Here is a 61,638-nt window from a genome sequence, read left to right on the forward strand (position 1 = left end):
AAATGCATACTCTACACTCTCTTGTTGGATGATGAACACATTGCGTAGGGTTACACGAACCCTCAATGCCGGAGTTAACAAGCTCCACAATTAAATGTTCATATTTAAATAACCTTAGAGTGCAAGAAAGATCGAAACGACTAAACCAAGTACTAACATAGCATGCACACTCGTCACCTTCATGCTTATGTAGGAGGAATAATACACATCAATACTATCATAGCAATAGTTAACTTCGCAATCTACAAGAGATCATGATCATAGCATAAACCAAGTACTAACACGAGTGCACACACTCGTCACCATTACACCGTGTAGGAGGAATAAAACTACTTTAATAACATTGCTAGAGTAGCACATAGATAAATTGTGATACAAAACACATTGCAATCATAAAGAGATATAAATAAGCACTTCACTATGCCATTCATAACGGTGAATAAGTATTCTATGAAATATAGCCTAAGAGACCCACACGGTGCACACACTCGTCACCTTTACACACGTGGGACAAGGAGTCTCCGGAGATCACATAAGTAAAACTCACTTGACTAGCATAATGACATCTAGATTACAAGCATCATCATATGAATCTCAATCATGTAAGGCAGCTCATGAGATTATTGTATTGAAGTACATAGGAGAGAGATGAACCACATAGCTACCGGTACAGCCCCGAGCCTCGATGGAGAACTACTCCCTCCTCATGGGAGCCAGCAGCGTTGATGAAGATGGCGGTGGAGATGGCAGCGGTGTCGATGGAGAAGCCTTCCGGGGCACTTCCCCGTCCGGCAGGGTGCCGGAACGGAGACTCCTGTCCCCCGGATCTTGGCTTCGCGATGGCGGCGGCTCCGGAAGGTTTCGCGTACCGTGGCTTCCTCTCGTAAGGGTTTTCGATGCGGGGGCTTTATATAGGCGAAAGGGCAGCCTCGGAGGGTCGAAGGGGCGACGACACCATAGGCCGGCGTGGCCGGGGCCCAGGCCGCGCCACCCTATCATCCGGGGCCCACGGGGCCCCCTCCGGCGGCTCTCGGGTGTTCCGGATGCTTCCGGGCAAAATAGGAACCTGGGCGTTGATTTCGTCCAATTCCGAGAATATTTCGTTACTAGGATTTCTGAAACCAAAAACAGCAGAAAACAGGAACTGGCACTTCGGCATCTTGTTAATAGGTTAGTTCCAGAAAATGCGTAAATACGACATATAACGTGCATAAAACATGTAGGTATCATCAATAAAGTAGCATGGAACATAAGAAATTATCGATACGTCGGAGACGTATCAATATACTGACGGGGGCTTAGGTTTCTGTCACTCCGGCAACCCCACAATTAGCAACCGAATACAAGATGCACTCCCCTAGGCCCATAAATGGTGAAGTATCGTGTAGTCGACGTTCACACGACACCACTAGAAGAATGACACCACAACTTAAATATCATAACATTGAATATTACTCAACCATAGTTCACTACTAACATTTAGACTTCACCCATGTCCTCAAGAACTAAACGAACTACTCACGAGACATCATATGGAATACAATCAGAGGTGATATGGTGATGAATAACAATCTGAACATAAACCTTGGTTCAACGGTTTCACTCAATAACATCTATAACAAGTAGAAATTAACACCGGGAGAGTTTCCCCTATCAAACAATCAAGATCCAACCCAAATCGTTACAACGCTGACGAGGTGCAGCGGTGGTGATGGCGGTGTAGATGATGGAGATGGCGATGATGATGATGGAGATGATGTCCAGCTCGATGATGATGGCGATGGCGTCGATTTCCCCCTCCGGGAGGGAATTTTCCCGGCGGATTCCTGCCCGCCGGAGAGCTCTTTTCTCTCTGGTGTTCTCCGCCCCGCGAGGCGGGCTGTAACTCTTCGTGAGGTACCCTCCGTGGCTTAGGTTTTCGGGACGAAGGAGTACGCGAAGAAAAGGAGGCGAGAGGGGCTGTGGGGCCCGCACACAACATGGTGGCGCGGCCAGGCCATGGGCCGCGCCGCCCTGTTGTCTAGGCCCACCTTGGGTCCAGCTGGCTCCCCCTTCTGGCTTCCTTCGTCATCTAGAAAAATAGGAATTTACGTGTAATTTCCTTCCACAGTTGATCTTCCGAAATATTGCGTTCTGACGGTGCTTTTTCCAGCAGAATCCTGGCTCCAGTGCTTGATCCTCCAATAATGATGAAACATGCAAAATAGATGAAATAACATAAGTATTGTGTCCCAATATGAAATATATCAATGAATAACAGCAAATTATGATACAAAATAGTGATGCAAATTGGACGTATCAAAGATCTTTTTTGTAAGCAAACCAACTAGCACCTCCTGCGGCCGCCGCCGTCGAAGACGCCGGAGGGAGAGAAGATGAAGCCGACACACCAAGACTCGGAGAAGCACCCTCGCAGTCGCCGCTGCTTGTGGACCTCTATCCGCACCCGCCGAAGACGACGGAGTTGCTTGCTTTGGGGATCGTCGGCCGGGGAAATCCCCGAGCTTGTCCGAGTCGCCACGCCGCCGATGCCAGTCGAAAGAGTCGACGGAAAACAGCGACATCGCCCCTCCACTTCCACCATGCCCCGGTCTGAGAAGCCAGCTCCTGGAGTGGGCCTGCGAAAGGTCAACCCTGCTCCTGTACAAATCCTCAAAAGCTCCGTGGCGACGATGGAGCCGTCGCAGCCACGACGGCGGAGCCCGAGGACAAAATCCTCGAAGGAGTTGGCACCGCCGCCACACCAACCCCCCAGGAACCCTAGACCCATGGATCCGCCAGATCCATGGGGACACACGGTCTCCAGCTCCCCGACAACGCCCTGGTGAGCGCCACCGCGGTGGGGAAAGAGCGGAGACAACTTTATTCCTCCCGACGGCGCCTCCACCACCACAACGCCGCCGGCAGACAACCTAGCCCTACTATCTACACGCCAGGCACACAGATCCGCGGTTCCCCCGCTCTCCCGCCACCGAAGCAGCAGGCGGAGAGGGAGGGAACCGGCGGTCCGGCCGGGGAAGGACGAGGGAGACTTGGCTCTTCCTTTTCGCCTCTCAGTTGTACTGTAGCAGGGAGAGGGGAAGAGGGTGCGGGATGCAGCGATTGGGACAAAAGAGAAACCGTGTGTTCTTTTGGCATCGTTAATCTTGGAGTTTCTAGGTTGTTCTAGGGTGGGGCCGCACCGCTTTGACTGCTGATTGCCGAAAAGAAAATGAAGGACTCGCTCAGCCGGTTGCCGGTCACCAATCGTTCTAGAAAAAAAATCGAAGGAAACTAACAATTAAATGTGGAGGTAAATATGGGGGCACGTGTCATTTAATGGATGAAGGTAAGAGACCAGAAATTGTACATCTACAGTGGCCAAATTAATACGTAAGCGCAAATCTGTTCACCTTTTATATAGTGTATAATTTCCGGGGGCCGACACTGCTGCATCCCTCTACAGACGTGCAGCTAGCTGTTGCAATTTGTAATGTACTGTGAATATAAGTGGTTTTCAGAAGCACCCCGTTCTCTCATACCACTACCCAAATAGAGTGAATCTTTCCCAGATTTCTTACATGCATGTACTTGAATTAAAATTTCCAATTTTTCCTAGAAACTTTAAATTTTTAGTCAAAATTTGGAAGTGAACATTCAAATCAAGCATTCTCTCAAACCACTCACCCAAATAGAGTGAAACTTCCCAAAAATTCTTACCTGTATGTAGTTGGATTGCAAGGATTTTTTTCAATTTTTTTGTGAAATCTTTAAATTTTCGGTTAAAATTTGAAAGTGAACACTCAAATCAAGCATCTCTTAAACTAGTCACCGAAATGGAATAAAACTTTACCATATCAGTCATAAGGATATGTTCAATTTTATGTATTTTTTATAAAATATTATGGGCAAGTCGATTTGAGTATATGTTGGAAAAAAGGAGCATTTGGAGTCCAATGGATAATCTGCACATTATATCAATCACTAAAAACAGATTCTGGAATAAATAATCAGAGCCCAGAGTTGGTTACAACAGCTACGTTCGCATTCGCATGGTACAACACAAAAGACTGAGATTGAGCCGAAGGTCTAGCATAATACAACACAAGAGCATGTGGAAACATGACTAATATATTTTCTCTCTTTGGGGTCAAGCTTTCTAGCTTTCTGACTAAGAAAATAAAACTTATGCAAATAAATGGTTCTGTAAAGAAAATACAACATTAAAACTTGATGTGCAATCTAACATAAAACATGGATAAATCTAACACAATTAAAGTCTCTACTCTTGAAAGAAAATAATAACGCAACTGAATACCTCTCAATCGCTTGCTGGGTGGATTTATCTTGAAAGGGAGACCTTATGGCACCTACAAATTGAAAAGGGATAAACAGCCTGCGCATAGGTCCTCGCATTGAAGGGAATATAAACTGGTGATAGACACAAAAATTGGATAGCCTACACGTAAATACAGTTGTTCCTTTATCATATCTATAATTGTTCATAATATGTTTTATGTCATGCTATAACTGTATTAAGCATAAAGATTAATGCACATGAGGTATGTTAACAAATCCCGTCCCTATTATCCATTGGTTAATAAGATGATCAAAGATTTCCTGATCATGTGACATGTAGTCATTAACAATGGAGTCATGTTGGTGAACATGATGGACTCACACCCATAAGGTATTGCAATGTAATCAAGTCACAAAGTTCAACACTGTGATACCGTCATGATATGTTGTAACCTAATCTTTAGACCGTGAGATCATATTTAATCACCATCTATGCAGCTGCTTTGATATCATCAACCGCTACACCGTGATAGGGTAGTCATAAAGGTGTGTTCAGGTATGCCAATGGGATGAGTTGAGACGTATGCGTCAAGAGCGGAATTTGTACAATCCTAAAGGATAGATACGGCAAGGGCCCACTTGGTGAAAGTATAGAGATGGTAAACCTAGAGGGGGGGTGAATAGGTTTCTACAGATTTTAATTCTTTCTTTGCAATATTAGGCTTTGCGGAATATAAAGGTGAGCCTAATGCAAACTAGGTGAAGCAACCTATATGAGGATACAACTAACTCGAGCACGAAGGCTCTCACAGCGAGCTAAATCCCAAGTAAGGAGTTCGGTTAGAGATAACCGATAGCACGCGGAGACGAGGATGTATTCCCGTGTTCCCTTGCTTTGCAACAAGGTACGTCACGCTTGGAGGGGTGGAGGTCCCACGAAGGATTCCCCGCGCCACGAAGGCTCACCCTATTCTCCGGAGCCTATCCCACGAAGGAATAGCTCTCTCACTTGTGGTAGACTTTGAGGTAGCCTCCAAACCTTCACAATCTTGCCCGGAGCAGATCCACGGCCCGGATGCTTCCGACTCCTCTTGCCCACCTAGGGTTTCCAAGGAACCCTAGGAAGCAAGCTTCTTGATGAATACAAGGGGAATAAGATTTGGCTTGGTAGAACGGTAGATCGGGTCCTCCTCTATCGTTTCCGTGAGGGATTTGAGTTTGGGTGGAGGAGGAGGGAGATCTGAGGCTTTTGGTGTTTCTAACAATGGAGCATGGAAGAAGGAGCTCAAGAACAGACTTGTAGTGTAGTGCCTAACTGCTCGGAGGTAGAAGAAGGCCTATTTATAGTGTACTTGAAATATGGCCGTTGTTCACTTGCCACATCGACAGATTCCTCGAGGAGCCCGGTCGACCGGATCCAGCGCCGGACAAGCCGGTCCACGGCCCGGTCCGACCGGACCATCGACCGGACTGCCGGTTTCCAACCGGAGCCGGGACCGGGTCTTGACCGGGCAGGCGCCATTCTTTACTGGATAGTGCCCGGATGGCACAGGCGCAAAGGCCGGTTGCCGACCGGGACGCCCGGTCTGGAGCCCGGTCCGACCGGGCCAGGAACCGGAGCAGCCGGATCCAACCGGGCTGGTGACCGGACACTGACCGGGCCAATCTTCATCCTTTACTGGATCTCGTCCGGATGGCACCGGTCCTGGGTCCGGTTGGTGACCGGTCGTCCGGCGCCGTGGCCGGTCCGACCGGATTCGGGACCGGCCGGACTCGTGACCTTGCTGATTCTTCATCGAATTGGGGGGTCTCCCGTTGCCTTCTTGTTCTATCGATACACCATTATACCTCTTTGGCTAATACCTGTGAATTATCTTGTAGACATGTATTAGTCCAAATACTCTAGCACGGTGTCATAGTTACCAAAATAATGGATAAGGGTAAAATACCCTTACAATCTCCCCCTTTTTGGTATACGATGACAAACCGAGCTAGAGTCACATATAGATATTATGATAAGCTCTAAACCTTGATTCCATATAAGATATTACGACAGCTCCCCCATAATGTGTGCACTTGGAGAATTTGCGTTTGAATGCAAAGTGCACCATTTGTGGAATATGAGAAGCTCCCCCAATATCTTTAGGAAACAAGCATGGTATGGACAAGTATATCAAGATATATAAGCATAAAGCATGATTATCCTAACATAGAGTAGCACACATAATAGTCGTCCATACATATCCATACATGAATTATTCGAAGTAGCAAATGGTTCTTGAGAAATCAAAGCAAATACGCACAAGCCATATAAAATCCAAATAAAGCAACTCCCATGGCTTGTGACAATCAAAGAACCCCGTGATTCTAGACTCTACTCTCTTCTCCCCTTTGGCATCGAACACCAAAAAGGCGAAGAAAAGAGGAGAGATGCTAGCGTCCCATCAATAGAACTCGTGCCCCGCGGATGGAGAGCTGCCATCACCATCCTCATCGTCGGCTTCTTCATCATCATCCTCACCATTGTCATCCTCATCATCTTCATCCTCTTCATCATCAGCATCAGCAGTAGGTGCACGGGCAGGTCTAGGAGGGGGAGCACCAAAGTACAAGGAGGGATCAAAGTTCTGGAACATCTCATCAGAGAGGAGAGGCATCTCCCGGCTTTGGTGCATGGACAGGCTCCAACTCGGCGCCGTGAGGAGGAACAGGTGCATTCCTAGAAGCCATGAACTCATTTTGGCGCCGCCTTGTCTCTTGGTTCAAAGAAAGACTTTGATGTGCAACATCATTGGTGTTCTTGCACATCTGCCATAGGCTAGAGAAGAACCGTGAGACACCATGCTCGTGGGCGCCTAGAGTGGCCGGAGCTAGCATGGTCATGGCGTTCCTTGGACCGGCGCTCGAAGGCCTCATGGCAGCGACTTCCGGTCTATCACCTTGGGCGGGTACCCGAAGGCTGCCATCCCGACCCGTTCACCTTGCGTATTAAGAGGTGCCGGCACAACCCCGTGATGAGCAGCTGAACATACTGGGCAAGATTAGGAGTCAATCGTTCACGAACACAGCGCCGTAGCTCACAGTAGATGAGATCACAGCCGTCAATAAGTTGCTGATGCTCAGGATGGCAATAGTACATCAAGTTCAGATGGTATGCACGAACTTCACTTGTGTCGCCAATCTTGCTAATGAGACTCTCTCGGAATAGCTTGGCAATGATAAGGTATGAGTAGTACATGCCAGAGATGGTGGGAGGTCCAGATGTGGGATCCGGAGGATAGCAAAAGGCAATGTCCCCTCTGGTGAATGTCTGCTGAGAATAGATCTTGAAACCACGAGCACGGCCTCCACCAAACCCCAAGGCTTCACAGAGATCAAGATAGTTGCAAGTGTATTTCTGTTTGCTGACCATCCAAGTCATAGTCCTAGCCTGCATCATCATGGAAGAAGACTGTGCAATGAAACTGTCTCACCAAGATTGGACAGTAGCATCCATCAGAAGGTGTCAAACACATGAGGTCATACAACCCCATCCGCCTCAAGGTCTCAACCACAAAGCGAAACTTGGTGGTTTCATACATTCCAATGACATCCTTGATGGCCTTGGGCATAACAATGGTGCCAGACTTCATATGCTCTTGGGAGTTATAGTAGTCGTTCCACATGACTTCCTGTGTCTTGGTCCAGAAAAACTTATCTCCCCCTTGGTAGGTAGGTGCCTCATACTGATAGGGGTTGGACTCTCTGAGTCTTCTCCATGCCCCAACTTGCACATCACCAACATGGTACTCTGGCAATACCTCATCACCGTCTTGTGCTACATGTTTATCTTTCCTTTTATTTCCAGGTTTCTTGCTACGGCCCCTAGCTGAGCTGCCACCAGTGGTCGGAGCTGCACGGCCACTTGCAAGCCTTCCTCTCTTGGCGGTAGTGCCACGGTCCTCACCGCTCCAACTGTCTGTGAATCAGCAAAATAGAGCGAGAATAGCAAAGAGGTAAGTGTACATGTCATCAATGAGGGAGAAACCAGAAGGCATAGCATATATCCAAGTGGATTGATGAGATTGTGCGAAAAACTGGGCAGGCCGGCGCACAGGCCGGTCCGACCGGACTTCGGACCGGCGAGCCGGTCGAAAATCCGACGACCGGGCCGCACGCCGGACCGGCCGGTTGAATGGCCGGTTGACCGGGCTATGAACCGGGTGGTGATGATTTGTGATGTTTGCCCAGATTTTCTACCACAAATTCATGCAAAAACTCGAAATACTTGAGTACATGCTATAACAATAGAGTGGAGTATGTGCTTAGTGTTGAGAGACACTCTAAAGGCATGAGGACTTGCAAACCCTAACCCTAACCCTAAGATTTCCTCAAATTTTGGCAAGAACTTGCAATGTGTGAGGAGGACTAGAGGTTAGGGAGAAAAGGAGAGTACATTACCTGAAGACATTGTTCTCCTTGATCAAGGGAGCAAGAAGAACACAAGGTAGGGCTTGAGAACCAAGAACTCCAAAAATTCCCAAACTAGGTGGAGAGGGACCAAATCCTTCGGTGGAGATGTGCCAAGGGCCCCGATCTATGGTGTGGTGGAGTTTGGGGAAGTTCTTGTGGTGGGAAGTGCCTAGATCTTGGTGGGGGTGCTGAGGGCGCCGGCCATGGTGGTGTGGGAGTTGGGGAAGAATGAGGAAGATGACCCCAAAGGGTAACCCCCTCAAACACATATCAGGCTGCGCGGCCGGTTGGGCGCCCGGTCGACCGGGCCTGGAGCCGGCTGGCCCGGCGCAAAGGCCGGTCCAACCGGGCCAGAGACCGGCCGGGGCATTTTTGCCCGGCTTTGTCTAGTTTTGCCTCTTTTTGCCCCTATTCTTTGTGTAACTGTGTATGAATGCTCAGATGATGACATGTACATATAGATAGATAGAGGATGATAAGATGAGCATAGACATGGGGTTGGAAACACAAAATTCTCTAGGCATACCCATTGGAGTGAAAGTCCAAACAAGATGTAAATAGCAACAATGGGCATGATTCGAAGTATAAATCAAGAGTCATAAGTCATTTTTGAAGTGATTTTTGCAATAAGATCATTTAGCCTTGTATAGTCAAAAACAAGTTGCAATTTGAGACTAAATGAGGGGCGGGGGATTACTCCCCCTATGTGAAAGCGCAAATGTCATGTGACCTCGAAGAGACGTGCTTGGGTCCATATAATGACATTGGGTCTATTTATGTTGCACACATGGGTATGCATCATACCAAGACATGGTAAGATGACTATCCCCATATGTGCTATGCCTCTAAGCTAGATAGTTAGATAAATGCAAGAATATAGTGCAAGAAGTTGATTCAATCCAAGTTTTTAGGATCAAGAATACCAAGTTCTCCTCTCAAGTTCACAAACCGGGCTTCATCCAAAGGCTTAGTGAAAATATCCGCCAATTGGTAGGTTGTTCCCACATGAGTGAGATCAATATCCTTATTGGCAACATGGTCACGTAGGAAGTGATGGCGAATGTCAATATGTTTGGTGCGACAATGTTGAACCGGGTTATTGGCGATCTTTATTGCACTTTCATTGTCACATAGAAGAGGCACCGTACCAAGAGACACACCATAGTCTTTCAAGGTTTGCTTCATCCATAACAATTGAGTGCAACAAGATGCCGCGGATATATATTCGGCTTCGCGGTGGATAAAGCGGTGGAGTTTTGTTTCTTGGATGACCAACTCTCCAATGACCGGCCAATAAATTGGCAAGCCCCGGAGGTAGACTTCCGGTCAACCTTATCACCGGCCCAATCGGAGTCCGAGTAGCCAATGAGTTCAAAGGTTGACCCCTTTGGATACCATAGCCCGAGAGTAGGAGTGAGAACAAGGTATCTTAGAATCCGTTTGACCGCCATCAAATGGCTCTCCTTAGGAGCGGATTGAAAACGAGCACACATCCCTACACTTAGCATGATATCCGGCCTAGAGGCACAAAGGTAGAGCAAGGATCCTATCATGGAACGGTATACCTTTATGTACACATCCTTCTCACCGTCACATGAGCCAAGTTGCCCCTTTACGGGCATGGGTGTCTTCATTGGGCTTGCATTGGTCATGTTGAACTTCTTGAGCATGTCCTTCACATACTTTTCTTGAGAGATGAAGGTGCCTTTTGCAAGTTGCCTCACTTGGAAGCCTAGGAAGAACTTCAACTCCCCCATCATGGACATCTCAAATTTCCTAGTCATCAATTGCTCAAAAGCTTTGCTATGATTGGGGTTAGTTCCACCAAATATAATATCATCAACATATATTTGACATATAAACAAGCCACCCCCTTTAACCCGCTTGGTGAAAAGGGTGGAATCAACCGTACCCATGCAAAACCCATCTTGTAGTAGAAAATCCCTAAGGAACTCATACCAAGCACGTGGAGCTTGCTTGAGACCGTAGAGTGCCTTATGGAGTAAATACACATGGTTGGGTCGGCATGGATCTTCGAAACCCGGGGGTTGAGCTACATATGCGGTTTCTTTTAGAGGACCATTCAAAAATGCACTTTTCACATCCATTTGATATAGTTTGAAATTGTGGAAAGATGCAAATGCAAGCAAAAGACGAATAGCTTCAAGACGGGCTACCGGCGCAAAGGTATCCTCAAAGTCCATACCTTCTATTTGGGCAAACCCTTGCGCCACTAACCTTGCTTTATTTCTAATGACAATGCCATCCTCATCTTGCTTGTTCTTGAACACCCATTTGGTCCCAATGACATTGATGCGATGATCCTTGGGTCTCTCAACTAGAGACCATACTTCATTGCGGGTGAAACACTCCAATTCTTCTTGCATGGCAATGACCCAATCCGGATCAACCAAGGATTCATGTACCTTAAGTGGCTCAAAACTAGACACAAAAGCATGGTGTTGACAATAAGTCATAAGTAGTGCATGGTGTCTACGAGTTACCACTCCTTTGGAGATGCTACCAAGGACAAGATCCACTTTCATGTCACTTGCCCTTGTAGCCGCCTTGATCTTCCGAATGGTTCCTTCATGATCAATGAATTCATCTCTTGCTAATACTTGATCATGAGGTACAACTTGAGCTTGAACATGAGTTGAAGATGTTTCTTGATCATCATCATGATCTTGCTCAGTGGGTTGAGGACTTTCTTCTTGTTCTTCGGGATGTGGCTCATCTTGAGTGGAGGATACATCTTGGGTTGCACTTGATGATTCAACTTGAGTTGAGCTAGGCTCAACTTGAGGTGAGCTTGATACTTCTATTCCATCACCTTGATCATCACTATGCACTTCCATGGGCCGGATGTGTCCAATGCCCATATGCTTGATGGCACTAGATGGATCATCATTATTACCTGCAACACATGGAACAACTTGCTCCACTTGGGAGCCATTATCCTCCAAGAACACCACGTCACAAGATACTTCAATAGTCCCAGTGGACCGGTTGTAGTATCTATAGGCGTGAGAGTTCTCCGCATATCCAACAAAAATGCCCTCTATAGTTCTAGTTTCAAATTTACCAAGGTTCCCTTTATTGTTCTTAACAAGACATTTGCATCCAAAGACACGAATGTACATGACATTAGGCTTGTTACCTCGTGAGAAGCTCATATGGAGTTTTGTTGTGGAGGGGCGGAGGAAGAGCCGATTGGAGTAGTGGACAAGCTGTAGAGATGGCTTCTCCCCAAAAGTTGTGGGGTGAGTTGAATTCACTCAACATGGTTCTTGCCATCTCAATGATAGTCCGGTTCTTCCTTTCAACAACACCATTTTGTTGAGGGGTATATGGAGCTGAAAACTCATGCTTGATGCCCTCATCATCAACAAACTCTTGCATAGTGTAGTTCTTGAACTCGGTGCCATTGTCGGTCCTAATCGCCTTGATCTCGGATTCATATGTACGTTGAGCTTTCTTGGCGAAGGTGATGAACTCCCTATGGGTCTCATCCTTAGACTTAAGGAGAAAGACCCAAGAGTATCTTGAGTAATCATCAACAATGACAAGTCCATACTTGCTCCCACCAAGAGTATCATAATGTGATGGCCCAAAGAGATCCAAATGAAGGAGCTCCAAAGGCCTAGATGTGGTGACGATACTCTTGATAGGATGTTTCTTCTTGAGTTGTTTTCCCGCTACACATGCACTGCATACACGATCTTTCTCAAAAGAAATGCCGGTTAGTCCAACAATGTGCTCACCCTTTAGGAGTTGTTTAAGGTTCCTCATGTTAAGATGACCAAGGCGGCGATGCCACAACCAACCTTCGTCATGCTTGGCCGCCATTAGACATGTGGAGAGAGATGGTCTCTCTTTCGAGAGGTCAACCACGTAAAGGTTGTTCTCCACATATCCAACAAGGACCAATTTGAGATTGTCACTCCTAAAGACTTGCACATAATACTTAGTAAAATATGAATTGTAACCGGCATCGGCAAGATGATATATAGAAAGCAAGTTATAACCAAGGTGTTCAACAAGCATGACCGTCTCAAGGCACAAGTCCTTAGAGATTGCCACCTTGCCATACCCAAGTACCTTTCCCTTTGAGTTGTCACCAAAGGTAATGCTTGACTTCTTGTTAATATCTTCAATGAATTGGTCAAGCACACCTCTTCCTCCGGTCATATGATTGGTGCATCCACTATCAAACACCCATTTTGGACCACCGTGAGGAATACCCCTACAAAATCAAGTAGAGGATTTAGGAACCCATTGATTAATGGGTTCCCTAGTCATGGCAACAAGATCTTTTGGTACCCAAATCGAGTACCCTCTATAAGCATAGCCATTACGAGGACCAACATAGTTAGCATAAACATCACCATAATAATCAACAAATAAAGCATAGTGATTGTTTGGCCCCGTGCTGTCACTCCCTAGTGGCTTTGCCCTTTGGGGCTTTGCCATCATTAGTGACCTTCTTGTTCTTTTCTTGAGCGGGCTTCTCTTTCTTGTAGTTGTTCTTCTTATAGGGCTTGGGAACATACCCAAGACCATACTTTTGATTGTTTGACCTTTGCTTACTCAAAAGGTCATCCAATCCCATCTTACTCTTGGTTGTGGTGAACTTGGCAAGTTCTTTCTTCAACCTAACATTCTCCTCAAGAGTAGTTGCTTGCTCACAAGCCGATTCATTAGGATAATAGTTGAGACCATATTTGGTTACCAAAGATTCAAGATATGTATTGGTCTCAACATGCAAAGATAGTTCCTCTTGTAAACGAACATGTTCCGCAACAAGCTTAGCATGCTCACTAGTAAAGGTGGTGGAGGAACTAGCAACATTTTTATCAACAATAGAATCATTCATTGATTCAAGAGCTTTAGAGTAGGATTCTTGGAGTAGGTCATGGTTCTTTCCAAGTTTCTTGAGCTCATCCTTGACAAGCTTGTTAGCTCTTTCAAGGTGGTCAAGATCCCTAGTGAGAGAAGCATGAGCAACTTCAAGTTCCTCCTTTGATGCATTAAGCTCTTGGGTCAATAATTGAGCCCTTTCAATAGTTTCAAGATCCTTAACTTTATCTAGTTCATAAGTTTCAATTTGTTGCTTAAGACCTTGAGATATGCACCTTTCGGTTTTTAGCTCTTGTCTTAGGAGATTGAATCTCCTTTCCTTATCATTCAAATGATATTCTAATTCCTCAATGGACTCATCCTTTTCTTTGAGAGAGTCCATCAAGAAATCAAATTTGACAAGAGCTTCACCACGAAGGGTGCATCTAACATTGTAAAGTTCCTTAGCCACGCTTAATTCATCTTGATTTTCAGCTTCATTGTCAAGAACACTAGACAAAGAAGGTGGGGGTTCCATTACCTTGGTTTCTCTTGCCATAAGACAAGAGCCAATGGTTGTAGATGAGGAAGAGTCGTCGGAGTCATCATCTTGAGTTATTCTTGCCATAAAGGAAGAACCAACATCATTCTCCGTGGAGTAATCCTTGGAGTAGTCATATGTGAAGAGTGACCCGGGCTTAGAGAAAGCCAAGCCGGCCACTCCGGCCTCCTTCTCCTCATCTTCCTCTTCTTCATCGGACAAGTACTCGGCCCCAACAAATGCTCTTTCCTTGTTCCTCTTGTATCGGTCATTGATTGGGTTTGGCTTCAATCTTGGCTTGACCCCTTTGATGAACTTTGGCTTGTATACCCTTTTCTCATAAGGGCACTCATTTGCAAAGTGGCTCTCTTCATCACAATTGTAGCAAGTTCTCTTCTTCTTCTTGTCATTGAGGAGCATTGGCAACTTTCCCTTGTACTTCTTAGCAAAGAAGGCAAAGTCGGTAGCGATGTCACTAGTTGAGGTCATCTCCTCATCTTCCTCAATTTCATATGCTTCTTCTCCTCCATGGTCAGCTCTAGCCTTGAGAGCAAGGTTGTGTGACGCTTCATGGTCGTGTGAGGCTTCATCAACACGGTTCATTGCCTTGAGCCTCTTTCCGGCTTTGGCCATGTTTTCATTGGCAGCCACATAGGAGACAAGATCATCGGAGTTGAGATCGGCACTCTTGGTCATGATTTGCAAGTTGAGTCCAAGGTTGGTGTCTTCTTGTTTGACGGCAATCATAGCAATGACTTTGGATTTTATGAAGGCTTCGTTCATCTCGAATCCGTCATTGTACTTCTCAGCACCAAGTCCCTTGATCCTTACTTTCGTAGCACCAAGCCTAGCATAGGCATCGAATACGGATTCTCCATCTCGAATCATGAACTCGGTAGGCCTCTTGCTTTGCGGTCTCATAGAGAGATGATTGGATCAAATCGGTTCCCTCTTGGAGTACTACGATCCGATCCCACAACTCTTTAGCGGAGACAATGTCATCAACTTGATCTAGAAGCTTGCGGTTGATGCCACTTCTAATCTTGTCACGTGCGGATGCATTAAGTTGACGGTTGTAGAACTCGGTGGAGGTCAACCGAACGGGATCTTGTGGCTCCCGGTATCCATGAAGAATGATCTCCCATAGCTCCACACTGCGCGCTGCGAATATGAGATTCCATAGAAGATTTCCAATGTGGAAAGTGAGTTCCATCAAAATGGGGAATGGTCCCACTATGGTTTATATGAGGCATGGGTGAAGTGTTTCTAGGATAGTCATGGTTAACTTCATGGAAGGATTCCTTAGAGCCCGAAGCCCCACTAGGAGCTCCTCCAGTAGTTAGGTTCTTAAGCATGACAGACATTTCTGCCATTTGGCTTTGTAGTTCATCCTCCTTTTTCTTCCTCTCGGCATCATATGCCAAGAGTCTAGATTTCATTTCTTTAACCGAAAGGTTAGAGTCATCATCTAGACCCTCGAATAGTTTTTCCATCTCACTCTTAAGGCGGTGAAGCCCTTAAAAAGAGTCCAAGCTCTGATACCAATTGAAAGTATAGAGATGGTAAACCTAGAGGGGGGGTGAATAGGTTTCTACAGATTTTAATTCTTTCTTTGCAATATTAGGCTTTGCGGAATATAAAGGTGAGCCTAATGCAAACTAGGTGAAGCAACCTATATGAGGATACAACTAACTCGAGCACGAAGGCTCTCACGAGCGGTTAAATCACAAGTAAGGAGTTCGGTTAGAGATAACCGATAGCACGCGGAGACGAGGATGTATTCCCGTGTTCCCTTGCTTTGCAACAAGGTACGTCACGTTTGGAGGAGTGGAGGTCCCACGAAGGATTCCCCGCGCCACGAAGGCTCACCCTATTCTCCGGAGCCTATCCCACGAAGGAATAGCTCTCTCACTTGTGGTAGACTTTGAGGTAGCCTCCAAACCTTCACAATCTTGCCCGGAGCGGGATCCACGGCCCGGATGCTTCCGGACTCCTCTTGCCCACCTAGGGTTTCCAAGGAACCCTAGGAAGCAAGCTTCTTGATGAATACAAGGGGGAATAAGATTTGGCTTGGTAGAACGGTAGATCGGGTCCTCCTCTATCGTTTCCCGGAGGGATTTGAGTTTGGGTGGAGGAGGAGGGAGATCTGAGGCTTTTGGTGTTTCTAACAATGGAGCATGGAAGAAGGAGCTCAAGAACAGCTTGTAGTGTAGTGCCTAACTGTTCAGAGGTAGAAGAAGGCCTATTTATAGTGTACTTCGAAATATGGCCGTTGGTCACTTGCCACATCGACGAGATTCCTCGAGGAGCCCGGTCGACCGGATCTGGCGCCGGACAGGCCGGTCCACAGCCCGGTCAGACCGGGCCACTGATCGGGTCGGCCGGTTTCCAACCGGAGCTGGGACCGGGTCTTGAACGGGGGCGCCATTCTTTACTGGATAGTGCCCGGATGGCACAGGCGCAAAGGCCGGTTGCCGACCGGGACGCCCGGTCTGGAGCCCGGTCCGACCGGGCCAGGAACCGGAGCAGCCGGATCCAACCGGGCTGGTGACGGGCACTGACCGGGCCAATCTTCATCCTTTACTGGATCTCGTCCGGATGGCACCGGTCCTTGGTCCGGTTGGTGACCGGGTCGTCCGGCGCCAGGGCCGGTCCGACCGGATCTGGGACCGGCCAGACTCTGCAGACCTTGCTGATTCTTCATCGAATTGGGGGGTCTCCCGTTGCCTTCTTGTTCTATCGATACACCATTATACCTCTTTGGCTAATACTTGTGAATTATCTTGTAGACATGTATTAGTCCAAATACTCTAGCACGGTGTCATAGTTACCAAAATAATGGATAAGGGTAAAATACCCTTACACTTGGTAATATTATATCAACACCGCTTGCAAGCAAGTGACTAGGTCACAAGAGATATGATATTATGTCAATGAGTTGAATTGTGTTTGTTGGTAACGAGATAGAACAAAGGTATAGCGGATACCGAAGATCAAGTCTCGGACAAACAAAGGTATCGTGATACAAACGGAATAGGACTCGACGTTGAGGTTCAAACGATAAACTTATTCGTGTTTGCATAGGGACCGTTCCAGAACACCTGATGGTAATTGATCGGAGAGTTGTCTCGGTTATGTCTACGCATTCCCGAACCCGTAGGGTGGCACACTTAATGGTATATGACGCTTTGGGATCGATTCGGTATTGTTAGAGAATAGGGAGAGAACACCGGAATTGTTCCATGGAGAAATCGGAATAAGTTCCGGGGTCAAAGAATAGTTCCAAGACTCGCATATATGTTTATTATTTAATTGGACGAAATAAATAAATAAATATAAAAGAAAAAATATTTTTTAAAAGGCTACCAATTGGTGGCCCTAAGTGGGGCGGCTAAGGGCCAAGGGAAAAGGGGAGAGGGGCCCGACCTTATGGAGCCAACGCGCCCTCCAAACCTAACCCTAGCCGCCGGCCGGCTGAAAGGACACGGATGCCGCATAGAGGGGGGGTCAATAGCCGGTATAAAACTTTTACAATTATGGCTTAACAAATGATCTACTGAACTAGAGTGAATGACAAAAAACTACCATAATTATGCTAAACGTGACAACCATGTAAAATAGAACTGCCAAAAAACACGTCAAATGGTAGATGTTTATCACGTTAGGCACAATTGTGGTAGTTTTTTTTTATCATTCACTCACTGGACTATGATCCATGATGCAGAAAAAGGAACCACCTAACCAAACACGGTCAAAGCTGCCCCAGGCCCAGTTCGAGTAAGTTGTTAGTGTGTTGTTTTGTTTGGGCTTTGAAAAATACCATAATCATAAAATGATCCAAAATCCAGGCAGGCCCGGCCCAGCAGGCCCACCAGCTAGGGTATATAGAGACACAGCTGACAGTCTGCGGCACCACCTACCACTTCCTCCCTCCGCCTCCACACCGATCTAGGGTTTTCCTGCTAGGGTTTCTCCGGCGGCGGCGCAAGATGTCGGAGAGGAAGACGGGATCCGTCAAGTGGTTCAACTCCACCAAGGGCTTCGGCTTCATCACCCAGGAGGACGGCGGCGAGGACCTCTTCGTGCACCAGTCCGTCATCAAGGCCGACGGCTACCGCAGCCTCAACGACGGCGAGGCCGTCGAGTACGTGGTCGTGCACGGCGACGACGGCCGCACCAAGGCGGACGAAGTCACCGCGCCAGGAGGGGCCAACCTCCCCGGCGGCCCTCGCCCCAGCGACGGAGGTGACCGCGGGGGTCGCGGCGGAGGAGGCTACGGTGGCGGCGGCTACGGCGGCGGCGACCGCTACGGAGGTGGTGGCGGCGGCTACGGAGGTGGCGGTGGTGGCTACGGAGGTGGCGGCGGCGGCTACGGAGGAGGCGGCGGCGGCCGTGGCTGCTACAAGTGCGGCGAGGAGGGCCACATCTCCAGGGACTGCCCTCAGGGCGGCGGCGGCGGCTACGGAGGTGGTGGTGGCGGCTACGGAGGCGGCGGCGGCTACGGCGGCGGCGGTGGTGGCCGTGGGTGCTACAAGTGCGGCGAGGAGGGCCACATCTCCAGGGACTGTCCTCAGGGCGGCGGCGGTGGGGGCGGCTACGGCGGTGGTGGCGGCGGCGGCAGTGGCCGTGGGTGCTACAACTGCGGCGAGGAGGGCCACATCTCCCGCGAGTGCCCCAAGAAGTCGTACTAGGCGCTGCAACCAGTCAGATCTGACTCCGGTGGTTCCTTTACCTCCTTTACTCTGCAGCAAGTAATACCTAATCTATATTCGCTAGTAGTCGCGTTTCCTGTGTTGCTCGTATGAAGAAGACTGATGATCCGTGTGATGGGATCTTTGCTGTTGGATGATGGTTCCAGAAGAACTGCTGGTCTTGTGTTCGTTTCAAGTTACATATTTTGGTGTGTCTCGGTGTGGTGAGGGCACAGCCGGATCTATCTATATATCGGATGGACTAAGTAATGGATGAAAATTAGAATGCATCTGTGTGTTCATGGTGATTATTTCTGAATCAGTTTGCAATCTCTTCATGGTGATTATTTCTTAATCAGTTTGCAATCTGTGTGCATGTTGGTTTTCCTGAATCAAATTGGAATATGTGTGCATGTTGGTTTTCCTGAATCAGTTTGCAATCTGTGTGTGCATGTTTGTTTTCCTTAATCAATTTGCAATCTGTGTGTGCATGTTTGTTTTCCTTAATCAATTTGCAATCTGTGTGCATGCTGGTTTTCCTGAATCACTTTGGAATCTGTGTTCATTCTGGTTTTTCTCAATCAATTTGGGATCTCTATCATGCAAACCAACATTTGCCTTTCTGCTGAGCGAGAAAGGAGGAATTTCTCTTTCAGAACCATTGCTTGATTAGCTGTTCCAAGGGGCCTTGAAACAGCAGCAGTAGAACTAATCAAAGCACCCGCCTTGGCTATCAAACCATGCATGCCTGGCAGATAATCACCTCAGGATTGTAGATCAGGGTGCAAGCGGGACCTGATGCGGAGGCCCGCATATTTCCCGCATGAGCCCGCTGCTAATTAGTGGGCCACCTGCGGCAGGCCCATATTTCCGGGGTGCCTACGCGGAGACCGCTTGGGCCGCTTGTTTCCTCCCTGCCTTTGCGAGCAGTTCCTTCGCTGTTCGCTAGCTCTGTTGAGCAAAGGAGCAGTTCCTTCGCTGTTAGCTACTCAGGGCGTGTTTGGTAGATCGGGTCAATCCAGATATTCTCCTCCTAACCCAGATTTTAGACAAAGATTGTGTTTGTTAGGTCGGGTCGGGGCAACTCAGCACTGCCCAACCCATACGAAAAAGGCCTCAGAGCCTGGTTGAGGAGAGAAGCTCAAATCGAGCTTCTCTAGTCATCCCGGTCGAACTCGTCCCGCAAAACACTGTATGCGCCGCGCCGCGCCCCACCCAGACCCTCACCCCCACCTCTTCCTCTCTTCATTTGCCCCCATTTCTTCTCTCCCATCGTGCTCCTGCCCACCTCCTTCCCTCCGGCCGGCGCCAAGGCCAGCCTCCCGACGGCGCTGTCCCGTCTCGCCACGTCCCTCCCTCACGCCGGCGATGTCCCGCCCCGTCGCGTCCTTCCCTCACGCCGGCGCTGTCCTGCCCCGTCGCGTTCCCTCACGCCGGCGCCGGCCCGCCCCGCGGCCTCCACCCCCTCCCGCGGCGTACAAATTGTAGACCCCTCAGCTATTCTCAACCCATACAACTCAGCAAACAACGGATGGACTCAACATATCTTCGTTGGCCCGACCTAACAAACACGTGAAAAAATCTGAGCTCAACTATGCTAGGGTCAGCTTGTATGAGAGCAGATAGCTAATCTCTGTTGGCCCGGACTACCAAACACACCCTCAGTAGCTCTGTTGAGCAAACGACTTGGTTTCTGTACCCAATTGAGCTAGCTTGGTTGAGCAAAAAACTTGCATCAATCTTAACCCAAGTCACATACATATGAGCCCATTACCACTCAAAAGAGTTGGTTTCTAGTCACATCAAACTTTATCAATGTTACAGAAATAAAACATTTTTTAAAATGTGAAATCAAATATTTACACAGGTCACCATGAGGTGCACATGATGCCATTAACTTTCATCAAACCAAGTGCTAAAAAAGTTCCATTCCATGGGTCGCAGTCACAGGTCACCATGGTTTCAGATCTTGCACTTGCTAACAGTATAAAATGGTGGAAGGTTGTGCTGCTAACACTGTAACATGTGATATACGATATGTCGACAATTCTGATTGCCCAGCTTACATGTGTGCCTGACAATTCCTGATACTAGTACATGGCTACAGACAGTATCTAACAAAACAACAAACCGTCCCTGGAGTCGATTCAGGTCAAAAGAGCTTCTCAGCGGGACGGTCGGATTTCCCCCGAAGTTGACTGGCGTGTGTTCTGTCTCTCTGCTTGATATGCATTTTGTAAAATTCACACGAGGATTGCAAGTGAAGAAGGGAACAAACAGTGTGTAATCCGATCTTTCCTAGTACTAGGGTCCCATGAATTCAGACTGCAATATAACAATTGACATCAACCAGATAAACATATGAGAGGAGACCTGACAATCAAGGGACAACACAAATGGCAACAGACTTTAGTATGCAATAATCAGGAAAATTCGGTAACTATGATGACAGCAACAGCAGTCTGTATGCATAGGGCTATGCAAGAACGGGAACAATCCAAGATTTTGAAGAAAATCAACAACCCTGAACGTAAGGACACTACAGAAAAAGTCTGCAATTTTTAGAAGAAATCTCTACCTTGATGATGGTGGGGACGAGGGAGCTCCCGTTAGGCTTCTTGCGATGTGGGTATCACCGCCGCTGTCCCTGCCACGCTCTGGTTCACCGCGATCGATCTCTTGACCGCCCACCCTTCCCACGCCGTCCGTTCCAGGAGGTGGTTCTCCGCCATCTAAATCTAGTTTGCTTGGCTGGAGGGAGGGAATCGAGGAAGGAGGCGAGGAATCGGCCAAGAAGGGGGGCCCTGGAGGTGGTAAAGGAGTAGAAGGAGAGTGAGAGGCCCCCGGAGCCGGAGGAGGAATGGCGGCCATGGCGGCGCTCCAGTGGTGGAGCCGAAGGAGGAAGAACTGTGGTGGCTCGTGCGTGTCGCTGGCTCGCTGCGATATGCGGCATCTGCGGGCCGGCCCGCATACGCCGTTTTTTTTTTTAGAAAAATCCGTGGGTGGCTGCAGATGCATTTAACTGGGCCTAAATCGCGGCGCCGCAGACGGCCCGCTGCCGCTTGCAGCCTGTTGTAGAACAACATTTGACATCTGGTTGTGGGCTGCGATTGATTGGCAAGTGTGTTTAGACAATTTCCCTGTTATTCATCATCATTTTACTTCTCTCTCTGGAGACAAGTCATATGACACTTTTTTGCATGTAAATCTGAATTACTTGTTGTACACATTGTTCTGTTTGTTCACTGTACACTGAAGTTTGCCAGAGTGCAGTATGAACATCCAGATGCTTGGCTGTTCACAAGTGTTTGGAGAAGGGACGAGCCTTTACTTCCTTACCACGTGTAGCAGGTCTTCGTGATCCCTCAGGAAAAGTGATAGCGGCATTTGGAGAATGGGTCAAACCATGCATGCCGGCGATTTACACAAAAATAACGCGAAAGTGAAAGAAAAGCACAGATTAACCCTCCGGCGAAACTATTTCACCAATCTAACCCTTTTGTGTGGCGCCCCCCCACGGGCGCCACACATGCCCATGTGGCTCCCCTCCTGCCGGCGCCACTTTCCTAGCCAACATGGCCCCACGGGCGCCACACATGCCCATGTGGCTCCCCTCCTGCCGGCGCCACTTTCCTAGCCGACATGGTCCCCTCGCCGCTGAGCTGGTGCGCCCATCCGACGTGGCAGCATGTGTGGCGTCCCTCCCAACGGCGCCACACATGCACTTGGAATTGCCCAAAACATATTGTGAGACAAATCCTCTGGGACTTAGCCGTTTTGCGAGGCTCGATGTGTGGCGCCGATGCCACGGGCGCCACACTATACTGTGTGGCGCCGTCTAGTGTGGCGCCGATGCCACGGACGCCACACATAGAGGCTCGCGAAAACGGCTAAGGACTTATCGTCCGGAGCCCCTGGATGTTTTCGACCCAATAGTTCATATAAGTTGGCATGTGTGGCGCCGATGCCACGGGCGGCACACTAGCATTTGTGGCGCCAGTGGGAAGGGCGCCACACATTGACTTGTGTTAAAAACATGAAAAATCCTACCAAACTCCAACAGTTACGAGTACAACATTGGACATAACAAGTAGCAATTTCATGACATACACATATAATACTTCATAGGTCACATTGTAGCACGTAGATTCAAACAACAAGTAGCATTACAGACCATGGTTCGAAATGACATAGAGTTCACAAATCGATACTTATGAATATAGAGTTTACAACAACACGTAGCACATCCTAGTAGCGTCCTCGACGTGCCGTCCTTGCGGGCTGCTTCCGGACGGCCATCCTCTTCGTCCGCTGACGTGGCTGTTGTTGCTGCTGCTCCTGCTCCTCCTCCTGCTCCTCCTGCTCCTCCTCCTCCTCCTCATCTGAAGAGAACGGCTCTCTCCTTTGTATTTGCTGGCGCCGGAGGAGCCATGCCAATAAGCGCCGCCATCTGCTGGCGCCACCCATCAGAAGCTGTGTTCATACACAGTGGCTCGCCCTAAATAGGAAGTCCAAGGATCATCGAAACATCCTGGAGAGTAGGGGCCATCTCGCCGGCCCTCAAGTGGAAGGTGTGAGTCTCCGGCCTCCACCGGTCGACAAAGGCGGTGAGTGCAGAGGGGTTCATGTTCGGCCCCCCACGGCTTACAAGGGATATGAACGGCATAAGACCGGTAGGCTGGATGAACTCCGTGTACCTCTCGTCATACGGTATATCCACTGTGCCATGGTAACGAATCTTCAAAGGGTGAAGATCCGTTCCCCTCTCCGTCATATGAACAGCCCGGTGCTCCCTGTCGTACTCTTCATCCAGAAGCCACACCATCCTACATGTTTACAGAACCATATTATGAGTCATTCTACTAACAAAAATGAGCAACACATACATGAGAGTTCATATCTAAATACATGAGAGTTCCATACATACACACATACATTCATATCTAGTGTTCCAACAAATATTTGGTTCAAATATGAGTTATTCCATCACAAATAGTAGACATTTCAAGACATACATACATAGAATTTGAACACATACATAGGAGGTGGCGTTTTGGCTCATAGGAGCAAATGCTCCTATTATACAAAATAATTAAAAAACAATTTTAAAAATGTCAAAAAATTCTGACATAAATTTTTTGTTGTACATCGTGACATTCTATGTTAGTGCACAAGTTTTCATGGAGAAACAACATTTTATGTGGCGTGTACAAAAAAGATAAAAAAATGTCCTGTACGTAGTCGTGTTATAGCATCAAAATTTATCTTTTTTACTGGAGCCACAAATTTTTATAGATTTTTTTTGGAAAACTTGTGTACAAACATAAAATGTGTAGATGTACATGAATTTTTTTAGTTTAGAATTTTTTGAAACTTCGAAATGTAGATTCACACAATGGAAGCAAATGCTCCTATGAGCCAAAGTGAATATCCCCACATACATAGCCATTTTATATCTACATAGACAAATCTAGGGTTCATATCCAAATCCACCAAATCCACCAACAATAGTGGACGAATCAGAGGGAATCGAAGGGGAATACCTTGAGGAATGGAGGAGGAAGGACTTGGCCGGATAGATCTGACGATTCCTTGGTCGATTTGGTGGGGGGGGGGCGAAGGGGAGGCGGGCGGCGGCGACGGTTGGGGAGGAGAAGCAGAGAGGAAGAGAAAGAAGAAAGAGAGGGTCGGGCTGGGCGCGGGCGCGGGCGCCACACTTAAGTGGATGTGTGGCGCCCGTGGCATCGGCGCCACACAGGCTAGTGTGGCGCCCGTGGCATCGGCGCCACACATCGAGCCTCGCAAAACGGCTAAGTCCCAGAGGATTTGTCTCACAGTATGTTTTGGGCAATTCCAAGTGCATGTGTGGCGCCGTTGGGAGGGGCGCCACACATGCTGCCACGTCGGATGGGCGCACCAGCTCAGCGGCGAGGGGGCCACGTCGGCTGGGACAGTGGCGCCGGCAGGAGGGGAGCCACATGGGCATGTGTGGCGCCCGTTGGAGGGGCGCCACACAAAAGGGTTAGATTGGTGAAATAGTTTCGCCGGAGGGTCGGTCTGTGCTTTTCTTTCAGTTTTGGGTTATTTTTGTGCAAATCGCCATGCATGCCTGCCATGGTCTCCTCAGGATTGTAGAACATTTGCCACCTGGTTGTCGGCTGCCAATGATTGACGTGTGTTGACAATTTCCCTGTTACTCATCATCATTTTACTTTTCTTTCTTCAGACAAGTTATAGGACAACTTTTGCATTACTTTGCTAGACACAAATCGTTCTGTTTGTTAGTTGTACACTGAAGTTTGCGAGAGTGCAGAATGAACATCCAGATGCCGTGGCTGTACACAAGTGCTTGGAGAAAGGGACTTCCCTACCTCCTGTAGCAGGTCTTTGTGATCCCTGAAAAAAAGTGGAAGCGGCATTTGGGTCAAAACATTCATTGCTTATGATGAGATGAAATACTAGTACAGATTGGTTTTGGAGCAGAATGGATCAAATATATATAGTTATCTGTAGACTGTAGTCTAACTCATCAAACTTTGACATATCGAATATTGATGAGTTAGAGGCACTTGCAAGTACGTCGTACTAAAATGTCAATCCAATGCGTTAATTGCAAGTCTTTTGCGAGATGAACTTAGGCTCGGTTCTTTTGGTGGCTTCTCCGAGAAGCTGCTCTCCCCCCAGCTTCCTGGAGAAGCCGCCCGCAAAATTTAAAATGGTGCTCCCTCCGTCCCAAAATATAAGTCATCTAAGTCATCTAAGGATTAGTCAATCCCTCTGTCCCAAAATGCAAGACATTTAAGGATTAGTTAAAAGTTAAATCTTACTAACTTTGACTAAATATTTAGAAAAAAACATTTACATTTATAATATTGAATGCACACATAAAGAAAATATACTTTGTGGTGACTCTATTGATATTGATTCAGTATTGTAAATGTTTATATTTTTGTGTATAAACTTAGTTAAAATTTAAAAACGTTGGCTTTTGATTAATTTGTAGACGCCTTACATTTTGAATTGAAACGAAGAGAGTACCAACGTTATGAAGCTATTCAAATACAAGACATTTCATACCCTTGGATTGAAGGTCACGAGCAACTCAAAACATACTATATTATAAATTATTATAAAAATCTAAGTGTCTTCAGTGATGCAGATGAAGGAAACTTCTCAATGATGAATAAATCACAAACAAATGATTTCCCTCAAATGTTTGAATTACCCTCACATCAGTATATTTTGGAGCTAAAAATTTATGCTGAATCATAATCTCCCTTTTCCAATGTAGTTTCACACCACCACTTCTAGTAGTAATAGGATTAGCAGTTTTCACATCCATTTGCATTCTTCTTTTCAAACCTCTGCTGGATAGTCATCAAGGTGTGTCTCCGACAAGAACATCACATCGCGACCACATCGCCTTCGGAGACCCGAAAGTGCACGAACGGTCGAGTCGTTCCCCAAACCTGTTAAGAGATAGTAAATTGTGACCAGATGGTCTCCTTGCGGGAACCCGCTGATCCTAGTGAAGTGGAGTCGGCTCATACCTTCTTCGAGGGCTTTTTCATCTCATTCTTAGTCAAATCTTCAGGAACATCTAAGGAGGTGGTACGGTTTCATCCTATCAACATTGCAGCCGGTGCGCCTTGACCAACACCTCTCTTGCCCATATCATCTTCATCCAACACCTCATAACTCATTGGCAACCTTCCTTTTGCACTTGGATCGGTATTATGATTCTTGGCCATCACCGCATCAAGTGTGTTGATTATTAGCATGCATCTGTGTGTTCATGGTGATTATTTCTTAGTTGCAATCTGTGTGCATGTTGGTTTTCCTGAATCAAATTTGGAAGAAAATTAGCCTGCATCTGTGTGTTCACATTGATTTTTTCTGAATCAATTTGGAATCTGTGTTAATGTTGGTTCTTCTGAATTAAGGATTCTGCGTTAATGTTGGTTCTTCTAAATCAATTTGGGATCTCTTATCATGCAAAACAGCATTTTCGTTTCTGCTGAGTGAAAAAAGGAGAAATTTGTCTTTCAGAAGCATGCTTGCTGATCATTAGCCTTCAGGTGAGCAACTGCCAGGCATAAATGACTATCAAACCAGGCATGCAGATACTCACCTCAGGATTGTTGAACAGCATTTGCCATCTGGTTGTGCACTGCGAATAACTGGCAAGTGTGTTTAGACAATTTCCGAGTTACTCATCATCATTCTTTTTAACTTTTCTTTCTTCAGACTAGTCACATGATACCTTTTGCATGTAAAAACTAAATTACTCTCTGTAGACAAATCGTTCTGTTTGTTCGTTGTACGCTGAAGTTTGCCAGCTTGCAGACATTCAGATGCCGTGCCTGTACAAAAGTGCTTGGGGAAGGGACGAGCATGTACTTCCCTACCTCCTGCAGCAGGTCGTCTTTGTGATCCCTAAAAAATATGTGAAAGCGGCATTTGGAGAGTGAGTCAAAACAGTCATTACTTAGAGCATCTTCGTCTCCCGAGAAGGCCCCTAGGATCTTTTTTTTTTATCCGGATGGATGAAAACACCCCACTCGTGTTCCCGGAGTCTCGTTTTGTCTGGATTTGGGCTTTCATCCATCCGGCGAGCCCAAGTCATCCCTGGCCCTCGGAGAGCGCTCCGGGAGTTCGGACGAAACGAAAGCGCGAAAAACGTCGAGAAAACTTTTCGCACGGATGGTGGCCTCGACTTGTCGGCGACAGAGGCCAATCCTCTTCCGCGCGTTTCAAAATCTTGCCGCCGGCCAGTCTTCGCCGGACGCGTAGCTTCCACGCGGCGAGTTAATGCCATCGTCTTGGATTCACGCGCGGCTCCCTCTATTTATCGCGGAACCTACCGTGTCTGGCCGCATTCAGCACCGCCGTCTCCCTCCTCTCCCTAGCACTGTCTTCTCTCCCCAATCTGCCTCCAGCGAGCAATGGCGGCCACGGCGAAGACGCAGCGAACAACGGCTTCGGCCGCCGTTCCCTACACCAGTGGGAGGCGGGACTCCTGCACATGGCGGGCTACCCGGCGCCGTCGGACTTCCGCGTGCCCGGAGGATGGCGCCTGAGCGCGGGGGTGTCCCGATCCCGCGGCTTCCGGTGGGAGGCAACGAGCTCGACGCCGCTATCGACGCTGTGCGGGTCACCCTCAGCGAGGAGCAGCGCGCGGAGGAGCGGTACCTCGTCGATAACTACGACGCCTTGAACGAGTTCTTCCGTCTCCGGCACGAATGGGGGAACTCGCAGCGTACGACGATCCTTCCCCTCCTCCAGCTGGTGGGATGCGCCGGGCCGCACGCTAGCCAGTGTGCTCGCGCACATCAAGGCTGGCAACTCCCTCGTCCTGGGGATGCCGCCGTCGACGCCGACGCCGTTTCGGCATGCCATTTTTCAGTTTTAGTTTATGTTTTTATCTGGCTGAATTCAAATATATGTACGAATTCGGCCTATATATGTACGAACTCGCCTATATTTGAATATTTTTAAATTTTGCTTATGTTTGAACGAATTTCGCTTTGTTTTATCTGAATTTGCCGTTATTTGTAAAAAAAAAATCATCCATCCTGGACTCGCCGCTGGAAAAATGGGCTCTCCAGGCCAAAAATTACATCCATCCAACATTAAATAGCGGCGGATTTCGGTTCGGGGAGCCCCAACGGCTGGAGATGCTCTTATGATGAGATGAAATACTAGTACAAATTGGTTTTGGAGCAGAATAGATCATATGTGTCGTTATTTCTTATGAGACGACATATTACAGATTAGTTTTGGACGAGGGGTGAATCGTGATATATAGGTATCTCCAGCAAGCTTTGACATCGAATTCTATATAACTAAAAAGTTCATCCCCACTAACCTAATTCTCTAGACATGTAGCTATGTCATCTCAGCGGTCCCACCAAATCAGCCATCTCCTAGTCTTATTCCATGCGTGCCGCTCCACTCTTCAGGTTATTGTGCCGATGCTTTTAAACCCGGTTGCTTCCCCTTCCAACCAGATCAATACACACATATTTTCCACGTCAATCCACTAGCGTCATGCACACCTTTTTTTGAAATCCCGGAGAGCACCATGGATAAACATACTCTACCTAATTATAGTGATTTATTTGATCTCCATATTCGTCATACTCCTCCCTCTCCCCATCCACTTCCCTCCCTCCGACTATCCATCTCCTGTCCTGCGTCCCATAAGAGCATCTCCAACAGGCGCGCTATAAGTTGGCGCGGTATATGACGTTGCCGCCGCGCTGTAAACCGTTGCCGCGCGTCGGAGCGATTTCTCCCCGCCAGGTGCGCCATTTTGCAGCGCGTGTCGGCGCGGTAAAATAGCACCTCCGCCGGACGCGCCATTTTGCAGCGCGCCGGCGCGGCGCAAACAACAAACACACACAACTATGCATCCAACAAGATCAAACAATTAAATAAAAATTTACAAATAAAATGTACCATCCAAATACAATACATTGTTCACAACAATACTTCACACCAAATACAACACGTCCAACATACAACAATAGAACATAGTTTTGAGACAATACAACACATAGTTTTCAAACAAATACAACAAGTATGCAACTATTGTTGTCCATTCCAATTCCACTATTCTTCCATGAGATCTTTTTGAAGCTCATCATGTGTGTCGTTGCACCGAATGGCATGGTATGAGGCAATGAACCGGGCAATCCTATGTGCGGACCTCCTCACTTGCACGGGAACCCCCATCAAGTCGTAGTGGGTATGATCCACATCTTTTCCGCGATCATCCTCTATAATCATGTTATGCATGATGACACACGCGGTCATGATGTACCAAAGGCATTCTTGGTCCCAAAATCTAGCCGGTCCTCTAACAATGGCAAATTGAGCTTGCAAAATCCCAAATGCTATCTCTACATCTTTCCTAGCCGCCGCTTGTGCATTGTGGAATTGAGTTTGCTTCTTACCTTTTGGTTGAATAATCGGCTTCACAAATGTTTGCCACCTTGGATATATGCCGTCGGCGAGGAAGTAGCCATAGTTGTACTTGTGGCCATTTGCTTCAAACTCCACCAATGGACCTTCCCGCATTGCAAGTCTTGTCATTAGTGGTGACCGTTGAAGAACATTGATGTCATTGCAAGATCCGGGCATTCCAAATAAAGCATGCCATATCCAAGTCTCTTGGTCGGCCACCGCTTCAAGTACTATGGTGGCATCCTTATTGTAGCCTTTGAATTGTTCATGCCATGCCGCTGGACAATTCTTCCAACTCCAATGCATACAATCAATGAAACCAAGCATACCGGGAATAGTATGTAATAGTATCGATATGTTCTCCTCTTCCTCTTGGTCATACTCGTCATCCGATGAATCGTATGATGAACTCTACAAACATATGTATGAAATTAATTCACTATGAACTAACTATTGTACCTAATTGGCGAGTAATAGAGGCGGCCGGCGGAGGTGCATACATTGCGAGCAAATGGGCGAGCACCATGGGCGCGCCATGTTGCTAGCAAGCTCGAGGACGACGACGACATGTCGACGCCTGCGCGGAGGAGAACGCGACGGCGGCGCAAAGGGGGACGCAGAGGATGAGCGCCGACTACAACCCGTCGCTGGTGGCGGCGCGAGCGTCACAGTGCGGCGGAGCGTCCGCCGCTGCCAGGAGAGGGTGCGGGCGAGGCGGATCTACGCCGCGGCGGCGCGCAACAGCGGGGGCGGCGGCGGAGTCGACCGGCGGCGGCTGAATTTGGCGCCGGCGTAGGTGGGGAAATGAGGGCGCGGGTGGGGGAAATTTCCATCCGTTGGCTTTTCGCGCGGGCGCGGAGCGTTGCCGCGTGCTGTAGCCGACGCGTCACATATGCCGCTCCGGTTTGTGCAAAACGCCGCGCACCCTAAATTTTTTACAGCGCCGCCGTTTACCGCGCCTGCTGGAGCGCCAGATTCCCTCCCGCGCGCGTTATATCGGATATTTTTTTTGCAGCGCGGCCTATATAGAGCGCCTGTTGGAGATGCTCTAAGACCATGTCCAGACCTCCAGTGCATCACTCTTCTTTGGATACCAGATCGCCATGGCTTTCCCTCTGTTTCTAATCCTTCACCTCTTTGTCGTTACGGCTTTGTTAAGAGCAGCAGCGACATCGTTCACGCTTTCCCTTAAAGGATCTATGCCATCGACTGAAGGATGAATCGGAGCCCGTCAGCATCTACCGATTGAAGTTCATGAATTTATCTCCTCCATCCATCTGAGATCAGATCCCATCTGCTGTTTTTCTCTCTATCCTTTCTTTTCTACTTCAATTTCGAGTGATTTTATCCTGATTATTTTAACTTAGTGTGCATCTGGCAGAGAATACATGTATATCGATTGTAATGCCTAATATTCTTCAATCGGCCTCTATGTCATATCTGCTGGATTTTTTTTCGATAAAGGAGCTTAGCCCCAGCCTCTGCATCAATAGATGCACACGGCTTGCTTTATTAATCTTTAGTCTCAAGTCACCAGATGTTCATCATCACTTATTACAATCATGGAAAGGCTAAGATCGATACATGAATCAACCAACTAAAAATATGGCACTCAGAAAAGCTATGCATTTGCTATTCTATTAAGATGCCGCCACCCAGTAGCCTGGAAAAAGAAGTCCTGAGCAACCTGTAGCATCCGGTTGCATCCAATAACCATATCCTCCCGCTGCTCCACCAGGAGAAGGAAAACCCATTGCTGAATTGAATGAGCAGCTCGCCGGATAACCTGCAAAAAGTTAGTTCCACTTTGTTTGTTAAACACCAAATCATTTCGAGTCCGCCAAATAGCCCAACAAATGGCCGATACACCAATACGAATTTTTTGTTTGTCATTTTTGTTCACACCATTAAGCCATCTACCAAACATATTAGTAATATTAGCTGACGGTGGAATGTTGTATGAGAGATATATCATACGCCATACTATCTTCGCAAAAGGGCACTGAATAAACAAATGATTAGCGGTTTCAGTAGAATCACAAAAACAACATTTTTGACATCCTTTCCACTTCCGTTTAGCTAAATTGTCTTTAGTTAACAGTACCTTATTACTCATAAACCACATAAAATTTTTTATTTTCAAAGGGATTTTTAACTTCCATAAATATTTACGAAGATAGGTAGCATGCCCATTCATGTAGTCAAGGTACATAGACTTAACTGAAAAGATACCCGATTCAGAAAGCTTCCAAATGAACTTATCAGGTTCCGATGTTAAGTCAATAGTAATAAGTCTTTGACACAAGTGTAACCATTGTATCCACTTGGTTTCATTTAAACCTCTTCTAAATGTTATATTAATAGGAACAGTTGCAAGCACGGTGGACACTAGTACATTCTTGTGTTGAACAATGTTATAAAGAGCCGGATATTGATGAGACAAAGGAGTATCTCTCATCCATACATCCTCCCAAAACCTAACAGAAGTTCCATCCCCCACTTTGAAAGAACCTCTCTTGAAGAAGTCATTTTTAACATGCATAAGACCCTTCCAGAAAGGTGAATCAGTCGGCTTAACCTCTACTTGTGCCAATGTTTTATTTTTAAGATATTTATTGCATAAGAGCTGCTGCCACATACCCTCCTCAGATAAAAGTTTAAACAGCCATTTGCTCAACAAACATTTATTTTTCAATTCCAAAACCTCAATTCCTAACCCACCTTGATCCTTCGGTCTGCACAATATATTCCATTTAGACAGTCTATATTTCTTTTTATGTTCATCTGATTGCCAAAAAAAGTTCGATCTATAAAAGTCTAGCCTTTTCCTAACCCCAACTGGTATTTCCAAGAAAGAAAGCATAAACATCGGAAGGCTAGTAAGGACCGCATTAATAAGAACCAGCCTATCTCCATAAGACAGCATTTTACTCCTCCAACACCCCAATTTAGACGCAAAGCGGTTTTCAATAGGATGCCACTCCGCATTCCTCAGTGTCCTATGATGCACCGGTGATGGGGATACGCCCATGGGGGGGGGGGGTCGCCAGTCCCACTCGTCATGAAGATGGGGGCCCGGGCGGGTCGCCAGTCGCCCGGGCGACTGGGCCCTAAGGTGACTGGGCTGCGATCTCGAGAGGGGAACCTGTGCGGCTGGATAAGAAGATTACTTGCAAGAGGGTTAGCGAATCCCGGATTGGTAGCAACAGATACGATTCGGAGTTATCTCCATGTAACCCTAGATCGGGGGTGCCTATATAAACCCCCGACCTTAAACCCTAGAGGGACGTCAAGAGAAATCCGATCTCCCCTTGTAAGCTCCTGGCATAGCCTCGGCTGAGCCCCCCATTGTAATTCTCCACCGAGCAATAAAGATCTAGCGGGACGTAGGCCTTTTACTCTCCGGAGGGGCTGAACCTGGGTAAAACCCTTGCGTCTCTTGCACCTCGACCCGTAGATGGCGATGTTCCCTTCCCCTCGCATCAACGAAGTGCTACCCCCTGTAGCATCTGCCGTGGTCACATCCACGACAGTGGCGCCCACCGTGGGGCATGGGACATCAAGCCTCCGAGCTACGGCGAGGCCCTACTCACCGGTGCGGCGGTCGGTTGCGTCCGGCAGGATGATCGCCACCGGCAATTTCTTCCACATCCAGCCAAGCACCTACCGGCCCGCCTCGTCGCCCCTCAAGCACGCCTGGATGGTGCCGATCGGCTCCATCAACCTCTTCGTCGGGCTCGCCGGCGTCAGCGACCCCGCTGAGCCTCGCCCCGATCGGGCGCACGACCCCTACGCGCCGGGACAGCCCCTCACTGCCACTCGCCCGGTCACCGGCGAGGTGTACGTAGAGGCAGAGACGGCCCTGGAAGATGAGGCCGAGTCGGCGGTCGCAGCACCGACCGCCAACTCCATTGTTGCTTCAACGGTCGCCGACTCCGCTGACGTCGTCCCAACCACCGACTCCGCCGACGACGTCCCAACCATTGACTCCGTCATCGCCACGATCGACACCGACTTCTCCGACATCATCGCTATAACATCAATCGCCGAGTCCACCGCTGCGCCCCCGACTGCCCGCTCTGCTGCCGCGGCGTCGGACAAGGATTCTATCTCCTTGGTCTCCCACCCAAGTGACTTCGAAGGTGGCTTCGAGGACGACTCCATCCTTTCCCTCTTCGGCAGCGACTCCGAGTCCGACTCCGTCGAGGCCCCACGCTACCGCTACCCGACCACAGTCTTCATGGCAGGGGGCGGGGAGGAGCTCCCAGTCGACGCCTTCACCACCCCCCTCCCTGCAACCGCCACCGCAACGGAGATCGAGGCCCACCGGGCGGCCCTCGAAGAGCAGAGGAAAAAAGAGCTCGCCGAAAGGCAGAAGTTTCGTCTCGAGCAAGACGAAGTGAGAGCTGTATCCCACTATCGTCAGCAGCGAAACCGCCGGCGCATGGAGCGTGCCCGCGCAAACGACTTCCCCAGCGCGCGCCTTAACTTCGACGACCCAGACGGAGAAATCCGGGTCGCCCGAATCCAAAACCCTGACATCCCGGAAGGAAGTCGGGCTGCCGCCGACAGAGCGGCACGCGGAGCACCACCGCCACCCCCACCGCCACCTCCCGAAGTTCCTCAAGCAGAAGTTGACGCCAACGGCCTACCGTTGCATTCGTCTCCAGCTGACAACGTCGCGGCTGCTCAGGCCGTCCTCGCAAGAATCCCTGAAACGGGAGATGGAGCAATCCTCGTCCAGCATGCCAAGGCCTTGGTCGCCAAGGCGTTGGAGCAACAGCACGCCGCAGCCGACTCGCAAGGGCGACTCTATTCGCGCACATCCGCCAGTCGCGCAGCGTCGTCGGACGCGGCAAACCGCGCAGTCGTCAACGCCAACAACGGTCCGCCGCCAGCGCCGCACGCGGCCCACTCGACTAACAACCGAATCGAGCCGCGCCCTGCGCGGGTGATGATCGCCACCAATGGACAGCCGGTCGACGCCCGAACCCACATCGTCAACGACCAAGAATGGCGGGCGCGTACACGTTTGAACGACCGCCACGCCGATGAAGCCCCGCGCCAGAGCGCGTTCACTCGAATCGGCCCCGCTTGCTTCGGGCCAATGATCAGAGGCGAACCGTATCCTGTGGGGTTCAAAGGACCCCGTGACATCGAGAAGTACGACACACATATCGACCCCACGGTCTGGATCGACTCGTACGCCATGGCAATGGGGATCCAAGGCCACACCGAGCTACTCGCTGCGCGCTACCTACCCCTCATGATGGACGGCGTCAATCGCCACTGGTTCAACACCCTCACCGCCAACAGCATTGACTCTTGGGAAGAAGCTCGCGCCGCATTCATCCAACACTTCGCCAGCGCTTACACACGTGCCACAACAATAGAAGACCTGGATCGCTGCGTCCAAGGCCCGCGCGAGTCGACCCGCCGGTGGGTACAGCGCTGGCAGGATATGTGGACGACCTCCAGCGGCATCAGCACGGACACAGCAATCTATTGCTTCCGACGCTGCTGCCGGTATGAACCACTAAGCGCCAAGCTCCGTCGCGTCAGCAGGGATAATATCTCAATCTCCGAGCTCTTCGACATCGCCCTCCGCTACGCCGACGAAGACCCTACAGTCGACTCGGATGACGAGTACGGTCAACGACGCAATCGCCGCCCCACGCACGCGGAGCCCCGGCGTGGCGACTATCGTTTTGCCGGCCGATCCAACAGCGGCAAGCGCCGTGGAGAGGGAGGACACAACGAGCTGGTCGCCACCACCGACTACGAGCAGCGCGAGCCAAAGTCGTTCCGGCGTGACCCTCGCGCACCACGGGAAGATCGGCCCCAGCCCAAGCGCTTCGACGCCTGCAGCCTCCTAGATGCACCATGCATCTATCACAGCAAGGAGGGCAAGCCCGCCAATCATACGACGGGAAATTGCTACTCCCTGAAGCAAATAGAAAGGGCCCGCCGCGCCAAGGAAAGCAACGGCGGTGATCAGCACAAGGATCGCGCAAAAGACCAGGACCAGCACAAGGGGGAAGGATTCGGTCGCAGCGCCGGCTCGCTCCACACCTTCACTGGGGTCGGCGACCGGCGGGACAGGAAGGTCCTCGCAAGGGCAGTGGCGGTGCACGCAGTCATACTTTCTGACGTGCCCCGGTGGCTTAACTGGTCCGAGCAAAGCATCACATGGAGCCGTGAAGATCACGCCCCCAGAATCGAGTACCCCGGGCGAGTGGCACTAGTCGTCAGGCCCAAGGTCGCCGACTACTGGCTACCAAAAACCCTGATGGATGGGGGAAGCTCCATCAACATTATGTACTACGAAACCTTCCAGCGGCTCGGTCTACCAGACTCACGCCTCGAGAACACCAAGGTTACGTTCCACGGCATCGTCCCTGGGCGGAAGGCCTTCCCGATTGGCAAGGTGACGTTGCCAGTCACCTTCGGCACGCCCGTGAACTACCGCACCGAGCGGATAACGTTCGAGGTGGTAAACTTCCGCAGCTCCTACCACTGTGTACTCGGTCGACAGGCGTTCGCCCGCTTCATGGCGACCCCCCATTACGCATACAACATGATGAAGATGCCAGGGCCTCGAGGCGTCATCACCGTCCACGGGGATCCGGAGATGGCACTGGAATGCGAGGACGTCAGCGCCAAGCTCGCCGACGCCGTCATCGCTGACGAACAAGACAACTCCGCCGAACTCGCCAAGTACCCAGTGGATCGCAACGACCCCGCCATCCTGGAGAAGCCAACCGAGCTCGACTCGCCCGCATCAACCTTCAAGCCTGCAACAGGCACTCGCCAAGTAGATCTTGTAGAAAACGATCCGAGTAGGCAAGTTACCATTGGGACGGGCCTGTCCGCCCAATAGGAAAGCGCGCTCATCAAGTTCCTCCGTGAGAATCGAGATATCTTCGCATGGAAACCGTCCGACATGCCTGGTGTCCCGAGAGAACTTGCTGAGCACAAATTACACGTCGATCCCTCCGCGCGACCCGCTAGACAAGCAATGCGCCCTGTAGGAGAAGAACGGCGACGCGCAATCGCCGAAGAAGTAAACCGGCTACTCGCCGCCGGTTTTATCATCGAAATCAAACACCCCAAATGGCTGGCAAACCCAGTCTTGGTGCTAAAGAAAAACAAGACGTGGCGAATGTGTATCGACTACACAAGCCTCAACAGCGCATGCCCCAAGGACCCATTCGTCCTACCGCGAATCGACCAAATTATCGATGCGGTCGCCGGGTCCGAGTCGCTATGCTTCCTTGATGCGTACTCCGGGTACAATCAAATAAAAATGGCCAAGGAAGACCAAGGAAAGACAGCATTCATCACGCCCATGGGCGCCTACTGCTACACGTCCATGACCTTCGGCCTCAAGAACGCCGGGGCAACGTACCAGCGGTGCATGAACAGCTGCCTGGAAAGCCAGATCGGCCGCAATGTGCATGTCTACATCGACGACGTAGTGGTCAAATCGACCCACCAGGCCGACCTCATCAATGACCTCGCCGAAACGTTCGCCAACTTACGGCGGTACAAGATCAAGCTCAACCCTCTGAAGTGCACCTTTGGGGTTCCATCCGGACAACTGCTAGGCTACGTTGTCTCCAAGCGAGGCATTGAGCCCAACCTGGAGAAGACATTGGCGGTCATGCGCACCAAGCAGCCGACCTGCTTAGTCGACGCGCAGAAACTCGCCGGCCGAGTCGCCGCCCTCAGTCGCTTCATACCCCGGCTCGGCGACAAGGCCATGCCACTCTACCGCCTGCTCAAGAAGTCAGAATCATTCAGGTGGACAGACGAGGCGCGGCGGGCCTTGGAAGAACTCCGGCACGCTCTGTCGAATGCCCCTATCCTTGCGGCCCCGCTGCCAGCAGAGACTATGCTCCTGTATGTCGCCGCGTCGAACCACGCCATAAGCGCGGTCATGGTCGTCGAACGGAAGGAAGAAGGGAGGGAGCAACTGGTACAACGCCCGGTCTACTACATCAGCGAAGCTCTAATCGAATCCAAGCAGCGGTACCCGCACTACCAAAAGCTGGTATACGCAGTCCTCAGGGCCCAGAGGCGACTGGCCCCTTACTTCCACGAGCATCCCATCAAGGTAGTCGCATCAACGCCACTCGCCGACATAATCCGCAACCGCGACGCAACTGGCCGGATCGCCAAGTGGGCAGTCGAGCTCGGCGTTCACAACATCACCTACGAGTCACGCCATGCCATCAAATCTCAGGCACTCGCCGACTTCCTCGCCGACTGGGAAGAGGCCCAGCAGCCAAGCTCCCCCGCGGACCTTAAACACTGGACACTGCACTTCGACGGTTCTAAAAACCTCGAAGGGGCAGGCGCGGGAGTCGTCCTCACATCACCAAAGGGCGACACAGTGAAGTACGTCTTGCAGCTCAGATTCGAGCCCTGCACCAACAACATGGCCGAGTACGAGGCGCTCCTACATGGTATGCGAGTCGCAAAAGAGATGGGCGCAACGCGGTTGCGCTGCCTCGGCGATTCCGACCTAGTCGCCAGCCAGACCTCCGGCACCTGTGACGCCACCGACGCCAATATGATCGCATACAAGCGCGCCGTCGACCAAGCCGGCGCTAGCTTCGCCGGCCACATCGTCGAAGGGGTCGACAGGCGCAAGAATGAAGAGGCCGATGCGCTGGCCAGAATCGGGTCCAAGCGACTCCAACCCCCTCCGGGCGTCGTCCTGGATATCCTCAGCCACCCCTCGGTGAGCGCACCCCGCGAGCTGGACATCGCCGAGCCACCCGCTCCCGACTCCACCTTAGTCGCACTCACCGCCGACAGCATCGACTGGACCGAGCCATATATAAGCTACCTCGAGCGCCAAACACTGCCGATGGACGAAGCCAAAGCACGAGCCATCGTGCGCAGGTGCAAGGCCTTCACCATCATCAACAACGAATTATACAAGCGCAGTGTCTCAGGAGTATTCCAACGGTGCGTCGCCACCGCAGAAGGGCGTAACATTCTGCGCGACATCCACGCAGGGGACTGCGGCCACCACGCAGGCGCGCGTTCAATCGTCGCCAAGGCCTTCCGTCACGGCTTCTACTGGCCGACAGCCCACGAGGATGCGGTCGCGCTCGTCCGTTCGTGCGCCGGGTGCCAAAAGTACGCAAGCCAGTCGCACATGCCAGGGTCGGCATTGAAAACCATTCCCCTCACCTGGCCCTTCGCCGTCTGGGGCATGGACATGGTGGGGAAGTTCAAAACGGCCCCCGGCGGATATACTCACCTCCTGGTTGCGGTGGACAAGTTCACCAAATGGGTAGAAGCAAAGCCCATAAAGAAGTGCGACGGGAAGACGGCCACAAAGTTCCTACGCGAGCTTATCTATCGATATGGCTACCCGCACAGCATCATAACTGACAACGGCACCAACTTCGCCAAAGGGGAGATGGCTGACTTCTGTGAGGAGAAGGGCATCCGACTCGACCTCGCTTCAGTCGCCCACCCCGAGTCGAACGGCCAAGCAGAAAGAGCAAACCAGAGCATCCTTCACGGACTCAAACCACGCCTGGTCGTGCCACTAGAGCGCGCAACCGGCTGTTGGGCAGAAGAGCTCTCGTCAGTACTGTGGGGTATCCGCACAACGCCAAACAGGTCGACTGGCTTCACGCCCTTCTTCCTGGTGTACGGCGCCGAAGCCGTTATGCCTACGGACATCGCCTACGACTCACCTCGGGTCGCCAACTACGCCGAGGCAGACAACGAGCGAGCTCGCCAGGATGATATCGATCTCCTCGACGAGGCCAGAGACCTCGCACTCTCCAGAACCGCCATCTACCAGCAGGATCTCCGTCGCTACCATAGTCGCCGCGTCCGGAGTCGCTCCTTCCAAATCGGCGACCTAGTGCTCCGGCTAATCCAGGACAGGAAAGGCATGCACAAGCTGTCCCCGCCCTGGGAAGGACCATTCGCCGTCAGCCGCGTACTCGGCAACGACTCCTACTACCTCATCGACGTCCGCAAGGACGACAAAGGCGAACCGCTTGATGTCTACGTTCCCCCTCCTTTCCTGTAGACAGTGTTGGGCCTCCAAGTGCAGAGGTTTGTAGAACAGCAGCAAGTTTCCCTTAAGTGGATCACCCAAGGTTTATCGAACTCAGGGAGGAAGAGGTCAAAGATATCCCTCTCATGCAACCCTGCAACCACAAAGCAAGAAGTCTCTTGTGTCCCCAACACACCAAATAGGTGCACTAGTTCGGCGAAGAGATAGTGAAATACAGGTGGTATGAATATGTATGAGCAGTAGCAACTGTGCCAGAAAATAGCTTGCTGGCGTGTGGTTGATGGTGGTAGTATTGCAGCAGTAGTAACACAGTAAAACAGTAAACAAGCAGTAGTAACTCAGCAGTATTTAGGAACAAGGCCTAGGGAATAGACTTTCACTAGTGGACACTCTCAACATTGATCACATAACGAGAATAGATAAATGCATACTCTACACTTTTGTTGGATGATGAACACATTGCGTAGGATTACACGAACCCTCAATGCCGGAGTTAACAAGCTCCACAATAATGCTCATATTTTAGTAACCTTTAGTGTAAGATAGATCAAAAGACTAAACCAAGTACTAGCATAGCATGCACACTTTGTCACCTTCATGCATATGTAGGAGGAATAGATCACATCAATATTATCATAGCAATAGTTAACTTCGCAATCTACAAGAGATCATGATCATAGCATAAACCAAGTACTAACATGGTGCACGCATTGTCACCTTTGCACACATGCGGGAGGAATAAAACTACTTTAATAACACATCACTAGAGTAGCACATAGATAAATTGTGATACGATGCACATTGCAATCATAAAGAGATATAAATAAGCACTTCACTACGCTCTTCAACAGTGAATAAGTACTTCGTGAAATATAGCCTAAGAGACCCACACGGTGCACCCACTGTCACCTTTACACACGTGGGACAAGGAGTCTCCGGAGATCACATAAGTAAAACCCACTTGACTAGCATAATGACATCTAGATTACAAGCATCATCATATGAATCTCAATCATGTAAGGCAGCTCATGAGATTATTGTATTGAACTACATAGGAGAGAGATGAACCACATAGCTACCGGTACAGCCCCGAGCCTCGATGGAGAACTACTCCCTCCTCATGGGAGCAGCAGCGGTGATGAAGATGGCGGTGGAGATGGCAGCGGTGTCGATGGAGAAGCCTTCGGGGGCACTTCCCCGCTCCGGCGGGGTGCGGGAACGGAGACTCCTGTCCCCCGGATCTTGGCTTCGCGATGGCGGCGGCTGCGGAACTTTTCTCGTATCGTGGCTTCCTCCGTAAGGGTTTTCGATGCGGGGGCTTTATATAGGCGAAGAGGCGGCGCGGGAGGGTCAACGAGGCGACGAGACCATAGGGTGGCGCGGCCGGGGCACGGGCCGCGCCACCATGTCATCTGGGCCCACCGGGGCCCCCTCTCGCCGGCTCTCGGGTGTTCGGATGCTTCCGGGCAAAATAGGAACACAGGCGTTGATTTCGTCCAATTCCGAGAATATTTCGTTACTAGGATTTACGAAACCAAAAACAGCGAGAAAACGAGAAGCGGCACTTCGGCATCTTGTTAATAGGTTAGTTCCAGAAAACGCACAAATATGACATAAAGTGTGCATAAAACATGTAGATATCATCAATAAAGTAGCATGGAACATAAGAAATTATCGATACGTCGGAGACGTATCAGCATCCCCAAGCTTAGTTACTGCTCGTCCCGAAGCGAGGTAAAACGATAACACGGATAATTTCTTAAGTGACATGCCATCATAAACTTGATCATACTATTTGTAAACATATGTAATGAATGCAGCGATCAAAACAATGGTAATGACATGAGTAAACAAGCTGAATCATAAAGCAAAGACTTTTCATGAATAGTACTTCAAGACAAGCATCAATAAGTCTTGCATAAGAGTTAACTCATAAAGCAATAAATCAAAGTAAAGGTATTGAAGCAACACAAAGGAAGATTAAGTTTCAGCGGTTGCTTTCAACTTATAACATGTATATCTCATGGATATTGTCAACATAAAGTAATATAACAAGTGCAATATGCAAGTATGTAGGAATCAATGCACGAGTTCACACAAGTGTTTGCTTCTTAGGTGGAGGGAGATAGGTAAGCTGACTCAACAATAAAAGTAAAAGAATGGTCCTTCAAAGAGGAAAGCATCGATTGCTATATTTGTGCTAGAGCTTTTATTTTGAAAACATAAAGAGAGCATAAAAATAAAGTTTTGAGAGGTGTTTGTTGTTGTCAACGAATGGTAGCGGGTACTCTAACCCCCTTGCCAGACAAACCTTCAAAGAGCGGCTCCCATTTTATTTTATTTTTGAGTGGCACTCCTTCCAACCTTTCTTTCACAAACCATGGCTAACCGAATCCTCGGGTGCACTGCCAACAATCTCATACCATGAAGGAGTGCCTTTTTATTTTAGTTTTATTATGATGACACTCCTCCCCACCTTTGCTTTCTCAAGCCATGGCTAACCGAATCCTTCGGGTGCCAGTCCAACAATCACATACCATGGAGGAGTGTCTATTTTTGTTAATTAATTTGGGACTCGGGAATCCCATTGCCGGCTCTTTTTGCAAAATTATTGGATAAGCGGATGAAGCCACTAGTCCATTGGTGAAAGTTGCCCAACAAGATTGAAAGATAAACACCACATACTTCCTCATGAGCTATAAAACATTGACACAAATCAGAGGTGATAAATTTTGAATGGTTTAAAGGTAGCACTCAAGCAATTTACTTTGGAATGGCGGAAAAATACCATGTAGTAGGTAGGTATGGTGGACACAAATGGCATAGTAGTTGGCTCAAGGATTTTGGATGCATGAGAAGTATTCCCTCTCGATACAAGGTTTAGGCTAGCAAGGTTATTTGAAGCAAACTCAAGGATGAACCGGTGCAGCAAAACTCACATAAAAGACATATTGTAAACATTATAAGACTCTACACCGTCTTCCTTGTTGTTCAAAACTCAATACTAGATATTATCTAGACCTTAGAGAGACCAATTATGCAAACCAAATTTTAGCAAGGCTCTATGTATTTCTTCATTAATGGGTGCAAAGTATATGATGCAAGAGCTTAAACATGAGCACAACAATTGCCAAGTATCACATTATCCAAGACATTTTACCAATTACTACATGTAGCATTTTCCAATTCCAACCATATAACAATTTAACGAAGAGGAAACTTCGCCATGAATATTATGAGCTAAGAACACATGTGTTCATACGAACCAGCGGAGCGTGTCTCTCTCCCACACAAGGATGAACTTATTCAGAGAACTAAGATAACAAAACAAAAACAAGAATAAAAGCACACAGACGCTCCAAGTAAAATACATAGGATGTGACGGAATAAAAATATAGTTTCACTAGAAGAAACCTGATAAGTTGTCGATGAAGAAGGGGATGCCTTGGGCATCCCCAAGCTTAGATGCTTGAGTCTTCTTAAAATTTGCAGGGATGAACCACGGGGCATCCCCAAGCTTAGACCTTTCACTCTTCTCGATCACATTATATCACCCTCTTCTATTGACCCTTGAAAACTTCCTTCACACCAAACTTCAAGAAAACTCATTAGAGGGTTAGTGCATAATCAAAAATTCACATGTTCAGAGGTGACACAATCATTCTTAACACTTCTGGACATTGCACAAAACTTCTGAAAGTTAATGGAACAAAGAAACTCATTCAACTTAACAAAAGCGGCAATGCGAAATAAAAGGCAGAATCTGTCAAAAACAGAACAGTCCGTAAAGACGAATTTAAAGCTGGCACCAGACTTGCTCAAATGGAAAAACTCAAAACTAATGAAAGTTGCGTACATATCTGAGGATCACGCTCGTAAATTGGCAGATTTTTTCGAATTTTCTGCAGAGAAATAGGCCCAGATTCGTGACAGACAGCAATGCTGTTTCTGCGCAGCGATCCCAAATATAACATCAACTTTAACATAGAAACTTTACTTGGCACAAAAACATGATAAGGAGAGGTTGCTACAGTAGTAAACAACTTCCAAGACTCAACAAAACAAAAATTGCTGTAGTAAAATAAACACATGGGTTATCTCCCAAGAAGTTCTTTCTTTATAGCCATTAAGATGGGCTCAGCAGTTTTAATGATGATGCTCTCATAAGAAATAGTATTTGAAGCAAAAGAGAGCATCAAGAGGCAAATTCAAAACATGTTTAAGCCTAACATGCTTCCTATGCAGAGGAATCTTGTACATAAATGAATTCATGAAGAACAAAGTGACAAGCATAAAAGGATAGAACAAGTGTAGCTTCAAAAATTTCAGCACATAGAGAGGTGTTTTAGTAACATGAAAATTTTTACAACCATATTTTCCTCTCTCATAATAACTTTCAGTAGCATCATGAGCAAACTCAACAATATAACTATCACATAAAACATTCTTATCATGAGTCTCATGCATAAAATAATTACTACTCCCAACATAAGCATACTCATTCTTATTAATTGTAGTGGGAGCAAATTCAACAAAGTAGCTATCAAATATAGGAGGTATATTGTAATCATAATCAAATTTATCCTCCATAACAGGTGGTAACAAAAGACTACTATCATTATAATCATCGTAAATGGGAGGCAAAGTATCATCAAAGTAAATTTTCTCCTCAATGCTTGGGGGACTAAAAATATCATGCTCATCAAAGCCGGCTTCCCCAAGCTTAGAATTTTCCATAGCATTAGCAACAATGGTGTTCAAAGCATTCATAGTAATAACATTCCCATTAGCATGCATATAAAGTTCCATGGGTTTCTTAATTCTTTCTTCAAACACATCATGTCCTAATTCAAGATAAAGTTCATAAAGATCTCTCATATTTTTGTTGTTTTCCATTATGCCTAACTAGTGTAAACAAGAAACCAAATGTCGCAATTGCGGAGTCTAAAGGAAATAGCTTCGAGCACACACAATGGCGCGAGAAATAGCTTAGTACCCGGAACCGAAGTATGAGTGCCTTTTACCTTTCCTCCCGGCAACGGCGCCGGAAAAGTGCTTGATGTCTACGTTCCCCCTCCTTTCCTGTAGACGGTGTTGGGCCTCCAAGTGCAGAGGTTTGTAGAACAGCGACAAGTTTCCCTTAAGTGGATCACCCAAGGTTTATCGAACTCGGGGAGGAAGAGGTCAAAGATATCCCTCTCATGCAACCCTGCAACCACAAAGCAAGAAGTCTCTTGTGTCCCCAACACACCAAATAGGTGCACTAGTTCGGCGAAGAGATAGTGAAATACGGGTGGTATGAATATGTATGAGCGGTAGCAATGGTGCCGGAAAATAGCTTGGCTGGCGTGTGGTTGATGGTGGTAGTATTGCGGCGGTAGTAACACGGTAAAACGATGTAAACAAGCGGTAGTAACTCAGCAGTATTTAGGAACAAGGCCTAGGGAATAGACTTTCACTAGTGGACACTCTCAACATTGATCACATAACGAGAATAGATAAATGCATACTCTACACTTTTGTTGGATGATGAACACATTGCGTAGGATTACACGAACCCTCAATGCCGGAGTTAACAAGCTCCACAATAATGCTCATATTTTAGTAACCTTTAGTGTAAGATAGATCAAAAGACTAAACCAAGTACTAGCATAGCATGCACACTTGTCACCTTCATGCATATGTAGGAGGAATAGATCACATCAATATTATCATAGCAATAGTTAACTTCGCAATCTACAAGAGATCATGATCATAGCATAAACCAAGTACTAACATGGTGCACGCACTGTCACCTTTGCACACATGCAGGAGGAATAAAACTACTTTAATAACACATCACTAGAGAAGCACATAGATAAATTGTGATACGATGCACATTGCAATCATAAAGAGATATAAATAAGCACTTCACTACGCTCTTCAACGGTGAATAAGTACTTCGTGAAATATAGCCTAAGAGACCCACACGGTGCACACCTTTGTCACCTTTACACACGTGGGACAAGGAGTCTCCGGAGATCACATAAGTAAAACCCACTTGACTAGCATAATGACATCTAGATTACAAGCATCATCATATGAATCTCAATCATGTAAGGCAGCTCATGAGATTATTGTATTGAACTACATAGGAGAGAGATGAACCACATAGCTACCGGTACAGCCACGAGCCTCGATGGAGAACTACTCCCTCCTCATGGGAGCGACGGCGGTGATGAAGATGGCGGTGGAGATGGCAGCGGTGTCGATGGAGAAGCCTTCGGGGGCACTTCCCCGCTCCGGCGAGGTGCGGGAACAGAGACTCTGTCCCCCGGATCTTGGCTTCGCGATGGCGGCGGCTGCGGAACTTTTCTCGTATCGTGGCTTCCTCCGTAGGGGTTTTCGATGCGGGGGCTTTATATAGGCGAAGAGGCGGCGCGGGAGGGTCAACGAGGCGACGAGACCATAGGGTGGCGCGGCCGGGGCACCGGGCCGCGCCACCATGTCATCTGGGCCCACCGGGGCCCCCTCTGCGGCTCTCGGGTGTTACCGGATGCTTCGGGCAAAATAGGAACACAGGCGTTGATTTCGTCCAATTCCGAGAATATTTCGTTACTAGGATTTACTGAAACCAAAAACAGCAGAAAACGGGAGCGGCACTTCGGCATCTTGTTAATAGGTTAGTTCCAGAAAACGCACAAATATGACATAAAGTGTGCATAAAACATGTAGATATCATCAATAAAGTAGCATGGAACATAAGAAATTATCGATACGTCGGAGACGTATCACCGCTCACCAGAGAAGTGGAGCGCCCCTGGAACGTCAACCTCCTCCGACGGTTTTACACCTAAGGGAAAAATGTAGCCCGCAAAAAAGCAGAGATTAATAAAAATCGCCGACCGCATTGATCTCCAATTCCGACCGCCTCTCCTTCACCAGTTACATATCTCCATCTCTCATCTTGGTACATACCGGCCCAGTCGCCGCGACAAGCGACTCGGTACTGAGAGACCTCCGGTCGCCGCTGCTGGAAGAGCGAAGTCCACGATCGACCAAGTAGCCGGGCTAACAAGGGCATGGCGGGGCGACCGGACGCAACACCAGGTCCGGCCATCCACCACCCCTTACGCCATCGGATGAAAACGGCGACTGGAACCCACAGCAGGGCCGCACGCTCGGCCAGCCTCCACGGGCCTCGGCGACCGCCTCGTGCTACGCTATACAGCACACTAACGCCCTCCTCTACCTTAGGCTGGCAACTTGCGCGGCTAAGTACTTCGACTAGGGACCCCGCAAAACGGACCCGCGGCTCGCCAAGGAAAACACGCCCGCAATGACCCCCTTTGGAGTCGCCTAGCGACTGGCTCACCGAGCCACGACGAGCGGCGCGCTATATACAAACAGCGCAAACTTCAACTCGCCGCTACTCCACCCATGAGGCCGCTATTCGCACTACAACGACTACGTACTGCGACTGGGGACGCCCAGCTCGAAAAGGAAAACAGTCAAGTCGATAGCCTTCATCGGGGTCGCAAGGCGACTGGCCCAAAGGCCATGGGTAGTCGGAACAAACTCCAAAGCATCGCCGCCACGAAATAACATAATACCAAGTGCAACCACTGAATCATAGTTAAGCAAAAGTCATCACTTTATTTACAACTAACACCCGCTCGCGGGCATTCAAGCTACTTCTTACACAGGGACTCAGAAACCTACGAAGATGGCCCCGGAGCCCCTTCTACTACAGGTTCGGCGCCGTCATCGCCGTGACGAAACTTCGGCGTGTACAGAACGACCGGGTAAGTAGACAATGAGCCGGCTGCCGCAGCATGGAAGAGACGCTCCGCAGGGTAGTCCACTGGGCCCGGCTCCTTCTCCGCGTCCCCAGGCGCCGCCTGGCTGGAGATGTGAGTCTCCAAGTCCGCAGTCGCCAGTACCCGGTCGGCAAAGGGACGCACCGCATCCATCAAGCGCAGCACCTCGGCAACGTCGAACTCGCCAGTCTCCGAGGGGAAGCCAGCGGTGACCTCCTCCACGTCGAACCCCTCGGAGTAGTGCGCCAGCACCATGCTCAGAGCCATGGTAATGCCAACACGGCAGGAGGACCGGCGAAGCCAGTCGACAACGGCCGGAATATTGGACACGGCCCTGAAGACAGACGGCGTGTCCCGCGGAATCACCTCCCGCGGACTCAGGTACTGGAGCGCCGCCAATATCTCCCCCGCACAGGCGATGATGCGCGTGGTCGCAGTCGACAAGCATTCCCGTGGAGTCGCCGTCTCCACGAAGTCGCACGTACCTACAACCACCAACACAAGGACAAGGAAAAAAATAAGAGCTCGCCTCCAAAAAACGACTCGCCACGCTCGGGGACTGGTTCCCCGAAGCCGACTCGCCATGCCCGGGGACTGGCTCCCCGAAGCCGACTCGCCATGCTCGGGGTCTGGCTCCTCGAAGCCGATTCGCCATGCTCGGAGACTGGCCCCCGAAACCGGCTCGCCAAGCCCGGGGACTGGCCCCCGAAGCTGACTCGCCATGCTCGGGGACTGGCTCCCCGAAGCCGACTCGCCACACTCGGGGACTGGCCCCCAAAGCCGACTCGCCATGCTCGGGGACTGGCCCCCGAAGCCGACTCGCCACGATCAGAGACTCGAGTCCACAAAAAAGACAGCAAGCGCGAAGACAAGAACTTACCAAGAATCTGCCGCGACATCTCTCTGACGAAGGCCTCGAAGCTGGTCTTCTCGGCCTGCACCGCCAGAACGATGCCTTCGGACGCCTCCTTTTCCGCAGCTAGCTCCTTGGCGTGCTGCTGCTTCAAGACCGCAACCTCCTCCCGAAGAGATGCGGCAGCCCCGCGTGCGGAGTCCCGCGCAGTAGTTACGGCATCAAGCTTTCCCTGGTACTCGGCGATGACATCTTCCAGCTCCCGGCCCTTCTTCTCCAGGACCTTCGTCAAGTTCACCACCTCCGCTGCTGCCTTTTTCCGGGCCTCTTCGGCCTGCTGCGCCCGGAAATCGGCTTCACGATATAAAGATTCCTTGACGAATCCTTCCCGAGCCTCGGCAAGAGCCTTTGCCTGCGCCTCTGCTACAGGGAAAAGAAGACGGTGAGAACAAAGGACCATCAACACCGAATGAGGAAGGCAAGCGGGCAGGACTTACTGCCCAGAGCAATCAGCTTCCGGTTCTTCTGCGCCGCCTCTTCGACGAGCACAGTCAGTCGCTTGACCTCCGCCTGCGAAAATCCGAAACAGTGCCAAAGTTAACAAAAAAATATAGACGGACAGAGAGGAGACTCGACTCGCCCTTTCAGACCAAGTCGACCCTCGGGGACTGGGGGTGACTAGACTACGCTCACCACGTGTGCTTCACCAAGCGCCGTGTGGAGCTCGGTGAAAGTCAAGGAAGAAGGCGGCGGATGCCGCGACTCCGTCGCTCCTTCCGCTTGCATCACCGCCTCAGTCGTCGGTGCCTCGCCCGCCCGCGCGTCGGCACCACTGGGCGGGGCTCGATCCCTAGCGGCCTTAGACCGGCGCTCCTTCAGCGGCCCCGACAGGCAGCCCTCCTCAACGATATTCTCTTCGACCTCGGGCGCTCTCTGCCCCTCGGTCGACCCAATGACAGTCGACTCCTCCTCCACCACGGGTGGAACGATGTCCGGTCCCGTCGCCGCGCTCGCCATGCCCCCGCGAGCCATGCTGGGCAGAGGAAAGGCTTCGGCGGTGGGCTCGGCGCGGCGGGCGCTTGCCTTCTCGGCTTGGCTCGCGGTGGCAGGTCCTTCCGGAGCCGACCCTGTGCCCCCGAGGTCAGAAGGCGCCGCTTTCTTCTCCGCGGCCTTCTTCTTCGCCTCAGCCGCCCTTGTGGCCGCTACCCCAGTCGCGGCCGGCTTCACCAAGGTCTTCTTCTTGGACCTACAAGGAGGCGAGATGAACCGACGCCCGATTCTGACCTCGGGGAGAACAAGTCCGACAGGAAGTCCTTACCTCACCGTGGGGATTGCCTTCACGCCGGGCCCGGCCCGAGCCCCCGCGTCGATCGCGGCCTTCAAGGGGCGTTGAAGCCTCATAGTACCCTCTAGAAGAGTGGGGCGCAGTCGCTTCGACAGCGGCTCGACCCCTTCCTTCGGAAGCTCCGCCTCGCCCTCCGGACGGGAAGTCGCTTCCTCTTCGGCCGCATCCTGGGACGAGGATGAACCCTAATCTCGGGGGCAGCCCTTTATATCGCCCGCACTCGCTCCGATCAAGGATGGAATCCGTTCGTTAACTCGCCCCGGAATCGCCGCTCGTAATCAATGGTCGAGATTTGCTCCGGTTCTGGCTGAATGGCTGTTAAACTAGCCGTTAGCAGTCACGTCAGGCCCAACGGTCAACAACATGCAAACGGTTCATGCCTCGGTCAACGTGAAATCTAGCCGTTGGTCCCTCCGCGTGTCTCCATGGTAAAAGGTGGCTGGCAGACGCCGACTGGCAGACGACGACTGGCGGACGCCGACTGTCATACGCCGATTGGCTAACCAAACCATGGCGATTGAAGACTGGCGCCGAGCTCGTGGTTCTATCTTCAGAGCCCGGTGGCGACTCATCTTGATCCATCACTGCGCTTTTCCAAGGCTTGCTCCAGATCCACACTTCATCACCACCGCGCTCGGGGACTACTGATGGGGATACGCCCATGGGGGGGGGGTCGCCAGTCCCACTCGTCATGAAGATGGGGGCCCGGGCGGGTCGCCAGTCGCCCGGGCGACTGGGCCCTAAGGTGACTGGGCTGCGATCTCGAGAGGGGAACCTGTGCGGCTGGATAAGAAGATTACTTGCAAGAGGGTTAGCGAATCCCGGATTGGTAGCAACAGATACGATTCGGAGTTATCTCCATGTAACCCTAGATCGGGGGTGCCTATATAAACCCCCGACCTTAAACCCTAGAGGGACGTCAAGAGAAATCCGATCTCCCCTTGTAAGCTCCTGGCATAGCCTCCGGCTGAGCCCCCCCATTGTAATTCTCCACTGAGCAATAAAGATCTAGCAGGACGTAGGCCTTTTACTCTCCGGAGGGGCTGAACCTGGGTAAAACCCTTGCGTCTCTTGCACCTCGACCCGTAGATGGCGATGTTCCCTTCCCCTCGCATCAACGAAGTGCTACCCCCCGTAGCATCTGCCGTGGTCACATCCACGACAACCGGAATTCCCAAGTATTTTATCGGTAAGGATCCAGACTCGCACCCAAAAATATGTCGATACTGGTCCTCCATATCCTTAGCCTTACTGAAACAGAAAATTTCACTTTTATGAAAATTAATCTTTAATCCCGATAGTTGTTCAAAAATACATAATATTAATTTCATATTAACCGCCTTTGCAATATCATGTTCCAAAAAGAGAATAGTATCATCTGCGTACTGTAAAATGGAGATACCCCCATCAATTAAATGGGGCAACAAACTCCCCACTTTACCCTCCTCCTTAGCCCTAGCAATAAGAATTGCTAACATATCCGCGACAATGTTAAAAAGAATTGGCGATAAAGGATCTCCCTGTCGTAAGCCTTTCCTAGTTTGGAAGTTATGTCCTATGACATCATTAACTCTGATACCAACACTCCCCCTGCACAAATTGCTTAATTCTATCGCACCAAATAGGATCAAACCCCTTCATACGTAAAACTTGCTGTAAAAAAGGCCATTTTACCTTGTCATATGCTTTTTCGAAATCAATTTTGAACAGCACCCCATCAAGTTTCTTCCTATGTAATTCATGTATCGTTTCGTGGAGAACAACTACTCCCTCTAGGATATGTCTACCGGGGATAAAAGCCGTCTGTGTCGGTCTAATCACTTTTTGTGCTACCTGAGAAATCCTATTTGTTGCCACTTTAGTAAAAAATTTGAAACTCACATTAAGCAGACAAATCGGCCTATACTGCTGTATCTGAGTCGCATTCTCCTTTTTAGGCAGCAGCGTAATCACTCCAAAATTCAGTTTATATAAAGGCAACTCTCCTCTCTGAAAACTCTCAAAAAGAGCCATTAAATCAAATTTAATAACACCCCAAAATTGTTGATAGAATTCAGCAGGAAACCCGTCTGGTCCAGGTGATTTATTATGTTCTATTTGAAAAATCGCGTCATGAATCTCCTCCATTGAGAAGTTCGCAATTAACGCAATATTCTCATCAGCCGACAATTGCGGAATATCAGCGGTCCTCCCCTCATCCAAAGACACCGAACTAGGATCAGGATTACCAAATAATTTTTTATAGTACTCCGAAATATACACCCGCAGATTATCATCTCCAACAATAGTCCCCTCCTCTTGCTCAAGTTGATATATCTTCTTTTTCCTATGCTTACCATTCGTTATTAAGTGGAAATATCTAGTATTATCACCCCCTTCCTGAATATATTTTACTTTGGCCCTTTGCGCCCACTTAATTTCTTCTTCTCGTCTGAGTTTATTCAAATTTTCATTAGCGTGTTTTAGCTCATTGCGCTCGCCAGAAGACAACGGCACCGTTTCAGCTTTAATATCAAAAATATCAATAATATTCAAAAGTCTTTCCTTCTCCCTCTTGTACTGTCCACTTAAATTTTTAGCCCAACCCCTTAAAAATCTGCGTAAGTGCCTAATCTTATTTTGCCAAGTTTGAATTGGCGTTTTCCCAAGAGGCCCTGCCGCCCACTCCTTAGCAACTATATCGTAAAACCCCTCGTGCTCAAACCAAGCTAACTCAAACGAGAAACGCGGCTTATTACCCAAATGTGATTGAATCCCTGCATCAATCAAAAGCGGGGTGTGATCAGATCCAGAGCGAGACAAGGCTCTGACCGTGACCAAAGGGAATTTTTGCTCCCATTCAACACTTGCTAACACCCTATCCAGTTTTTCATATGTAGGAGTTTCTCGTCTACTAGCCCATGTAAATTGGCGTCCAAACATCGCAATTTCTCTTAAATTTAGATTCTCAATAATCGCATTAAAAATAAAAGGCCACCGAGGGTTAAAGTTAGCATTACTTTTATCCTCAGGTTTTCTCAAAATGTTGAAATCCCCAGCCAATAATATCGGTATAGTTTCAGATTCACATGTCCTAACAAGTTCTGCAAGAAACTCATGTTTATTTTTATCCTGTGCCGCCCCATATACAGGCACAAATAACCATTGGAACCCATCCTTTTTTGAAGTAATAGACAGCTTAACACAGTAGTCTCCACTGTCTACCCTATTAACCAGCAAAGTAGCCGTATTAATTCCAACCAAAATGCCCCCCGATCTCCCAATCGGCGGCAAACAAAACCACGTGAACTCCTTTCCGGCTGCTAAATCTCTAAGGAAAGGTACCGCAAAATTAGATCTTCCAGTCTCAAGCAAAGCTATGAAATCCAGGTCATACTCCCTAATAGATTCTTTTACAAACAAGTGTTTTCCCGGATCTTTAAACCCCTCACTATTCCAAGTAATACCCCTAAGATTAGTCATTGATATTTGGTATTTTTAACTCTAACCCGGTTACTCCTCCTCACCGTGTTGTTATCAAGAATTTTTTTCTTACGACCCTTTCTCTCTCTAGGAGCAATGAAAGTTTCATCCTCCAAATATTCCCCCCTTCCAAGTCAAGACACAAATCAGAAGCATGAGTAACCACCAAACAAGACGCGGTATCATTCATCAAGCTATCCGATTTTTTAAGTATAGTTATATTTCTTTCAATTTCAACATCTTTTATTAATCTAGCCGAAGCAACACACTCAGAATGAGAATTACCCAAAGAGACTCCCAACAAAAAGGCATTATCAACTATATGATCATCTGTAAACGAGGTAATAGAAGTAGGTTTCTTAGGAGGCGTACCTAGCACAGGTATCTCCACATGCTGTTTTGCTATCTTCATCGCCCTCTCCATCTGTGTTGCATCAGAGTTGAGCTGAGCGCTCAGTCTACCACTCGACCGAACACCACGCACATCCTATTCACGAATCCCTCCAAACGCAATTACTTGTTGGGGAGTATGCATACCCACCGTATTGACTCCCTCTCTTGCGGCCACTTTAGCATTTCCGACCAAACCCAAAGTCTGTTGAAATGAAGAGGGTGATTGAAAAGTTTCCTTAAAATTTGTTTCACAACCAGAGTCAGGCGGAGAAAGAGGCACCTTATTCGGAAAAGACGACGCTGCGGTATTTGTAGACGCTACCGTGCAAGCTGGGCTCCCATGCACATTGGGCCGCCCCACTGCAGCGTCTACCCCTGCCCCTGAGCGAGGCAAACTCGCTGGGCCAGAACCGCCCGGACGCAGCAGAACGGCCGAGCCAAAGCCAGACGCAGCAGCTCCAGGCCGCAGACCATACCGCCGCGGCGAGACCACCTCTGCATGTGTCGTAGCGCGTGCAGCATGTACCGCCAACGCAGGCCGGCTCGACGTCCGCGCAGACTGATCAGCAGGTACAGCCGGAGAAGCAGCCGGCTGCACAGCACATTGCCGCGTCTGATCCACCTCCACATGCGTTGGAGAATGTGCAGCATGCACACCCGACGTAGGCGTGATCGACGACCGTTCGGATCCACCCCTCACGGCGCTGCAAACAGGTTCAGCAGCCAATGTCAGAGAGGTAACACAGGGGACCAAAGTCGGCATACACTCGCCAGTTTTGTCCGCAACAGAGCTGAAAGAATATAGTAGTTTCTTAGGATTTAAGCATCGTTCAAAAGCAAAATCATACACAGTATCATACCTTACTGTAGAAAAATTCATTCCCAAAGTGCTAGCAGAATTATTAGGTGGCAACACAGAGCCACCTTTCACTCCCTTATCCTCCTCATTTCCTACTACATTTTTAGTTCTTTTAGCCTCCCTATCCGAATCAACTCCTTTATCTTGATCTTCTTTCCTAGGATCATCATCTCCTCCATCCCTAGGAGCTTCAGACATAGTGACATCTGTAGCAGCAGGCTGTGTCACCCCCTCAACCTCAAATCGAAGCCTAAAAAATTCATGTTTAATCTTGAGATCCCAAGTCTCAGGAATAAGAGTAATGTCCAGACAAGTGATGAACATTCGGAGCACATTATGTTGGCGAGTGAACCCAATATCAATTTCTTTTGTTTTGCCGAACACATCGCCTAAAGCCCAAAGAGAGAGGTAATCATCTAATGCCACTGGTGGTAAACCATAAACCCTTAGCCAAACATCCTCCGGCGCCCATACTGGCTCAATCTCCTTCTTCCAAAAATCAAACGACAAAATAATGGTAGAATTAGGGACATGGAACCTCCCAAAGTGTTGCACTCTCACCAGCTCATTCTTACTTGGGAAGTTAACCTTGAAAACATTTTCCTCTGTCTGCTGCACCTCCCACTGGTAGCTAAGGTCTGGCACTATCCATTGCAAATGTGTAATCACCTGTTCCAAAGAAAGAGATCCACCAGACACTTCAACTCTACCCAACCGAGTATTCTCCACACGTGGTCTAACTGAAGATGAAAGAGGTAGTTCCCAGAAAGCCAAATCAGGGTGCCCAAGCCCATACATAGCTATTCGAGGACGAGGAGCCTTATGTAAAGGACAATCCTTGGTAGCATGATCTGGTTTCTGACAACAATCACATAAAATCACCTGACAGTCATTGAGAAAATGCCCATGCTTGCGGCATCTAAAACAGCTGGGTCCCTTCTTCTTGTTTGCCGCCACAAATTCTGCCTCCGACATCCCATCCTGATATATCACTTGGTCCTTGGACCCTATCCCCGCCACTGCCATAAGAACCTCTTCCGGCCGCTGACTTGGTGCTGCAGCCTGTTGAGTTGGTAGTGCAACCGGCTGATAAACCTGTGGCGGTCTAGAGATACCCGGCTGTCTAACAAGAGGAACAGCCGGTTGGTCCGCGCCACTCCTGTTCGCTGTTTGTGTGTCCGCAGACACCAATTCTGGCCGGCCAGCAATCTGCCTGGCAAATGCCTCCGCCGCCTCGGAGACGAGACGCTGTTGTGCTTCAGTAAGGCCGGGAAGAGAAGCGGCATACCCGCTGCTCATAGACCTGGAGTTGGAGCTTGAGTTTGAAGCAAAACGACGAGAGTTGTAGTTGTTGTTATACCCGGCATTACGGCGGCCATCGTTGTAATTATTGAAGCTATGGTGATGTCTGCGATCACCACCGAAGTTCTGCCTTCCTTGACCCGCTCGGAAGACCCCATCACGGAAGACATTGGCCAGATTACCGTCGCCATCGCCGGTCTCTCCTCCATGACCCGCAGTACCGCTTGGTCCTCCCTCAAAAAAAGTGCCACCGCGCCCACCCCCAAAGCCGTCCTGCCAGCCCGAACCACGACCACCTCCCGGCGGCCTACCCCGACCAGGGTTTCCTCCACCACGATTCGCCATGAGATCTGAGCGTGGGCGAGGCGGCTGAGATGGGACAGACCCCGTGGATGATGAATTGGAACCAAAACCTAACCGGTACCGCAGACCCCTTGCAAACTGAGGTATACGAACGACTGCCCCATGGATCTGTGTATTACGATGGCCCATACGACCAACGTGCATACAATGTTCATTATCATATGTATCTGCAGAGCCCAATTGGCCCATAGGTGCGCATTTTGAATTTTTATCAGGAGAAACGGATCGTTGACTGGTAGATCGACCAGATCTCGCCGGAGGCCATACGCCTCGACGTTGCCGGGCACGGTTTGATTTTTTTCTCCGCTGCACCATTACCCACTCAGACGCATCAAAAGAATCGAGCAAGAATGTAGACGGAGAGAGAACAGGTGACTGAATCCGAACCTTCCTCTCCATTACAGTGAACTTCGGACATGGTAAAACAGAACTTCCATTAGATTCTGGCGTACCTGGTATAAGTTGGATCGCCGCTGCTCGTTGTCGAAGTTTTTTCTGCTCCCTCCGGCGAAGTGCCGATACCGTCGAGGACGGCAGAGAACACGGCTCCTCGTCTGGCGTCCTGCAGTACGCCGAAATTGCGTCGAGGGAGATCTCCATCTGCGAAACCTGGACGTCATCGGCGTCAGATCCGCCACCGGAGCCATCATCTGAATCTTGGCCGGAGTCGTCCCCAGGGGAGAGCGACCAGAATCGCCCTCTGGTCGCCCCCAATGGTTCTCCGGAAAACGCGGACATCACATCTCCCCTGTAGTAGTCAGTTAGACGATAGCTGGACCAGCGTAGCAGAAAGACCATCACTTCAACTGGATGTGCTTAATCCAAATACAGGATGTGCATATATCAAGGGCAAACTGGATCTGGCTAAGAACTGCGATCTTTTTGTGACCCCTCATTTACATGTTTGCAATTAAGACACCTGACTCTGGTACGTATGTCTTCTTGAGGTTATAAATTGAGGAGCATCTTATACGTTGAGGAACAGATTGGCAGTTTACTTCAACTTCTTTACAGGGACGAGCAATAGCAAACCTCCCTCCTTACAATACGAACTGATCAATAGATGTAAGTGTAGTATTATTTATCATACCCCTCTTATTTATTCTGTGGTTTCCTGTTTTTTTCTCCTTTGCATGTGCGTTCTATTGTTGGATCATGCTTATCCTGAACTTATTATATTTTGTACAAATTTATTACACCTCATCCTCATGCCAAGAACTAAGCCAACTTGATTAGCAATAATACATGATTATTTCCCGATTGCAGGATCTTGCTGTCGCCTCCATACAAAGCGCTAATCCATGTATATTTGTCATTTTTTTTCCTAAACATGCAAGAAGTCACGTGGTCTTATAGAGGTTCAGTTTTTATTTTGTTTCAGTCATTCCTATGTAACCATTACCCTGCCTAGCCGACAGCCTACATGTGGTGATTATGCAATGCAGCAACGACTTTTTAGAAGCTTATGGTGTCAAATTTGATGTAATCTTCTCGCAATCATCAGCATGAAATTTAAATGTACACTGCAGTTCTCGTAGATGCAACAGTGTTGATTCACATTATAGTCTACCTTATGTCAGTTTCAATGTAAATCAAGTTGTAATCTTTTTCAAGCAATTGAACTGTACATGTAGATATTTTAAAGCACCTGAATGAACTATAGAAGTATGTGCTGCAGGTTAGTTTGATGATATTGGAAATGAGAGGATGCTCTACTTTTCTTTGTGCAATCAGTACCAATGTAAGTTTTGATGTGATCTTCTCGCAATCATCTGAATGAAATATAAATGTACGCTGCAGTTCTCGTAGATTCATCAGTGTTGATTCACATTATAGTCTACCTTATATGAGTTTCAATGTAAATCATGTTGTAATCTTTTTCAAGTAATTGAACTGTACATGTAATTCTTTTTTTGAAGCACCTGAATGAACTATAGAAGTATATGCTGCAGTTTCACGAATCTAAAATAGTTTCACGATGAATGGCATGTTTCGGAATAGTAGAGGTCTTAGAGACTTGGCTAAGCATTCTCACATTGCTGCTTCTTGTAGAGATTATGAATTAGATTTCATTGTTATATCGGAGACGGGTAGGCGGAATTTCTCACAGAGTTTCCTCGACCGATTATGTGGCGGGATTAACTTTCAGTGGTATTCTCACCCGCCTCGTGGTAGGTCAGGGAGCATTTTACTTGGCGTCCGCATAGATACCATGACTATCTTGGCTAGTTCCGATGAGAGTACCACATTAAACTCGACATTCAGAACAAAGCCGACGGCTTTATTTGGAGTCTGGTTGCTATGTATGGTGCCGCCCAAGACACTTTTAAGGCTGACTTTTTACGTGAGTTGGTAAATCTTGCAAAAGATAATCCACATCCGATTTTGATCGGAGGGGATTTTAATTTGCTGAGATTTCTTCACGAGAAAAGTAAAGACTTTTTTGATGGACATTGGCCTTTCTTGTTTAATGCTTTCATTGATAGCCTAGACTTGAGAGAGGTGTTTATGTCTGGTCGACAATTTACTTGGGCCAACAGCTTGCCTGAACCCACATATGAAAAACTAGATCGCCGTGTTGATGGATACCGAGTGGGAAGATAAATAACTTATGGTGTCGGTCCGTGCACTAGAACATATTGAAAAATTGTCTGACCATGCTCCTATCATCCTAACTACTGGTAATCCCCAACCTGTTTGTAAACGGCCGTTCAAGTTTGAACTTGGTTGGTTACATCGAGAGGGGTTCCATGAGATGGTTAAGACGGTTTGGGAGAGACCAGTTGGGGGCAGCACTCCAATTTTGAGATGGAATAATAAGATGCGTGCTATGCGCAAACATCTCTCTGGTTGGGCTGCCCACATACAACCGGTATTTAAAAAAAAGAGAAGGCTCGCTTATCATCTGTGATTGATGAGCTCGAGGCTTTAGCGGAGGTAAGACCGCTGTCTCCGCAAGAGATTGAACTTAAGAATCAGTCCAATGCGCAGATAGCGAGTCTTCTCCGAGAAGAGGAACTCAAATGGTATCAGCGTTCCAAAGCCCAATTTATATTGGAAGGATATTCGAATACGCGATACTTTCATGGCGTAGCCAATGGAAGACATCGGAAAAAACGTATTCAATCTCTTGTACAAGATGAAGGTGAAGGACATGAGCAACTCAAATCTTACATTACGAATTATTATAAAGGTCTGTTTGGTCCTCCGGAGGAAAGTGGATTTTCTTTAAACGAGGACTTAACGGATGACATACCCCAAGTATCTATGGAAGAAAATGGTCTTCTAACTGCACCCTATTGAGAGGAAGAGGTTCAGAAGGCAATTTTCCAAATAGAATGTAATAAAACACCGGGTCCAGATGGTTTCCCAGCTGAGTTTTACCGAACTTTTTGGGATACTATTAAACATGATCTTCTAGCTCTGTTTAGTGCTTTGCACATGGGGCAACTAGAACTATTTCGTCTAAATTTTGGTGGAGTAATTTTGTTACCAAAAGTTAATGAGGCAGAAAGGATTCAACAATATAGATCTATTTGCCTTTTAAACATAAGTTTCAAGATTTTCACGAAAGTGGCCACCATTAGACTTAATACGGTCGCAGATCATCTTATTCGTCCATCACAGACCGCTTTCATGCAAGGAAGAAATATCCTGGATGGGGTGGCGGTTTTGCATGAGACAGTACATGAAATTCATACTTACATGGGGTTAGTTTGAAATTAGATTTTGAAAGGGCGTATGATAAGGTCAAATGGTCTTTCCTTCAGCATACTCTCAGGATGAAAGTTTTTTCTCCTGAGTGGCGTGCTCTTATCAATGATTTTGTGTATGGAGGAAGTGTGGCAATCCAGGTTAATGATGACACCGGACACTATTTCCAGACACGAAAAGGGTTACGCCAGGGGGATCCGTTGTCACCAATGTTGTTTAACATTGTAGCGGATATATGCTGGCTATCATGATAGAGCGGGCCAATTCCGAAGGGCAGATTGAAGGGGTGATTCCACATCTGGTTGATGGTGGTTTATCTATCCTTCAATATGCCGATGACCCAATTCTTTTTATGGATCATGATCTCGAAAAATCTCGTAACCTCAAATTAATTTTGGCGGCTTTTGAGCAATTATTGGGATTACAAATCAATTTCCATAAAAGTGAATTGTTTTGTTTCGGTGATGCCCAAAACGATACGACTCTATATGCGGAGCTGTTCGGTTGCGGGCAAGGCCAGTTCCCTATTCTCTATTTGGGTATACCGATTTATTATCGAAGACTCACAATTACTGAATGGAAAATTGTGGAAGAAAGACTACAAAAACACCTTAGTAGTTGGAAAGGTAAGTTGTTGTCCCTGGGAGGAAGACTAGCTAATATTCATTAATTCTGTACTAACTAATATGGTACTGTATATGTTATCATTCTTCCTCGTACCAAAAGGAATTCTGCATAAACTCGATTATTATTGATCCAGATTCTTTTGGCAAGGGGACAGTGAGAAAAAGAAATATCGACTGATTAAATGGAGTATAGTTTGTAGTCCCAAAGATCAAGGAGGGCTTGGAGTTCATGACCTAGAAGTCAAGAATTCAGCCCTACTAGGTAAATGGCTGTTTAAGCTTCTTACCGAGGATGGGATTTGGCGAACTATTCTCATGAGAAAGTATATGAGCTCGAAGACGTTATCCCAAGTGGTTTGGAAACCGGGGGATTCACACTTCTGGGCTGGTCTCATGGCGACAAAGAATGTCTTCTTCCGCCATGGTACTTTTTCGATTAAGAACGGAGCACAGATATGGTTCTGGGAGGACATTTGGCTAGACAATGCACCCTTAAGTAAACAGTATCCTACATTCACTACAAGAAAAGTTCTGATAGACAACGTCCCAAAATCGTCAACTAAGGGGCACCTTAATTTCCAAGAGATTCCCTAGAGGCCTCGCTGCCACCGGCCGGTAGGACAAAAGATGTTGTACGTAAGTTTCTCATTTCGAGTACGTATGACTATATATAGGAAACATGCCTACATGATTAATGATCTTGATGTCTCCGTCTTAATGCTATTTCAATCCTATCAATTGCCCAAACCGTAATTTGTTCACCCAACACTTGTTATTGGAGAGTTACCACTAGTGTAGACAGTCAGAACCCCCGGTCCATCTCTCATCATCATATACTGTTCAAGCATGACATTGGAAGTAGTATCAACTATTTTCTCGGTGCCATTGCTCTAATATTGCTATTAATGCTGCTGTCGTTACATGTTACTACTCGCTCTCATATCACTCGCTACTTTCACATCACCCTCGTTACTAGTGCTTTTCTGTGTGCAAATATGAATTGACAACTCAGGTTGTTAAGGCTTATAAGTATTCTTTACCTCCTTTGTGTCGAATCAATAAATTTGGGTTTTACTTCCTCGAAGACCGTTGCGATCCCCTA

The 61,638-nt window shown here is 48.5% G+C and overlaps 1 protein-coding gene and 1 pseudogene across 1 annotated transcript; one reads left to right on the top strand and one right to left on the bottom strand.

Annotated features, from left to right (window-relative positions):
• Positions 1-18,038: 18,038 nt before the first annotated feature.
• LOC124676695 (glycine-rich protein 2-like) lies at positions 18,039-18,997 on the top strand. Its single transcript, XM_047212740.1, has one exon. The coding sequence runs from the start codon at positions 18,100-18,102 to the stop codon at positions 18,799-18,801; it is 702 nt and encodes a 233-aa protein (XP_047068696.1). The 5' UTR covers positions 18,039-18,099; the 3' UTR covers positions 18,802-18,997.
• A 12,709-nt stretch (positions 18,998-31,706) lies between these two features.
• LOC124648284 lies at positions 31,707-55,830 on the bottom strand (annotated as a pseudogene).
• Positions 55,831-61,638: the final 5,808 nt, after the last annotated feature.

The sequence above is a fragment of the Lolium rigidum genome, chromosome 1 (genome assembly GCF_022539505.1).
Source record: "Lolium rigidum isolate FL_2022 chromosome 1, APGP_CSIRO_Lrig_0.1, whole genome shotgun sequence".
NCBI lineage: Eukaryota > Viridiplantae > Streptophyta > Magnoliopsida > Poales > Poaceae > Lolium > Lolium rigidum.

Excerpts from the sequence above, each read along its gene's own strand:
- LOC124676695 (XM_047212740.1), top strand. The coding sequence starts at position 18,100 with ATGTCGGAGAGGAAGACGGGATCCGTCAAGTGGTTCAACTCCACCAAG.